Below are 63,338 nucleotides of genomic sequence, written 5' to 3' on the forward strand. Positions count from 1 at the left end.
TCCAGTTCTAACTTCTGCCCCAGTCCCCGCACTGCCTGGCTGTGTGCCCGCCAACCCTCTGGAGTGGGCTGAGGACGGTAAGGCACGCCCCCTGGTGCGGTGCCTGTGGGAGACCTTGAGAAGTGGCCTGTTTGTGCCCGTTGTACACATCAGGAAAACGGAGGCTCAGGGAAGGGGCATGCCCGCCTGAGGTCTTGAGTTATAAATCGACAGAACTGAATCACCAACATAGTCCAGAAACCAAGTGCCTTTAGCCACACCATAGCTGCCTGGGACAAATCCAAAATGACGTTAACCACAGCTGTGATCGTGCTGAGACCCACAAGAGAGCCTGCCTGCCCCCGTGCTAAGCATTTTACATGCGTTACTTGAACTTAGCCTCCAAACGACTCATGCAGCGGGTACCATCATCCTCATCCCGTTTTATGAGTGAGGAACGTGCAGCTTGGAACAGATAAGTGGTTTCCTCACCTTCTCGGGGCCAGTAAGTGATGAAGCCAAGATTCCAGCCCATGCCTAATCGGCATCCAGTGCACACGCTCTCCGTCTCTTTCTCTCAACCACGGCCAATTATGGAAGAAGAAAATGCAGATAAGCGAAATGAAGGGAAAAAATCACTCACTCCTACACCTACCCCGCAAGAGGTGACAGCTTTACGTACATTGATGAGTTTCCAGCTGTCTTCCTCTGCGGAAGGGGAAGTTCTTGCTCCCAGCACATGACCCTTGGTGTTCTGTAATTGCTGAGCAATTTAGAGATGACCGGAAATTTATAATTCATGGGCCCATCTTTCATCCTGGTCGCTGGAAGGCAGCGAGGCATGGCTGTCTCCCAGGGAGAGTTTCAACCTTGACATGGGAGGAGACGGGATCCCAGGGGCTTGCTTAGAACAGAATTTCAGAATCGGGGAAACGGCCAACATTGAAACCGACCCTGGGATCCCAGCATAGGATGCTAGAAGTCGGGGATCCTCGCGTGGAACCTTCCAATGGAATCCGATGGAAGAGCGCTGGGATAAAGCCTAGAATTGAGCTTTGGGATCTGAGACTACAACTCTGTAAATCTGGAGTCAGATGGGTCCGAGGGTGGTGTTCTGGCCGACTCTTCTGTTTATTCACAAGGGCAAGGTCTACAACAATGTCTAGGGACATTTTGCATTGTCATAACTGTGGAGGTGGGGTGGGGGGACCATAATGGCTGGCATCTAATGGGTGGAGGCCAACGATGCTGCTTTAATATTCTCCAACATGTAGGATGGCCTCCCACTCCCCTGCCAGCAAGGGAATTATCCAATTTAAAATGTCAGTGGTGCTAAGGCTGAGAAACCCTGGCCTAGACTTTTGAAGACATGTGCTGGTTTATGCTTTTGACAAAGCCAGGGGATTGTCAAAAGAAGCTATGTTTGGTCAAAATGAGAAACTTCAGTTTCTGGTTTTACCTGCAACACTAAACATGTTTCTTGGGCAAGTCACATAGCATCCTCTGTACCTCATTTGTGAAGTGGGTTGAAGGATTCCTGCCGCGTGCTGTGTGTGGGGATGGACCACCAGGGATGGTTACGTACGCGTCCGGGCTGTGTGGGGGAGGTGGCGGGCGTAGAGGATGCACATGTTCATGCAGTCGTGTCTCTGTCGGCACGTGCACATGTGTGTACACTGGGTCCTAATGTAAAGTGCGTTTCTCACGGGAGGTCCATTAAAATCACTTGAAAGAGAATAGTAGGGGAGAGAGACTTTGGGTAAAGTGATCGCAGAAGGACCTACTGAGAAGAAGGCATTTGAGATGAGACCTGAAAAATTGAGGAGGAGGCAGCTGGGGAGATCTGGGGCGAGATGCTGCCAGGCAGGGAGGGTGCCACGCAGAGTGGGAGGTGGGAAAGGGACCGCACCTCCCAGGAACCCAAATTAGGGATGGGGTCAGCGCGGGAGAGCAGGGGCCGGGGAGTGGGTGGACCCCATCCCTCAGGGGCCGTGGATTCTGCTCAGACTATTTCTGCGCTCTGTTCATTCCCTTCCATCCCATCCCATTCTTTCTCCTCCCTCCTTCCTTCTTCCTTGTTTTCTGCCACCCCCTGCAGTCTGCCCCTGTGGGTAAACATTCTGCCCAGAACCAGCAGAGCCATCCATTATCTCCCCCAGACAATTAGCATCCTATTAAGGAACTCTATGCAAATACGCGCTAATTGACCCAAGACACAGCAGCTCCAGGAGGAGAAGGATGACTCCAGATGGCTTAATGATGGGGATTTAGGGCCTTCCTTTAGAAGTCCCTCTTGGGGAGGAAAGTGAGCTGGGCTCGGAGAAGAGCTGCCAGCTGTCTGACACGGAAGACCAGCGGATTGGGTGACCTGCGCCTGGGGCTCCTTTCATCAAACCACTGGACAAGGGAACTGTCAGTTCACCCCCTTATCCTCCCACCCCACCCCCGTCCGTTCCTGCAACTCTCTCCCTTCCCTCCAGCTCAGAGTTTCGATGGTTCACCCACATCTACTCCAATGGGTCCATACCTTTGCAAGTATATGATTGATTGTCTCCCCTTGCTAAACACTGACCTTACTTTTTCGAGCAGTTTTAGGTTCACAGCAAGACTGAGTAGAAAACACAGAGATTTCCCATACACCCCCCTGCCCGCCCCCAACAGCCTCCCGCATTGTCAACATCCCCCACCAGAGCGAGGCATTTGTTATAATCAGTCGATGGACCTGCTCTGACATACATAATCACCCAAAGTTGATCGTTTACATTAGGCTTCATTCTTGGCGTTGCACAGTATGTAGATTTGGGTAAATGTATAATATGTATCTTCCATTGTAGTATCACACAGAAGGGTTTCCCCAGTCCTAAAAATCCTGTGTTCCACCTAAAATCTACGTCTCTTCCCTCCTAATCCCAGGTGACCACTGATCGTTTTGCTCTCTCCATAGTTTTGCCTTTTCCAGAATGTCCTATAGTTGGAAATTACACAGCATGTAGCCTTTTGAGATTGGCTCCTTCCTCTGCGGGATATGCATTGGAGGTTCCTTCCTGCCTTTTCATGGCTTGATGGCTCATTGCCTTTTAGCACTGAATAATACTCCATTGTCTGCATGTACCAGTTTGTTTATTCATTCCCCTGCTGAAGGACATCTTGGTTGCTTAAAAGTTTTGTCCGTTATGGATAAAGCTGCTATAAATATCTGTGTGCAGGTTTCTGTGTGGGTATCAGTTTTTGATTCCTTTGGGTAAATACCAAGGAACCTGACTGCTGGGTCACCTGGTTAGACTACATTTGGTGACTTTTGTATGGTGTACCTTTGAAGACTAACTGTAGCTAACTTTTACCAAGTCCCCTTAGTTAAGAGCTCAGGTTCTGAAGCCAAATTTCCTGGCTTTGAGCCCTGCACCACCATTCCTAGCTGTGTGACCTTGCACAGGTGACTTAACCTCTCTGAACCTCAGTTTTCTCATCTGCAAAATGAGGCTAACAAATGAGACCTTTCACGTAGGATTGTTGTAAGGATTAAACAAGCTGATGTCTAGAACAGTGCCTGCCACATAATAGGTGCTCATTAAATATTAACACATGCTTTTACTAGGGTGCCATCTATTTTAAACATATTAGCTCATTTAATCCTTATACCTTCCCAGCGAAGCAGGATGGATTGGTCCTATTTTACAGGTGAGGAAGCTGAGGCTCAGAGAAGCCACTTGCTGAAGATCACACAGCCCCCATGTGGCTGAGGCAGATTCAAACCAGAAAGGTCTGACACTAGATCTGACCCCTTTCCACGCTTCTCACTCTGGCTCAGCTCGATTCCCTGTAACAAGAGATGGTGGCCATAAAATTTGCCCACGGAGCAAGAGGAACTGGAGTCATTACCCAGGGAAACAAAATTTTAATATTTATTTATAATGGGCACCATATGCTTCCTCTGATTTTTTTATTTAATTACATCATGGCAGATGGCTGGGTGTTAAAGGCCATTAAGCTAATGGCACTTTGCCTTCTCATTTATTTTCTCGAGTTTTGGGGAAAGATGAATGGAAATGGACATGGATGGCGAGCTGTGAGTGCCGAGTGGTGGCGGGTGAGTCTCTGTCCTGGAAACTGAGGGAAGGAAGCGTGGGGATTCTGGAGACTCTTCCTGGGGGGTGGGTGAGGGTGCAGGAGGCAACACATCCTGTGATGAGGAGCCAAGAACAAGGCTTGCCCTGTGTGCACACACACACAGATATGCAGAATCTCGGATGAAAACAGTCCCATTTTTTGGACCTAGGAAGTAAGTCTATATGTATAGAAGTGCCCATTGCAGCTTTATACAGAGTGGCCAAGAACTGGAGAAAACAACACAACACGTCCAACCAGGGCAGGATGGGCTCATTACACAATTACACACCCTTGAGTGGGAGGGTGATTCCCACAGGGGGTCTGCACACCAAGTAGGGTGCAAATTCTGGGGTTAATGGAGTTTTTAAAAATTCTGGATTCCTAAAGACCATGAATGAAAGCCACAAGATTGGCATTTATAATAGTATTTTCCCAAACTATTTCATTACCTCTGTCACTGTCCAAGTGACTGGTCCAGGAGCAAGAAGGATGAGAAGGAACTTTGATTGAAGGAGCCGGGGCTCCATCTACCTGGAGAAGAAGCATTAGAGGGATGTATGCAAGTTCAGGATGGATCCTTTGTTTGAGGCTGGGAATCAACTGAGAGATGTCATGGGTAAGAGAGAGGGCCAGCTGTCCTGCTGGTCTGCTCCGTGTGTGCCATTACATCACGGCACTGAGACTTAGTCCTGCACTCAAATTCATGCTCCACTTCTTACTAGCTGTATGTGTGGGCAAGTCACTTAATTTAAGCTCTGTGAGCCTTAGCTTCCTCATCTGTAAAATGGGTATAATTGTGACTAAGTCTTATTATATTCTTAAGAGGTCCTATATTGCCTTCTGGGAATCCGGATAAAGATCTACATTCAGGAGGTTTATCAGAGCACTGCTTATTTACAAGGAAGACAAACTGGAAATATTTTACATGTCTAATGATAAGCAAAAGATTGAATAAATCAAGGTATATTCGTATATTCCAAGTAATGGCTATCATTGGTAAGTAGTTTATTCAAGTGAAGAACACGCTAATTCCTTTCCTTCCCTGAGTGGGGAAGGAAGACACAGAATGGAAAAAACCAATACCAGGGTGGTGCTGTCAAGTCAGCTACCATCAAGGATGACTGAGGCTGACTCCTTCTGGGGAAATTCAGGGAGCCTGAGCGAACACAGCCTCAGAGTTATTCTGTCAGTGGGGTGAGGGAGTTGGGGCATTTATACACCAACTCTCATCAGTCATAGATTGAGGCTGCTTCCAAATGGCATTTGGAATTCAACTCTATGGGTAGGGCGCATAGAGCATCTATTACAGATCTACCAGCCTGGCAAAGATGAAAAAGTCTGACAACATAAAGTGTTGATGGGATTTGGAGCCATAGGAAAGCTCATACACTTTTGAGGGGAGTTATCACCACCACCACCTTAGAAAACAAATCAGCATTTCTTAGAAGAGTCATAATATGCTCGCACAGTAGGACCCAGCCATTTCACTCCTACACTAATTCTTGTACACGTGTATCAGGAAACAAGGATGAGAGTGTTTGCAGCAACTAGTGAGGGGATCCCATTCTGCCCAAGCCATATGAGCTGATAATTGATGATGGAAAAGCTCCAAGAAGGAAAATAGGATTCTTGTACCAGGAAAAATGGGCACTTCTCTGCAAATTATAGTAAGAGGTAACACTTGCACATATTAATTCAGTTTCATATTTAGTCCTCACACCAACACTGTAAGTACTATTATTTCCTCCATTTTACAGATGGGCAAACTGAGGTACAGAGAGGTTAATAACCACCTCAAAGGGTTCTAGTGAGGAGTCAGTGGTGCAGTGGGACTAGGGTACTCAGCACAGCGCCTGGCGCATATTAAATGCTTAACAAATACCAGTGACTTCTGATGTTGTTGTTATTAGGCCAAGACTAAGATGGAACCACTGGCCTGGGCTCCCGGTTTCTTGGAGATCCCCAGGTGGATCTCCAACCCAGAACTGTGAAGAAATTGAACTTTCACAAACCTGGTTTCTCAACAGCTACTTTCTGTCAAGTTTGTATGGTCAGGGGGTCAGCTGGTATCTGGGCTTGTAACCCTCAAGTCAAGTTCAAGGGGTTGTGGAGAGACAGGTAGGTCTCTGCCCAGCCTCATGGGCTTCCAGAGTCTGGAAGGGGAAGCACTACAACACTCCCAGGGGAGGGAGACGAGGGACAGGCTGCCCCTCCTGTTCTCCCTTCCCGCAGGGTGGCTCTGCCCTGCCCATCGCTTTCCTGGCAACTCAGCACCAGAGGCTCATTCTGGTGCTAAAAATAGGCTGTGTTTAGACACTCTGGGGCTCCGGCTGGAAACACCAAATACTGTCATTCCCGCAAGGGGGGCCTCTCAGCCTCACCCTCGTGGTAATTCACGAGGAGGGAGGCAGGGTAGGGGTCATCTGCCATGCTCAACAGATGGGGAAACTGAGGCTCAAAGAGGTCTCATGTAAAACAAAGAGGAGTGAAGCCAGGATAATCAGCTCTTAGCCAGCGCCAACTCCAGTCCTAGGAGTCACCTCCTCAAGTCCTCCCCAGGACCCCAGGAAGGAGATTCTGTGGGCCACCCACTTTGTAGAGAGAAAACTGCAGCTCAGAGAGGTGAAGACATCTGCCCAGCTTGCACACCCATAAGTGATGGGAGAGGGTGTTAACGCGATGCCGGCTTCTAGCATATAATGAACAAACGAGACTGAGAGGTGAAGGGGCTGGAGGCCACGCCATACGCCCTGCCCGGGGTTGGACATGCACAACAATGGGATTAAGGGGAACCGTCAGACCTGCCTTGCAGGTTGCCAGGAGGGAGGAGTTTGTGAGAGGATGTTTGTAAAACCTTTAAACACGGTGTTCAGTTGATGGTGGGTATTTAACCAATGACAGCTCGCTTCATTTCCCCATTCTCTTTGGGGTAGAAGTTGTTTGGAGAGAGCGAGACAGAGAGACAGAGAGAGAGAGAGAGGGAGGAGAAAGGATGCTGGATTGGCATGAGAGCAAACGAAGTCTTTGAGGTTCCCTTGGGGAAGTGGAACTGTGGCTTAGCAGGGCCCCCTGAACCCCAGGACCAGAGCTGAGAAATACAAGATGCTGTCTCCATGGAGCCCTGAATCACAGCTCCCTTAGGCTGTCACGTGGGGGATTTGGCACATGACACAGACCCATGGCTGTAGGTTTAAGCTTCGGGGTGGGTGAGAGATCAGTCCTCTGACTCTTTACTCACTTTCTACATCAGTGTTTCTTGGGGACCTACTATGTGCCAGAGGCTGGGGCTGACACAGACCGGGGGAGCACAAACAGGGTCCCACCCACGTGGGGCTCAGATTCCAGGGTGCTCTCCACCCAGGTGACCTCCCCACCTCCCAGCAACGGCAGGACGGTGCGGGTGACTCAAGCCAGCACCCGCCTTTCCCAGGAAGACCCCCCTCCTTCCTGTGCCTCCCCCTTCGCTCCCCACACCACCACCATTGCCTCAGTCTCTTTCTGTTCCCTGCCAGCTTTTAATGAGCTCATTATCCTCTTAAAACCCATTTGGCACCCACTTAGAGAAAAGATGTGTTGAAATGTAAAAGAATGAGAAGGGAACAACAAAAAAGAACTAGACCCAGAAATATCCTCAGAGAGACAAAAAGCCGCAGGGAACACAACAGCTGGAATCCTTGCTGTCTCCACTGCAGCAAATGTGCTGCTGGGGCCAAGGGGCTTTGAAGGCTGCACACACATGCTCACGAGAGGGGCAGGGGCTGGGGGTGGGGTGGAGCTTTCCTTGAGCACTTACTATGTGCCAGACACTCTGCCTACAATTTTTAATGCAATCCACCCAGTAGTATGTTCTAGGGGAGGGTGCCAGCATCTTACGTCCACTTCACAGGTGAGGAGCCTCAGTCAGCGAGAAGAGGTGTCTTGCCCCAGTCACACAGGTGGCAGATGGAAGAGGCAGGATTTGAACCCAGGCTGGTCTGCCTCCAGAGGCCATGCTCTCGCCTGCGTGCCTCTGGAAGGGCTGGTTTCCCCCTCCGCATTCCCACGAGGGCTCCTGGCCTTTTCTCATTCCGTCCTAGAAATATTTGCCACATGTGTGATCTACATAGGATACCATGGGGCACCACCCACTGCCTGCAGATTTTCAAGCTGATAAGGGACTAGCCTCTCTAAAGTGTCAGTGTGACCATGAAACTTCGGTGGATCTCCACACACGCTGTTAGAGCACAGTCCAGACTTCTGGGCTCAGCATTCAAGGCTCCCCTTGGTCTGGCCCCCTAACCACTACTTAACTGCATTCTCCTCGTGCTCTAAGCTCCTTTGCTGCCTCCACCCAGTGACCTGCCCTTCGTGTGTGCTGTTCCTCCTCCCTAGGGTGTCCTTCTGCTGTTCCTGCATCCAGAGAACTGACTCCTCTTACAAGACCTGACAGCTTCCTTGGGGAAGCCCTCTCTGATTCCCCCCCACCAGGGCAATTGCAGACCCTCCCTCCTCTGGGCTCCCACATTCCAGGGCTTCTTACCCCAGGGTCCAAGAACCCCTCAACATTGTAAGCCAAAGTCTACGAGCTTAAGTGCAAGGGCTCTTTTCTGGACATATGTCTATAGTTTTTTGCCATATTCTCAAAGGGATACAAGACCAGAATAGACATGCAGTTAGGAATACAGGCTGTGAAGTCAGATGGCCTTGGGTTCACAAGCCAGCTGCCCTGGACACGTTACTTAATCATTCTGAGCCTCTTCCCTCTCCTCTGTAAAATAGATACAGATCTCCCTCGTAGCATTGTTATGAGGATGAAGTCAGTGTATGTATGTGTTTAGAGCAGTGTCTGGCACGTAATAAGAGCTCAATAAACATTAGCTATTAATAGTAATTGTTCTATATCTTATATACACATCTACTACAGGATTTATCACTGTCTATCTAGTATAATGATTTAGTATAGTGATTGTTTAAATTGCTGTCTCCCTCAGTAGACTCTGAATTCTCTGAAAGCAGGAACTCTGAACTATTTATTTCTGCATTCCAAGTACACACACAATAGGCAAGCAACACATGCTTTTAAATGAATGGAAGAATGGGGTGGACGGATGGATGGGTGGAGAGTTGGATGGATGAATGGGCAGCTACAGTTCAGATGAATGGATGGATGGATGAATCAATTAATGATGGATGGATGGAGGGTTAGATGGATTGATGGATAGATTAAGGAATGGATAATGGGTGGGTGGATAGATTGTGACTTAATGGATAGATGGGTAGATGGAATGATGGATGGATTAAAGGATGATGGATAGATGGATGGATGGACGAACGTTTACTTTTACCCCACAAGAGCATGGATTTGGGGCTGTTTTGTGCCTTTAACTTTTCCAAGTGCCTAGAACAATGACTGGTGCGTGTAGGTGCTCAGAAGTTAGTCCCTGAATGAACAGGATGGCATATGGAGGACACCGGACTATACCTTGAGCCACAGTTCAACTCCCATGCTGCTGTCTGGATTGCGAGGGGCTGTGAACGTTCAAATTGCCCTCTGGCTGACAGTTGACTCCTTCGCATTGGCCAAGATTGTCACGAGGCCCCCTGCTGATGGTAATAGGAAACAACATCAACCAAGGGGCATTTTCTGTTTTCTGCTTTACATTCTGTTTCCTCCTGCTGATGACCCTGAATGTTTTGTCATAAAGCAGTGGTTCTCAAACCTTTGTGCTCATTACCAGCACCTGAGGAGGCCCTGTTAACACCTGTAGGTTTCGTCCTTCACCAGAGATTCTGGTTGGAGAGGTCAGAAATCTTCACGTTTAACCAGGCTCCCAGATGAATCTGAATCAGATGCTTCTCAGACCACACTCTGAGGGACCCTCAAAGGGTGAGTGACTGCTGGTCATTGGGAGACAGCAGAGATGGGCTGCTGCTTCGGGGGCTGTCTCTGAATTCCCAGGTGATGCCCAGACCATATGGGAGAAAGACGGAGTCCAAAAAAGGCAGAGGTTAAGAGCTGTGGTTTTGTGTTTGGACCATCGTGGGTTCAAATCCCACCTCCCCCACTCACCAGCTGTGTGTCCTCAGTTTTCTCATCTGTAAAATGGGGAAATAGTCACTTGCCATAGGAACATGGGGAAGAATAAATAATACATGTAGAGGGCTTGGTGCAAAGCAGGGTATATACACCCTAGACACTCAACAAATACCGAGTGGATGCATATGTTGCTAAATAATTCTGCTTTCCTTCCTTCCTTCTCCTTTTCTTCCTTGGATAGAAGAGAGGGTTCTATGGATTTGATCACTCCCATTATGTGAGCCCTGTGAGGGAAGGGACTGTGTCTCTCTGGTTCACAGCTTTACTTCCAGAACCTTGGACAGCACCTGTGCCACAGTAGGTGCTCACTAAATAAATATTTGTTGGGGGCGGTGCGGAAGTGAATGAATTTGATCTGATTCAGTATCAGCCAGGTCTAGCAGACAGTTCAGCAAGGACCTAGGAAGTACTCCTCGGACTTAAGGTAACCCACGAATTAGTGTATAGTTGACAAATACATAGACGTATGAGGCATAAGAACGTATGCTTATCCAAATAAAGCTTGCCCAAAACCAAGAGCCAGTAGGATTCACACCCCCAAATTTCCAGTTTGGTTTAAAGGAAAAGGCACGTGTTCTAGAAGACTCAGGACCAGGCCTCTACGCAGCGCTGCTAGGTGCTTCAGGCCTAGGTTTCCTCCCCTCTCTGGACTCTGTGTCCCCGCCTCCCACCACCACCACCAAATATCCAAGAACCTTCAAGGTCTGGCCTCTGTGAAGAGGTGTCTTATGCCTGTGCCTGTGCTGTTTTGCAGGTGGCAGCCCTGAGCCCTGATGTTTGACTGGATAAAAGCCTGCCAGCTTCTGTTTCTACCTGGTGGACACGCCAAGCTCGGTCCCCAGCTGTGGAAGAGGCTGGAAACAGCCCTCGGTGAAAAAATCCAGCCCCGACAGTCCTGAGGAACCGAGAAAGGACAAGACGTGAACTCCAGCTGTTGGTGAGCCCTAGCAAAATCCTCCTCCGATTGCTGTTTTCAAAGTTCTGCGGGAACTCCAAGGCAAAGAACAAGATGTAGGAAAATGGGACCCGTTCCTGGGGGTCCCGAGCCTCCAAGTCGCTTTCACGGCCCAAAGAAGCTCACCTTGAGCTCAGGAGGGTTGGTGGACTCTGTCCTCCATTCTCGTGGCTTCAGCCAAGCTCTGGACTTGCCCTCCCGATCTGATCTTGGCAATCACCTTCGCAGAGGGAATAAGACTGAAGAATCCCAGGGGCGCCATCCCTAAGGGAAGCTAGAGAAACAAAGCGCGCCTCCATCCCCTCCCTGGACCACATCCCCTGACCCCCAGCTGAGCCCCAGCGATCCAGTCCGGAATGATCCCGCTATGGCCAAGCTCTGGTTCAAATTCCAGCGGTACTTCCGCAGGAAACCCGTGCGTTTCTTCACCTTCCTGGTGCTCTACCTGACGGCCGGGAGCCTCGTCTTCCTTCACTCTGGTTTTGTGGGTCAGCCCGCCGTCTCCCAGAACCAGGCCAACCCCGCCGCGGGGGCCCCAGCAGACGGTGCTGAGCTGCCCTTCTTGGGCGACTTAAATCTGGGCAGAGGCTTCCGGGACACAGGTGAAGCCTTGAGCATCGCCCGCAGGTACGGACCCTGGTTCAAGGGCAAGGACGGGAATGAGAGAGCCAAGCTGGGGGACTACGGTGGAGCCTGGAGCCGGGCCCTCAAGGGGAGGGTCGTCCGGGAGAAGGAGGAGGAGCGAGGTAAGAGGGGTGAGCATCTGGGCATGGAAGGTGGCCGAGGAGAAGGGGGGGGGGTGGTGATAATAATATAATAACAGCCACCAGTGTTCAGTGTTCAATAGGAACCAGCTGCTATACATGCAAGAGGTTTCACAGAGGAGGAAATTGATGCCCAGAGACATAAAGTACCTTGCCCAAGGTCACACAGCTTGTCAACAGCCAACCTTAGATTTGAACCCCGAATCTGTCAGAGTTCAAAGTCTGGCTCTCTCCTGCAGCCTTTGTAGTCTTTGTTCATCATCCTCAGGGACTTCCTAGTGGCACAACTGATGCATCCAACGGCAATAACCCCCCCCCCCATACGCTGTGAGAATGAAACACCGTGGCTGCTCTTACTAGTAATTATTACCGTTTCTTGAGCACCTGCTTCACGCCAGCCACTGTCCTGTTTGCTTTCCATGTGTTATTTGAATGGAATGATATATGTAAAGTGTTTATCGCATCTCTCAGTTTATAAAATAAGTCACTTAATAGTTGCTACTATTATTAGCAGTCGCAATAATAGCTAATATCTACGGAACGGTCATTATGGGCTAGGTCATGTGGGTCATTATAAGCATTTCATTGCCTCGTGTAATTATCACAACAAATCAGAAAGTCACAGGCTATTGTTATGCTATTTTTACAAACTGGAAAATTTAGACCTCAGAGAGAAATCACTTACCCCAGCTTACACAGGTAGTGAGTGGCGGAACCGAGGTTTGAAACAAGGTCCATTTAATTCCAAAGCTTGTGAGTCTTCTTCTATACCATGCCCTCCTGCCCCTGGAAACCTCATATATTTTGTAAAATGTAATGAGAGAAGGAAGAGAAAGTAAGAAAGAAGCCTGGAGCCCAGAGCTCTCAGCAGGCAGCCTTTGGAATCAGGCGGTGTTATTAAGAAAACACAGATCCAGCCTGTCCTTGATTAACTGACTCTGAGTTCAGCGAAGAATTGGCAACATATTAGATTAACGCTAGTAAAAACGAGACGCTTCTCTGACCTGATGCTAAACACATTTGGTTTTTCTCTGACGCTGGCAAGGACTCTGCTTGAAGCAGTGATGCAGGACTTAAGCTGTTAAGGGTTGGGAGCCCATCACGGGTGGCGCTGCTCCCAGGCTGAGCTGGGGATGGGCAAGAAGTCTGACTTCCTGGGTGGAGCTGGCACCTACAATGTGCCAGTCACCATGCTAAGTCCTTTAACCTCCCCCAGGCTTGTGAGAGCCTGTGCTCTGAGCAGCCAGATGAGGGTTCAAACCTCAGTTCTGCAGCTTGCTGGCTGTGCATCTTTGTGCAGGTCACTTCACCTCTCTGAGCCTCAATTTCCTTCGGGGGATAAAAAGTACTTAACATCAGATGGCTGTTGTGATGATTATATAAGATAAATCGATCATGTGCTCTCTAAGTGTCAGGCACTATTCTAAGCACTTTGCATCTATTATGTCACTTAATCTTTATAGCAACCCAATGAAGTAGACACTGTTGTTAACGCCACCTTTCAGGGAGGAAACTGAGGCACAGAGAGGTTGGGTGACCTGTGCAAGGTTATCCAGCTGGAAGAAGGGGTAAACCAGGATTTGAACCCAGGTGGTTTGAATTCTACACCTGACCCTTAACCACTACATCGCCTCACTTCTCAATGCATGAAAAGTACTCAGGACAGAGTCTGGCACACAGAAAGTACTTAATATGTGCCAGCTACTGTGAATAATCTTGTAATTCTGCAGGAGAAAACAGAGGTGCATGGAGGTGATGTGACTTGCCTTAGGTGATCCAGCTATTGGGAGAAGATCCTGGAACCAAATCCAGTTTGATTTCTGTCTGTGCTGTTTCTGTTTCCCCTAGATTACTGAGGGTGTGGGCTGGGGGTGAAGGACATGGGGAGATGTAGTCAGCATTTCTGGAAGGGACAGCAGGGCACCCCTTGTCTGTCTCCTCCAGCTGAAGATGCGGTCTCTGCAGGTTATGGAGGGTCTGTTCTGTCTCAGAGACACATCATACTCAGCCTCACATTGGGTAGGATGCAGTAAACTCTTCATACATGAAGAAACAAAGGCTCAGAGAAGTTAAATAACTTGCCCCATGTCACACAGCTGCTAAGAGGCAGCGCAGACTCCGACCCAATTCTGTCTGAATCCAAAGCTTTTATTCTTAATCACTGAGCCCCAACTCCATTCATTCATTTATTCATTCATTCATTTCATATTTATTGCACACCTGTGCTGGGAGGTAGAGACACGAGAATGATTCAAGCACAACATTTTTTCCCCTACTCTGAGGAATATTTACAGCCCCCTGGGGGAATACAAGCAAGTAAGTGAAAAGCTGAATTCTATTTTCAAAAAACTAACTTTTTTTCTTGATTATCAAAGTCACACATGCTCATTGCAGAAAAATTAGAATACATAGGGGGAAAAGAGCTGAAAATAGAAAGAGCCCAGAGTCCCACCACGCAACAGCTGTCCCAGTCAACACTGCTGATCGCCATCTCACCTTCCTGTCTCTTTCCTTTATGGGTGTATTTCTCTGTATATGACATCGTATCTGGTTTTTAACTCACTATAGCACTTTTTCATTTTGTTGAAAATTCTTCCATAATAGGCCTTAATTATTTTTCATTTGAAAAAAATAATGGTCAGCACTTGGGAAATTGTTCAGGAAAGTGTTATGGTGAGGGTAAGCCCCCCTCCAAGGGAGGGGTCCTGTTTGGTCATGAGGGTGTATCACGGCTGCCTTCCTGGTGGAGGAGATAGTTGCACTGAGTCTGGAGGATCCATGAGCCTTGACCAAAATGAAAGATGAATCCCATCTACCCTAGGGAAGTGTAGATATGAGCAGGAAATTGCATTCCCTGCACAAGGAAACTGAGACAGCACTGGAGTGACCTTCTTGAAAGACAAGTTTCCAAGATGGTGGAGAATCTCCAGCACGAAAATAACGTGTCTTGAGTCTGGTCTCTGCGTCAGGCCCTGTGCTAGGCTCGAGCAGAGATCAATCTCATTCACAGTCAATCTTAAAAATGCCCCTGCATTGGCGTCTTAGGGCTGCTGCAGCAAAGTACCATGGACTGGGTGCCCTGAAACAACAGGAATGTGTTACCCCTCAGCTCTGGAGACCGGAAGTCCAAAATCAAGACGTGCTCTCAAAGGCTCGAAGAGAGAATCTATTCCATGCCTTTGTCCCAGCTTCTGGCATCGCCAGCAGCCCTCGGCATTCCCCGCAGGTGCATAACTCCAGCATTCCCTCTGTTTTCACATAGACTTCTCCTTGTGTCTTCAGAAAGCCACCTTCTAACAGGGACACCAGTCAGCTTGGACTTAGTGGATTTAGTCTGGACCTTCACATTGGGGCCCACCCACTCTAGTATTACCTTGTAACTAATTACATCGGCAATGACCCTATTTCCCAATAAAGTCACATTCCAGGGTGTTGGGCTTAAGATTGCAACCTATCTTTTTTGGCGAGGAGGCGCAATTCAACCCATAACTTTTTTTTTTATTTTTAATTCCCACTTTTCAGGCAGGAGTGTGAGTTAAGATTGCAAGGCTACTGCCGTTTGGGGATTAGAACCCAGATCTAGTGGATTCCAAAACTGTTCTTCTAGTGCGCCATGATGCCTCCTGTCTCTGAACCTACTCGTAAACAGCAAATAAGAGAAATACAAATTAGCATATGTTTAGCTATCCGTTTAACCAATTAGCTTTTAGAGAGCAAAATTTCTTGAGAGGATGAATTGAAGCAAAAGGAAAAGGGAGAAAAACGCAGTCAGGAGGGCTCTTTTCCAGTGCTCTCCCGGGCTCAGCCCTCCCTGGTTTCTGTGCTTGAGATAAATAGCCAGGCTGGGACGAGACCGTGCCACTTCAGCAGCATTTGGATGGCTGCAGCGATGAGCTGATGGATTATGTGAACTTGGCTGTTAATCCACCCTCAAGTGGCCTGTGATTTTTGTCCCTGTTTTACATGCCTGACCTCCCCCTCATCTCCGAGAGATTCTGCCACCACAGCAGAACTTGAAGAGGGGGGTGGGCCTTGGAAAACGGCTGAAGTGGGTTGGACAGTGACCACACTGATGAGCTCAGTGCTAGCGGGCTGATGGAGCTCCAGGGACAGGGACGATGGTGTGCTGGCCACAGCCTGCACCGAAAGGTCAGTGGGGAAAGAGTCCCCAGCCTTTGCCCAGGACAAGGAGGAAACAGACTCAGTATCCATGTCATGACCCAAAGAACTCAGCCTGCCCATCGGGTCGCAGCGTGTAACACACTCATGCTTCTCCAGAGTGTTAATGAAGGGACCATGCATCTTTTTATCCCCCCTCCTGTAGACTGATGAGGAAACAGAGGGGCACCAGTTCACCCAACCAGTCTTTGAGCGCCTGTTGTGTGGGACATCCCAGCCTGATGCCTGGCCGGGTGGGAGGGTTAAGGAAGGGGTGGTCAGCATTGAAAAGCCCAGACTTGGGAGCAGATGGACCCATGGTCAAATCTCAGCTCTTTTCCCAAAAGACCTTTCCTCTCCCATCATCCCTCTGGGAAGGTATCTCTGGTGAAGATGGAGAAGCCCTTCTCCCAAGCGGAGACTGAGCGTGGTACATGGGGAGGGGCAGCCTGGACACGGATTTGGTCTAGACCCTCACAGCTGGGTGGACTCGAGCAACTTATCTCGACAGTCAGCATGTTAGTCCGTGCTTCAAGGGACAAAAACCCTTCTTGAATCAGATTAAGCTAAAGAAGAATATGTATTGCATCTTGTCCGCAAATTACAGAAGGGGCTAGATTTTCAAATGAATGATTTGTGCCCTTCTCTTCCTAACTCTCATCTCTGCTTGCCTCTGCCTCAGTTGGTTTGTCCCCTACACAGACTGACTCTGGTGCCACGGATCGTGGCTGTTGGTAGCTCCGGGCTTAGACAATGACAGTGTTGTAACCCAAGGGAAAACAGGTTTCTTTCTCCCGGCTTTAATCTGTAAGAATCCAAAGAATGGGTCATGTGCCCTTCCCTGGAGCAATCAGTGACTGGCTGGTGGCAGGTACAATACGATTGGCCCTTCCAAGGTCAGTGTCTGTCCATGGTCAAGGCAGGTAAGGTCTGTTAACGGAAAAATAGGAAGAGGGGGTGCTTTGAGGGTACAAACAGTGCCATTACAGTTCACCCCTTCCCCCCCATCCGGTGGACATGTGTGTGTACATACACTCTCACTGGTCTTAATTTGATTATAAAAATCTCATCTAACACAATCCATTCTCCCACATATAGGCAAACGCATCTACCCTCACACCTTACAGCTAGACCACCCAAGGTCATAGTACATCCAACCCAAGCCCAGCCTTTCAGGGGCATGAACCTTTCTCCCCATTAGGGCCCAGTATGGCTCCTTGTGATGCTGAAGTCTGTGGGCCACGTGGAAGTGAAGCCTCCCCAAATGTAAAGCAGTTGGAGGAGAGAGAGACACGGGCTTAAGTTTTAAGTGAGACACTTCTATGCTACAGGGACGTAGGCGGATGACATGGCTTCGAATGCCACTTAGAAACAAGTGACATGAAGAAACACGAGTGGCTACTAGTCAGAACAGAGACTGTGTGCCAGCACTAAGATTCGCTTCTAAGGCAGACAGATACAATTGTCAATGGGATCAGTCTCCTCATCTATAAAATGGGTTAATAAGAAGGGGGTGAGGACTGAATTTTTTTAGATGAGGCATGGCACATTGTAAAGAAGACAGCACATAGTAGGTGCTCATTACATACTTTCCTCCTCTCTCTCTCTGTCTCTGTCTCTCTCTCTCACACACACACACAGCTTTTGATCTGGTAACAATGACCTCATGCTGCCAAAATAAAACAATCCTGCCCTTTCGTCTCTCCCTCCCTCCCTCTCTCCTCTTCTTTTTTTTCCCCCCTCCTGCCATCCTTGGACACTCCGTCCTCTAGTGTGCTATTGAGCTAAAGCTGGTGTGAATCCTTCGCCAACACGGCCCATGGAAGTCCTCTCTCCCAGCCCAGGTGTCAGCAGCATCCATGCCCCAGGGCCGTGGTTGCATCTGCAACAGGAGGGACATTCATTGTTGAACAAGCACAATGACAAGATGTAGGCTTTTCCAGAGCTGTCACCGTGTGATGTGCCCGCTCCAGGGAGGCAATGTTTCTTTTAGAGATGGACTGTTCTTAGTCGATCAGATCACCTCTGTCTTAGGAAAGAAATTCAAGGTGATCGGGGTCGGGACACATCTCCAGCGAGGCTGACAAACTGTACTTCCCAGGGTGGCGCTGAGGGACACAACTGCACAGTAATGAGCCTGCATCTCTGCTAGACCCCGCACTCCACCACGAGCGAGGGGGGCAAGAAGCCCGCAGTTTGAATAGACAGCAGCCTAGCCAGAGCGAGATCGAGTGGCCTGTGGTGTTTTCCTCCATCAGTCCCTATGAAGGCCATTTGCTTCTGAGGACTGGCTGGGTCCTCCCCAGTTACTTCCAAGAGCAAGAGTGGAAACAACACTGGTATGGGGTCCCGTAGACCTAGAATTAAATCTTTGTTCTGCCACCAGTTAGTTTCGGGTCTCAGGTAGGTCGCTTCAGCTGGGCCTCTGTTCCATCATGGAAGATATGAGGGTGAGCATGCCATGGCTTCTCACTTCACGCGGCTCATTGCAAAGATCCCCAGATGCAAAGAAGCGAGCTGTAGTTCAGAACGTGGGCCCTGCAGCTACATTGCCCGGCTCCAGTCCTAGCTCAGATATAAGCTGTGTTTCCTTGGGCAGGTGACTTAGCCTCTCTGGGCTGCAGTTTCTTCTATATTGAATGGGAATTTGTTTCATTGTGTTTGGTTTTTGTAGGGAGGGGGTGGTAATTAGGTTTATTTATGTTTAGAGACAGTACTGGGCATTGAACTCAGGACCTTGTGCATGCTAAGCGTGCACTCTACCACTTGAGCTACACCATCCCCCCCCCCGAATGGGAATATTAATACTTAACTCATTCTAAGGTAAGGGTCATTCTCAGGATTTACTGAGACAATACATGTAAAGCACTTAGCAAAGCACATGTCCAAATTAATAATATTAATTGTAAGAACATATGGGAAAAGACTTTATAAACTGTAAGTTATCATTTCCGGGCACTATTTACCATGACGTTCAGGAGCACGTTTACTACTTTAAGAAAACTATAATTGGATGGTTGTTTTACATAATTCAAAATTTTCAGGGGTTGGGAGAGTATAGCTCAGTGGTAGGGTGTGTGCTTGGCATGCACGAGGTCCTGGGTCCTGGGTTCAATCCCCAGGACCTCCATTAAAAAATAAATATATAATAAATGAATAAATAAATTATGTAATTCCCTCCCCCCCAAAAAAAGTTTCCTCTTGGATGAAAGCATTCACCTTGGCCCACAATATGGGTAAACTGTAAAGTACTTAGACAGCACTGTAAATGGCTGGTTTTTTATTCCACTCACCTTAACTTTGTGTCAATTGTATGCAAGACACTATGGCAGAGATGTTTATACAGATAAGTCCATTTTAACCTCATTGGGCTGAGACTGTCATCCCCACTAGGAAGAAAATCGGGCCTCAGAGAGGTTAATGGACTAAATGCACTCGGTCAGCACTAGAATGTAACCAACATGAGATGGAGACCAAGACCTTGAGATGTCCAAGTCCAGTGCTCCTTCCAGGGAAAAGGAACATCTTAAGGCATCTTGTAGAAATGAACAGGCTGTCAATTATCAGGCTCTTCAGAGCTGTCTTCATACGGGTCTAATCTGCTTGATGCTAAGGGAATGATGTTGGCTTGAGTTCCTGGGCGCCCAGGTGTCACCAGTAGAGCCCAGGGGCGTGACCGTAACCCTGGCCCTGGAAGGATCCCTTCCTCCTCTCTGTTCACCTCCAGGGCCCACGGCCTGACCCGTCAGACTCCACTGCCCTTATAAGTCAAGTTCTGCCAATGCACGAGTTTCAGTCTTTTTTGTTTCTGCTTTACTGCTCAGAGGACTGAAGAGGTACCAAAGGGTCAACAAAGCCACATAGCCTGAGGCACACTGGTTACTCCTGAAACCCTTTCCACTTTGTCCCGCTCCGCCCCCATCTGACTTTTCTCATCTCCCCAAAGCTAAGTACATCGGCTGCTACCTGGACGACACCCAGAGCCGGGCCCTGCGAGGCGTGTCCTTTTTCGACTACAAAAAGATGACCGTCTTCCGTTGCCAAGACAACTGCGCGGAACGGTAGGGCCCCGACGTCCCAGGCTCCGTGCATTCAGACCCCGTCCTTCTCAGGTCCCTGCCTGCGATGGTCTTTCCTTTTCCATGGGACGTGCATGATGGAGGATGAACAAGTGACTGCAAAGGAGGGGTGATGCCAGAGAGTGTGTATTTGTGTGTGCGCGCGCGAGCACGTGTGCACGTGTACATGCATGCAAGCGAGCAGGGAGTTGGTCTGGGGGTTTGTTGTGCAGTTGTGTGACACTGTGCTTGGAAGTGCGTTTGCAGTGTACATAGTGCAGGGTCAGCTGGATGTGTTTGTGACCTTGATGCCAATATGTAATTATCTTCAAATAATAATGGCTGTGAGTCCCGGAGTCTGTGGACATGTTTGCAAGGGTCCAGCACTGTGGGAAAAGCACAAGGGGATGTTTACGTGATGAAAGTGTGAGGCTTATAGGATGTCTGCAGGAAGGGTGAGGGGGGGACCCTGGGTATCAGGGACACTTAATGACTTCCCAGCCAAGAAATGATTTGTGTCTCTCCCAGAGAAAAACACTCACCTGTCCAGACAGTGTTTTCCAATCGAAGAAGAAAATGATGTTCTTGATTAGGGGAGGGAGCTGACTTTCCAAGAGTGGGCGAGGCCCCAGAGGACTGGCGAGTGGGGACGGGACTGTCAATCCGGGCCTGGGAACCAGCATTTCCGCCCTAGAGGCACCATGGAGTGAGCTGACCATCTCTTCCCATGTGCCCAGGGTCCCTTGACCTGTGGCTTGTAAGAGGCCCCTGACATGCTCACCTTCAGAACAGCCAGCTGCCTCTGGAGGTCACAAGCTCTGAAGGACCTCGGATGCATGGCTGGAAGGGAACTGGGCAAGCGGGCAGCCAAGGGACAAATCCCTCTGTCCCTGGTTAGGAAACAGGGACGTGTCTCCTTTATCATCAGCTTCTGGAATAGTCCACCATTGACATCTTGAGCCCAGGACTGTCTCCGGCTTGGGAAAGACTCCAAGCTCTTGGTGATATTGATTCATTCATTTATTTATTGAATGGTGGAGAGACAGAATTTCAGAGGCCATGCCCTCCTACGGGTCCTTGGGAGTTGAAGAGTTGATATTTGCAAGGCAAATGTTTGGGAGCCGTGCCCAGCACAGAGCAGGTCTAGGTTGTTGCTGTTTTGTGGTCCAAGCAGGTACATGCCTCAGTCTCCCCCGTGAGCTGGGGAGCCCCTGGGGAGCAGGGCTGTGGCCAACTTATCTCAGCATCAATCTGGAAGCCAAAAATATTTGCCAAACCGAATCCCACAAGTTGATCTGACTCATCTTCTGAAGCTCACCTTGGCTGTTGCTTCCTCTCAGAAGGCCCTCCTCATACCCCGGGCCAGCTGGGGGCCTCCTCTGCGTTTCCACAATCTGCGACTGATCGATCCCATCTCCACCCTCGTCTCACTATGCCGGCCTTTTCTGGTTACCCCGTCTCTCCATCTAGGCGGTGAGCCCCAGGAGGTACACGTCAGTGTCACCTGGAATCTCTCAAAACAGATTGCTGGGTCCCCCCACTCCCCACCTTTTGATTTGGCAGGTTTGGGTTGGGGCCCAAGAATTTGCATTTTTAACAAGTTCCCAGGTGCTACGGATGCTGCTGGCCCTGGGACCACGATGTGATTTCCATTTCCCGCTGGGAAGTTTCAAACAATCCTGCTGCCCAGTGGTCCTCCTACCAGTGGGTCCAATTGTATAAGTTGGGCCCCAGGGGTGCCCGAGAACCAGGGCTTGAGAGACACAGAGACTGAGGCAGGCAGGTGGGAGAGGAGGCTGGCCCAGCTCTAAGATGCCCGCTTAGTTTAAGCTGCTCTTGTCGCATCTGCTCAGGTGACCACGTGATCACATGCCACCCCAAGTAGCTGGGGTGTTTGGAGACACGAGTCTGGGTCAGTCTGTCTCTCCAGCCAGCCCCGAGAAGTCCCGAGTGTAGGCTGACGGTTCCCAGTGGTTCCGCCTCGCATGACCAGCGTTTCAGAGGCTGCTCCCTGGAGGGGCCTTCGCAATTCTGGAAAATTCCTCAGAGGTCACTGTGGGAAAGAGGGCTGAGCAGGGATTGTCGTCCCCGCCCCTCATCAGACCCACTCCCTGGAACCAGAGCAAGCAGTTCCCTTCGCATCTGTTTACAGAGCGGGACCTGACAAAGAGTCCTTTTTAGGAAAGATTCCATAGCTATGAGGGGGGAAAAAAAAGTTGAAAACCTTGCAGTGCCTGGATATTTTTTTTTGTTTGTTTTAAGGAAAGGAATTTTTTTTACTTGGCTGGATATGTGACCTCGATTTTACCATCTTCCAAAGAGGTATGAGAGTCCCTGCCTCCTCCCCCTGGGTCCAGCCGCTCCTCTCGGGGTATAGAGGCATCACTCCTGGGGAACGTTTCCTGGAATATAGGGGCTGGCCTCTGCAGATGTGATTGGCTCATGGCTCTGGACGGGGAAGAGCCAGAGGGTGGGGTGGGATGAAAGGCCCACAGGATCCAAGGGGCGTGTGTGCCGAGTATGCCGTGTCCTGAAGGTGTATGTAGGTGGGAGTGAATACGGACGTGGTTTGTCTGTGTGGGTAGGTGTGTAGTGGGTGTGAGACATCAGGTTGGGGGTGAAAGCGGGTGGTCCTGGGGTCTTGTCCCCTCACAGCGGCCTCCCTGTATTCCTTCTTGGCTTCCTGCCTTCGTTCCCTCCTCCAAGACTTTTTAACCCCTCAGCCTCCCTGACGCTGAGAGGGTCTCCTTATTCTCAGGCCAGGTCCCCCTGTCCCTAGAGCACCCCTGTTCCCCAGGTCACCTTGGGTCTCCCTGATCCCCGTGGTCTTCCCTGCTCCACTCAGGGCCCCCTCGCCCCACCATCCAGGGAAACAGGGAGACCCCCACCCCAGTCTGCCCATTTCCCTGGGGTCTCCCTGTCTCCTAGAAGCCCCTGTCTACCAGCTCTCCACTCCAGATTGGTCTCCTGTCCCCTGAGGTCTCCTGTGTCCCCAGGGGCCTGTCTGCTACCCCCACCCCTCATCATCATGTCTCCTCACTTCCCTGGGGACCTCCCATCCGCCAGGCCTCCTGGCTGGGTGAGCCTCTCTTTCCCTGGGGTCTGCTTGGTGGCAGCTGCCCTGGCCTGACAGCAGCCTCCCCCAGGGGCTACCTGTATGCCGGGCTGGAGTTCGGTGCCGAGTGCTACTGTGGCCACAAGATCCAGGCGACGAACGTGAGCGAGGCGGAGTGTGACATGGACTGCAAGGGCGAGCGGGGCAGCGTGTGCGGTGGCGCCAATCGCCTCTCCGTCTACCGGCTGCAGCTGGCCCAGGAGTCAGCCCGCAGGTGTACGTGAGTCGGCCCCTGCCCCTCTCTGCCCTCCAGCCACATCCCTCACCCTCACCCGTCTTCCTCCTTAACAAGCAGCTAGAACCTGAGCTGGCCTGTCCTTCCTGGCTTTCTGAAAGCAGATTGTCTCTACTGATGATGACAATGATGATGACAGTGACAGCAAACACTTCATCATCTTCTAAGAGCACACCTACTCCTAACAGTGACCCTGGAAAGTGGCAGTTACTCACCTGCTCCCATTTTACAGATGGAGAAACTGGAGCTCGATGTCACATGAGCAGCAGAGGATTTAAGCCAACTCCAGAACTTATGTCCTTAACGCTCCTATAAAGAGAATTTAACCCTCGCTTGTCAATGCCTCAGTCTTGTTGGAAAAACTCTCCAGTTTCCAAACTGTTAGAGGGAAGGGGATGAACAGGAGAGGACAGGAGCCACCCCCACTTCTGTGGGTGTTGTCCCATTGTCCCATCTCTGGATGTTTAAGAAAAGTTAATATCTATTTATCAAGAATCCACTGTGTGCCGGGCCCTGTGCTGAGCCCCTACAGTCTTTTCAGGCAATTACCACTGTTAATTATCCCCAATTTACAGTGAGGAAACTGAGGCTTAATGAATTTAAGTAAGCCTGCCCAAGGTCACACAGTCCTGTGACCTTAAAGATGACCTTCAAACTTATAAGAAGAGCTAACAGCTTTGACGAAACATGAAAGGCTGAGGTTTGTCCTGCTTACTCTTCTGATACAGCCCCAAGGTACAAACAGGAACCCGCAGCTTCCCCTGCAACCTTTTGACTTCCCACATTTGAATGTGCCGAGGGATGCTAGAGAGATCTTGATAAAATGCAGATTCCGATTCAGCGGGTCGGGGTGAGATGCTGCGGTTCTAAGGCACTCCCAGGTGATGCTTGGCTGCTGCTCCACCGGCCACACTTTGAATACTAAGTCCTTAGACCTCAGTGGGGCGGACGAGGTCCGCCCACAATGTAGGCCTGCCCACCCAGCGGACTTGGCAGAACCTTCATGCCTGTCTGCGTGCAGAGCAAGGCCTCGTCCATGTGAATGTCATTGTTGATAGAAATTCACTTGCTTGCTTGACGATGTGTTCTGTTTCCCAAATCCCATGTCTTTGAAGCCCTGTTCAAGCTGCATTCTGCGGTAGGGTCAAGTGTGCCGCCGGCTTGCAAAGCAGCCGATTTCCACACCATCTACATCCCCGTCGTTGCCCTCAGTTCACCCCGGTCTGAAGGTCCGGCTGGCAGAGGGCGGGGAGGGTGTGTGAAATCCAGGCTGGATGACGTCCTCACAGCGAGTTTCTGGTTTGGACGATAGCGTGATGAGGTTTTCATTTGACGGCTGATTTATCTTCCCCAGGATTGATTTTTTATGCCAATATTTATGCTGTTTTGGTGGTGACTCTGACCATCTGAAGCGATGGGCTTAAAGTCATGTGTGTTTAGAGAGAAAGCTGCTATGGGTGATACTGAGCTAGATAACACGAGTTAGGCTGTGTATGTCAACAGCTGATATTAGCCGGACCTCCTTTTGGGCAACGTTCGGATTGCCTAGGTAATGTGAGCCTTCTCCTGTCTCTCCGTCTCTGTCTCTGTCCTTGTCTCTCTTCCTCTCTCTCTCTCAAACACACACACACAGACACACACACACACACACACGCTATTGAGATCACCTGGTATAATAACTCTCTCATGGACCATCGAAGACTTTTCAACCAGCTGAAACATATGTCTCAACACACAGCGAGACCACTAGACTCTGTTACAATCAGGTATGTTTTGCCCTTGTCGCAGTGGGAGGGCTGGCTGGGTGGTTGCCGCCGAGAAACCCCCGAGGCTGCAGGAATGCTGCGGTACCCCTCCGCTGGCCCACGTCTGTGGGGTGGTGTTTTGTTCCATCTGAGAAAGGAATCTTTGTATTTATGTCCAAGATGGGGAACACATTCTTTTCTACTGAGAGGGGGAGTCCTGGAGCCTCTAAGTCCACCCCAGTTGTTCTGAATCATCACTGGACAAGGTTTGAAGCTTTGGGCACCTTCAGCCGGAGACTCCAGAAGGAGATCTCAGCCTTACTAACCTCAAGGCTACTGTGGCTGAGGTGAGAATGGAGGCGGCCTGGACTAGGAGACACATGGTTGGCGATGTGTCTAACTGGGGCTCCTGGTGGGCTTTCTCTCATGATACATGGAGAGAGTGTGGGGACTGTTCATTGAACCAAAACGTTCGATGAGCTCCCCTGTGGGTTAGACATGGAGAGGACAATGGGGAATAAAGCACAGTCCCTGCCCTCAAGGAGATCACCATCTAATGGAGAGACAGACCCAAGATCTGTTTGAGTGTGGCGGTTCTACATAGGAGCCAAGAAAGCCACATTTGAGCTGAATCTCATTCTAAGGAGATTTCCAGGTGTAAGGGAGAGGCATTTATTCAGCCATGAGCAAAAATCAAGGGTCAGCAAAAGCTATGTTTTGAATGACCCGTTGGAAGCCCCTTCCTCACTGATGTTCCATTTCACAGCTTTAGAAACTGAGGCCCAGACAGCAGAAATGGCTAAACTGCACAGCCCTAGGGGATGCTCCACAAAGAAGGGCTGACTGATTAGGGCCTTGAAAGATGCATAGGGTTTTGCCTGGTTTAGAAGAGGAGGATATCTAGACTCAAGACAAATTATCAAAGGATGGGAAAGAAATCTAGGCAAAGGGAACAGAGTGTGCAAAAGCTGAGAGATAATTTTAGGAGATGAAGGGAAGGCATGATTTTTCTAAGGCTGCAGTGCTTGTCAGGGACTGAGCATGCGCTGGAACCCAGGTCTCTGTCTCCTAGTTTGGGTGCTAACTCACTGCAGTGCTATGGACACTCTGACCTCTTGGATTGGATTCTGGGTTCCATTGCCTCTCCTTTGGGAGTTCTCCTTGGATCTAACCTACCTCCTTTCTTCCCCGACCCGTGATCTCTCTCTCTCTCTGCCCACTTCCTGACTCACAGCAATGCAGAATATCCAGTAGTCTTTGTTCTGACTCAGTGGCACCCTTGGCTCCCCATTCCTGAGATCTGATTTATACACAAATAAATCAGAAAGGGAGGCTCTCCAAGCCACTGGAACATGACACTAGCATGTGTGACATTAGGCAGGGCAGTGAGAAAACACTCCAGGAAACAGGTATGGTAGAAACCAGATTCCCTTTATAGGGTCGATAGTTCACATTAACACTGTGTCCTAATTTGTGTTTCCCTGAGCAGTGGCACAGATCTCTTAACAACTGTGAAGATCCAAAGGAGGCTTATTTTCCTTCAGGCACCACTCTGATGGGGCGGTCTGCCTTGCGTAGGGAGCCAGCCTACATGTTTCAGAGGTGATGGAATGCTCCTATGGTAGTGAGAGCATTAAAAGGTTGGCAGAGCAAATGTCTGCAGGCACCCTGCCATTCTTCCTTGACACAGACTCTCCGGCACATGGACTCTTTGCCCTCGTTACAAAGGAACCGAGAAATGGACTTCCTTCTTGGTTGGATTACATTTTTCACAGCAGTTTGCTGAATATATCAGGCAAGTGTAGCTCTCCTCCCAGGGGCAAAGGCCTGCTGGTGATTTGAGAACATTATGGCTTTATAGGATGTTGCAAGGAATTTCATTTGCCTGAAAGAAGGTTCTTGCAAGATTTGCATTGCAACTTTCATTAGAACTACACATAAATATATATATATATATATACACATATACATATATACGGGGGGTGGGGGAGAGGGAGAGAGAGCTTGGTCCTGTGGGTGGCTGTCCGTGGTGCTGACCATCCTCCAGTGCAGCCTCTGCCAGGGCTCAGCGCTTTTCCCTCTTGTTTTTTCTTTTATATCTTTGTGAAAGTATTATGAAGCTTACAATATCACTGGAAAAAAAATCTTGACATCTGGGTCACAATTTACATAGGGAATTTTGCATACTGTTGTTAGTTCTGGCAACTTTTTTGTCTTTGGACCAAAAGTTAGAAGGGGAATTTTGTTCAGTACCTGTGCTTTGTGCTCAGTGATGCTCCATTTTAGCCACTTCTGCTGCGGGAAGCCTCCGATGATGATGGGGAGTCACACTGGGTGGATGGACCATGTCTAGCTCCTTCTCTGCCTGGCCTGGAAGCTTCTTCCTTTCCCTTGACAGATGCCTGGGATCCCTGAATTTTATGATTCATATGAGTCTTCATGAGTTCTGCTGTGTAGGGCCAACAAGATGAGAGCTGGAAAGTTTTTCTCCTTCTGCATCATGATGGGAGATAATTGGTTTGCTCTTCTCCCTGAACCAAAATCCAGGAAGGCTGTGGGAGCAATGTAGGTTTTGAAATCAGGCAGATATTATTTCTACCCCCAGCCCTTCCAGTTTCTTGCTGTGTTGATTTTGGTCAAGTCACTTATTCTGAGCCTCAAGTGCCTCATCTGTAAAATGAGGACCATTCCAACCTTTAAAGATTGCTATGACCACCGGGTGAAATAAAAGTGAGAAAACACATAGCACAGGGCCTATTATGGAGTGGTGGCAAAGCACCCTCCTTCCTAAAATGAAAACTCCTTGATTCACTCTGAGCAGCACCCAACTCGAGCTATTTGAATTTCCAGCAGCTCACAGGAGCCTTTGGTGATGGCTAAAAATAGCCGGTTTGAATTCTCCTCGGACAGGTAGGCTCTTTGTGTAATTCAATCTGTCTCTGATTGTAGGTAGCCATTAACAGCTCCCAGCTCACTGTCTTTCCTCCTCACTGGCATCTTTAATGCAGTGGAGCTTGGCCTAATTACCCAGGGGGTGGTGGCCTCTTTCAAACCAAGGAGAACTCTTCCACGCCTGCCTTTAAGCTGATGCCTGGTGGCATTTACCTCATTTTTGTGAAGCCCCAGAACAAAGAGATGATGGACTTCAGAGATACTTGCAGCTGGTTCCGGGCCATTTTTCATCTGCCCCCAGCAAAGAGAGCTGGTGAACAGCAGCTCTGCTCGCCTCTTGCTAGTAAAAACCCCTAGCTGTCGAGGTCATGCACTATCCCAGCTGGCCTGGCAATGAAGAGCTGACATTCTCAGAATATGGGGCACAGGCTTCTGTGATCCTTGGACCCCTACTATGGAGACTGAGAGGGTTTCTGGGAAATTCAGGTGGCTGGCACGGGCTCTCTGGAGCCCAACCATGTTAGGATTCAGCAGGCCTCCTGCAGAACAGCAGAGAGGTGGGAAACCAGAATGTGATGTCAAATAAGATTGGGGTCAGATCCCAACTCTGCTCCCTACTAGCTGTATGAGCTGGATAAGTGATCAAATCTTATTACATCTCAGGGTCTCCACCTGCAGAACAGGATAATAGTATTGCCTGCCTCTTAGGTTGTTGTGAGGATTAATTGAGATGCAATATATGTGACACACTTAGCACTAATTACATACAGTAAACAGCTGTCATTATCACCTTTGCTGCTACTCTTCAGCAAGGGTTGGTCATTAAGAAGATACTACTCAGGATTGCTGCTATTGGCCATAGGCTGTGTACTGCACAACTCCAGGGGGCACCATTTGCACAGACTACAGGCTGTCAAGAGCAGTGGCTAGGAACTCCATGCAGGATTTCCCTTGTGAATTAAGAATGCTCAAAGATCCAAGATAGTATGATTTGGGTTCCCCCAGATAGAAGGATGGGAGCTTTGGTTTACTTGAGAGGTGACCCCAGGATGCATCTCCAGGGGAGTGTAGAAGTGAGACAGAGAAGGAGCCAACACAAGCCCTGTACAATGCAGGTCACTACTGAGGACAGATGAAGCTTAATCCCACCAGGGAACCATGGGAGACAATGGAGAAGATGCTTCAGAGGTGTCTCACTGGAGGGGCAGGACGCTGCAGTATTTATCCACCAACGTTCACCCATCATTGGCTGAGAGTGTCATTAACTTACTGGCAAGTGCAGCCTGTCCCTCACAGGTCCTAGGTATTTACCGAAGGTCACTGTCAGCCTATACTGGGATGATGAGTACCAGGAGTGTATTAATGGGGCACTGAGAGTGTCTTCCACATAGGATCTGGCCACTCTTCACATATCATGAGCAAGTGATGGAGAAGGAGTGGGAAGAGAGATTGACTGAATCCTAGTAGGTCTCAGGCGCTGAAATGCCATTGTATGGACTTCCGTCCCAATTGTGCAGGGTAGAGATAATGATACCCATGTGTAGATAAGGAAACCAAGGCTCAGGAAGTGCAGACACCTGTCCAGGGACACACAGCTAAGTAAGTTGCTGACTCAGGTCTGTCTGAATTTAAAACCAATGCCCTTTCTCCTGGGCATGGGAGACTTTTGCAAACAGGAAGGCATCTGCCTACTGCTATGGAAGTCCAAAATTCTTTGTATCACAGGAGAGTCTTAGGAAGGTCAAAGGATTGAGGATGACCACTTTCTTTGTTGTTATTTTCAGATGTAAGAGACAAAAGAGCCTCTTATCACTGGTGGGGAGAACCAGTGACCCATTTCACAGATGAAGTAAATGAGGGTAGCAGAAGGGTTCAATGTCTTGGTCACTATGCATATTCTCAGTGTTCCAATCACCAAGTCATCAGTGGAGAGCAACCTGCAGAGAGAGGTGGCCTCCAGAGCTCTCTCCAGATCCCTGGGAGTCCAGCCTTTCCACTGGCCATCACAAATCCCTTTGTGAATCCACATGGCTTCCCCACTCCAAAAGCAGAATGGGCAAAACTGTAGGAAGACCTCACATCCAGCAGGTTAACTGCCCCTGGAACTAACTTTCCAAACCTGTTCCCCTGCCCATCCCCATCCCCAGTGCACACCTTGACCAAGCAGAGACTTACAGCAGAAGCTTCTGTTCCCTCGCTGGCCCTTTAAGTTCTGAAACCCTCACCTTACTTGGTATTCAGGGCATTCAGCTCAGATCTGCTCTCTAAGCTGGGAGGGTCAGGGACTCATTAGCAGATGCTTAAATGTCAGAGGGAGAACTGTCTCAGCAGAGCTAGGCTTATAGAGTCTGCCTTCCTCTTCCTACCCTTGCAGTCTGGCCCCCTGGCATCCAGGAAGGCAGGAGAAAATCACTTGGGGAGATGCCAGGGTAGGAATTCAGCCTCCTCCAAGGAGACAGATTCACGGACCTGAAAGGGATTATAGCATCGTCCCTTGAATAGGGTCCTGGTGAGGAAGGGGCAGGTTACCAATCTGAATATAGTTCTGGAGACTCAGGGTCAAGGTCTGGGCATTTTTAGGTGCTTAAAGGGAATCAGACTCCAGTGTGGAGAGACCCCAGAGTGAGAGCCCTGACTTTGTGAATGATTCGTGGTCAAAGTGGAGTGAATATTAACGGCAAAGGAGGGAGAATAGATGTCACAGTGTTTTGAAAATGTTCAAACAGGGCTTGGGGATGGTTTCTTAAAGAGGGGTAGCTCAGAGGGTGAGAGGACTCGGAGCTCAGATGTCCTCGGGTTGGAATCCAGGCACTGCTACTTGTCAGCTGTGTGGCCTTGGGCAAGTCACTTCCCTCTCTGAGCCTCTGTTTTCCCTTCTGTATGATGGGGAGAATGGGACCTACGTTGTTGGGATTAGGAGGATAAAGCATATCAAGTGTTGACCCAGCACCTGGCACACAGAGAACGTTCAGCAAGATCATCAAGAGTGGAAAGATCTCAGGGGGAGGGTATAGCTCAGTGGTAGAGTGTGTGCTTAGCATGCACAAGGTCCTGGGTTCAATCCCCAGTACCTCCATTAAGAAAAAAAAATTGTCCCTTGAAACAAGAGTGGAAAGATCTCAGACTTAGATTCCAGTCTCAGCTCTGCTTCTTATACGTTGGGTGACTTGTGTCAAATGGTTTCAGCCCTCTGAGCCTGGAGTTTCCCCATCTGTAAAAATGGGGATCCTCATACCGCCAGAGAGATGCAGGAGTTCAACAAGGCTGCAGGTGTGAATGGCTCAGCCTAGTTCCCGGCTGATAGCACGTGAGCAGTAAACGGCAGCTATAATGATAACAATGATATCATGATATGACTATAAGCATCTGATCTTCAGAGTAGCATTATTATTATCGGAAGGAGCATGGACTTTGGAGATGGAGTGACCTGTTTGACAACTTTGTGACACTGGAAGCCAGAGAGCCTCCCTGACCCTCGGTTGTCTCATCTGTCCAGTGGGGGTAGCCATGGCATGTCCCACACGTGGCTGCAAACTTTCAATGGCTTTAAAGCACCCAGCTTGGAGCCTGGCATCAATAGGGGTTCAGTAAACGCTAGTGGAGTCTAAAGAGAGAAGGCGAGTCTCCTTATTTCTGAGAGCAAGGTCAGCCTGTCTTTGTACCCTGAGCTGACTTGGCATCCAACTAACTGAGCTTTCTGGTTAAGTGAGGGTTCGTCCACACTGCTTCCAGCCTCCCACCTCGTTGCTCTAAATCTTTAGCTTAACATCTGACTCCCCTCCCTATCCTCACCTCGTACACTATGTTCTCTGAGCATCATTAAATCTCCCTTAGGGTGACTGCACCCCTGGCCACAGGATGGGAGACTGTCCCCACAGGACACTGTGGCATTTGGGGCATGACAGCTCCTCACTTAGGGGGTGGAGGGCTGTTCTGTACAGAAGGGGATCTGCATAGTTTAACTCCCTCCCTATCATTGATATGTGGGGAAACTGAGGCCTGGAGGACCACAGCACCCAGCAGCATCACCGCCACCACTCTCACCAGCCTGGAGTGAGCGATGGGGGAACGCGGCGGAGATGGCACTGGACTGTGTGAGCCTGCGGCATGCTCTGGAAATGAGCCATTTCACCCAATTCCAGATATGTTCTCAGCTTGCTAGATTTGCCTCCACCGTGAACAACCTCAGGCTACTGGGTGCCAGGTGGTAGAGATAATCACTAGGGTGCCTCTGACAGCTGAAATTTAGAATTCTCATTCCTAGACTCCCTCCCCCTCCTCCGCCATCCTTCATATGCTTTTCTCTGCACTTAAATATAGATATACACATATAGGCTTAAAAGGGGGTTTTACACAATAGATAGACCCAGATTCAGGCATAAATGGAGGTATATGATTCTTGCAATTTGCTTCACTTTTCCCCAAGGGTTAGCCTTGTGTTTCTGAGATAATCCTTAGCACCTTTTTGCTAACGCTGGGTCCTTAGTATTGTCACATAACCCGCCTCTTTCTGAGCCCTGTTTCTCTCACCCATAAAATAAGAGTTTACTATGGACCTCGCAGAGTTCCCAAGATGGTAAAATGAGATGATGGTTGTAAAGTTCTCAGAGGGGTGAATCACACATAGTAGGGATTCCATAAATGGCACCTAATATTGTGCCCCTGGTTTTGAGTCACTGCACCAGCAGTGTCCTTGGTTTTATGTGAAATCTGTGCTTCTAGAAAAGTACGTACAACTCAAATTTGAGAACGATGGAACCCATTTTTAAATGGGCATCGTGAGCCTTTCAGTAAGTTTGACAGGGGCCACTATTAAGAAAACTTTTAAATTGAAATATAGTTGAATTACAATATTATACTAGTATCAGGGGTACAAAATAGTAATTTAATATTTTTATAAATTATACTCCATACCAAGTTATTATGAAACATTGACTATGTGCTGTGCATTACATCCTGGTAAATGATTTATTTTATACCTACTAGTTTTTATAGCTCTTAATCCCCTTCACCTATTTAGCCCCTCCCCCAGCCCCTCCCCTCTGGTAACCACAAGTTACCTGTGTATCTGTGTACCTCTGTATCTGTGAGTCTGTTTGTGTTTTTCTGGATTTGTTCGTTTGTTTCATTTTTTTTTATTTCACATATAAGTGAAAACATAAAGCATTTATTTTTAATTTGTCTTTATTGCATTAAAAATGCATATACACTGCCAAAAAAGTTAGCAAAGAGTTTTACACAAAGATGGAAATAAAAATTACCTATAATCTTATCAGTCAGAATTCTCCAGAGAAGCAGAAGGCTATACAGTAGCTATGTTAAGAGACTTATTTCAGGAATTGGCTCACACAATCGTGGAGGCTGGCAAGACTGATACCCATAGACAGAATTCCTTCTTCTCCGGGAAACCTTGTTTTCTTCCTTTCTTATCCCTTCAACTGATTGGATGCAGCCCACCCACATTTTAGAGGGAAATCCCTTTTAAGCCTCCTTAAGGTCAACTAACTACTCATGTTAATCCCACCTACCAAAAAACCTCCCCTGCAACACTTAGACCGATGTCTGACCAAGCAACTGGGCACCACAGCCTCGCCAGGTTGACACAAAACTTCACCATCACACCTACTATTCTGAAAGAACCATGGTTGTTAACATATTAGTTTATGTCCCTCTAGAGATTTATATTGAGAGGTAATTTGTGTACAAAATTAATATTTTATAATATGTGGCATTTCATATTCTCAGTTTTTATTTAACATTGTACCTTGACCATGTCTTCATCTTCTCTAAAGTAACCTTTCACATCATTATTTTTGGTTTTTGGCGGGGGAGGGAGTAATTAGGTTTATTTATTTATTTTTAATGGAGGTGCTGGGGATCGAACCCAGGACCTTGTGCATGCGAAGCACATGCTCTACCACTGAGCTACACCCTCCCCGCTCATCATTATTTTTGATGGGGCATAGAAATGCATTGTGTTGCCATTCAGTACTTGTATTTGTCCAGTATTTCACTGTTGGGCACTGAGGTTTTTCCCAGTCTTTCACGTGTTAATTTAAATAAATGCTGCAATGAGCATCCTTACTGATAAATCTTTGTGTGATAAATCTGTACTGGATGAAAACGGTACCCACCCAAATCCTCTTTCTCATCAATGGCTCACATCTGCCCCCTTGTCAAAAAATGACCCCTGGCCCAACAGCCTCTCCCAGGAAATTATGTCCCACAGCCAGCAATTGACAGACATTGGGGAGGGAGGCACACAGGACCAAGGTGGGACCCTTTCCTTAAAGTGGGACCAACTCCGTGGTGCAATTTACCCTCCAGGCTGCAGGTGGGACCCAGCCAAGGTCATGTGCTTACTTGGCTCCTCCCCTGCCCGGTCCTGCTCCCTGCCCCCTTCTCCTGAGAGCGTGCCCTCAGCAGAACACCATCTCTCATTCTGCTTCAAGTAAACCCAGCTTAAGACAGTATCACTGAATATTGTTTTGAGGGTGACTTCTATTGAAGAGATAACAATGGCCTCCAAATTTTCTATTGCGTAGCTGGGCTGTTTCCAGGTTAGGTTTTCTTAAAGGGAATCCCTCCGATGAATCAGTTACTTGTAGCACTGGGTGGGCAGAGATTCCTGAGGCCCAGGGTTTTTTCCCTGAGCCCAGGATGATGGGAAGGAGGGGTATCCCAGTGCTTGAGGAAGAGCAGGAGTGCCCTGGACCCTTTTCTTCCCTGCGTCTTCAAATGCCCCAGCCCTCTCCTGATGAAATCACGAAAATCCTCCGGGGCATCTATCATTTCCCTAAATGGGGAGCTGCTCAGGTATGAGGAAGTGAGACAAAGGAATTCGGACAAAGCAAAGGGGATTATGTGGTCCAGCAAGAACATCTCAGTGGCCTGGATTCTTGGAATTATGTAGCTCATGAGTCTCTACTGTGTGACCTTGGGCAAGTCTCTTGCCTTCTCTGGGCTTCAGTTTATAAGTGCTTCCTTCAGAAGGCAGTTCTCCCAGCCTACATCTGACTATTTGTCTTCCCTCTGGCTCTCCAGATGGAAGTGCGGTCTTCCGAGGCTGCTTCCGCCGGCCCGACAACCTCTCCCTGGCCTTGCCGGTGACGGCCGCCATGCCCAACATGTCCGTGGACAAGTGTGTGGATCTCTGTACGGAGAAGGTGAGCCCAGTTCTGCTCACAGAACTCTGGGGAGAGCAGTGTGGAACAGCTGGAAGAATGGAATGCTTGGCTGGAGAAGCCCCCCCCCTCCACCGGGATGAGGGAGTTCATTACTGTGATCTGTGGCGGGGGAGAGGAATGTGACCGTTTCATGTGGATCCAAAGGGTAGGGGTCCATTTCTTTCCCTCCAAGGAAGTGTGTTTGTTCTAATAGTGGGGACTGCTCAAGAATGAGGGTGACATGTGAACCTAGAAGCGTGAGTAGAAGATTGCCAGGTAAAGGCAAGGACAGCCCCACCTTGGGGTAGAGTGAGTTCTCCATCACTGGAGGCAGGCAAGTGGAGGATGGGCAGGTGTGGCATCCAGAACTGTGGGCATTGGATAGCTGTTTGCCTGGATGATCCAACTGGATAGTCCTGTCTCAGCCTGAGACCCTTGATGGCTGACTGTTCATCCTTCCTCCCTAGCCAGACAGGGAAATACACAAGAGTGGACACTGTGCCTAAAATATTTTGTGACCACCCCAGTACCCAGCACAGAGCTAGGCACATCGGTGGCATTCAGCGATGTCTGAGGAGCTCCATTCTTCACTCATGATGCGCTAATTACATGAGGGTCCAAAGGAGAACCATCCCTCCCACCACCACAGGAAGGTGGTTGCCCATTTCATTGACAAACTCATCTAATATTTGATGTGAACCGCCTTTGTTCCAGTCTCCTGTCTTCAGTGCTAGGGGTGCAAAGTCAACAGGACATGGTCTTTGTCCTCAGTGATGCTGGCATTTGCCTGTTTTGTGGCTCTTCCTGGCTGCTCAGCCTGCACCCCGACCCCTGAGTGCCCCCACCTACTCTGACTCATCCTGCTTGACTCTTTCTTTCATCAAGGGTCCAAATTCATGAAGCACCTCTCAGGAAGACCGAGAGGCAGCACCACCGAGGCTACTGTTACTAAGCAGTCCTCTGTCCCACGGGTCACACAGTTTACCTCTCACAACAAGGCTAGGCAATGGGAGTTTTCATCCCCATTTCACAGACGACAAAACCAAGGCTCAGACAGGTGAAGTCACTTGCTCAAGCTCACAGCACAAGCAAGGAGCGGGACTGGGGCCGACAGCAAATCCATGCTCTCGATTTCTGAGCTACCCCAGAGACCACACAGAGAGGGCCCCACAAGCCATTCAGGGGCAGCCAGGCAACTTCAAGTTACCCAGCACTTCCCGGGTGCTTGCTCTGTTCCCAGGAGGCATCCTGGAAGGTCAGGGGCAGAGTTCGCAAGATTAAAGGAGGTTTGATCATCTTTTTTGGTCCAGCTTTTTCTCTTGGGCTGGAATCCCCCTCTCCTATGGCGTCCCCGCCAGATGGACATTCCTCTTTCCTGGGGGTCCTGGAGGAACCTACAGATCAGCTGGAGGTGGGGGAACAAACGTGGGAGACAGTGAGGTGACAAGATCAACCAGTGTGAAACAGGGTCCAACTGTACACAGGACTGAGGGAAGCAAAGATGCGTGTGTGGGTGGGGATGCTACAGGAAGAACCCACTGCAAAACTCCCTCTACTAGTTTCCTCTAATCGCCTTGGGGATCACAGGAGGAAAATTGAGAGGATTAAGTAGACAGGCATACAGAGCTCCTTGTGCCAAGTGGTGGAGATTTAGGGTGTCAGAGGGGGCTTCAGTGTGTGTGACCTGCTACAAAATGCCATCAGTCACAGCCCAGGCCGACCCACCTGCATAGCAGCATCTCTCTGCTCCGCTCCGTGCTGCAGTTCACATTTGACATCCGTTAGAAAGAAGCCAGACCCACCACGGTAAATCTCAGATCCAGCCCCAAAGGTGTGACCTTGGTTTGTGACCAGATTATCCCTGGCCCAGCTACCAGGGAGAATTCAGGTCCAGGAGCCTGAGTAGAAGCAAATTGGACAAAGGACAGTCCATTGCCCTGCAAATCTCAGGTCTGCCTCCTCCCACTTAGCTCTTCCATAGAACGAACAAAGCGATTAGAAGCAGCTCTCCCAGCAAAGACTGTGGCTACCCCGAAGTACCAACATCTTCTTTGGCTTAAAAGAATGGATTCAGACAGCTTTTCCCAAGGCAGGGGCTCCACATCACTGTCAGACCCAGAGGATTTATTATGGTATAATGCATGGCTGTGAGAACAACATTTCTTTTTCAGTTTTCTTTCAAGTCCTCCAGGACAAAGTTGCTTCTCAGTGCTAAAGTGTCTTTAACACCTCTCTCCCCTCAACTAATCTCTCTTTTGCAGGAAAAAAAGGAGTCGACCTCCAGGCTCAGAGTCTTGGCAGGCAGAGTGCCTAGTTAAGAATGTCATCCCATTGTTTTGTTTCCATAGTATTGGGGTTTATAGCATAGAAATGTGGAGAAATGCTGCTGCTTCTCCAGCACTACTTGCCGGAGTGATGTAAAGCTTCCTTTGAAATTTGAGTTTCAGAACTTCACTGACACATGAAAGAAACAAGTTAATAAATCATAGTACAGGCAAACAAAAAGGAACCTGGTAATTACATGAGGTGATGGGTGTGTTAAGTCGCTTGTGGTGGTCATTTCACAATGTGGACATAGATCAAAATCTCAAGGTGTACACCTTAAATAGATGCAATTTTTACTTGTCAATTATACTTCAAGAAAGCTGGAAAATATAAAAGTACAAGAGGTATACAGATAGGGAAAAAATCATAAGAGTGGGGTTTGCTAGTGATGTCTGGGGGCCCTGGAGCCGGGGAGAGTGATGGAGAATGCAAATACGGTTCTGCATCCCAAGCTGGGCTGTCCAGGGATTTGGTGGTTTTCTTCCCTTTCTCCTCCCATCTCATCCCCAGGAGTACCCACTGGCGGCCCTTGCGGGCACCGCCTGCCACTGTGGGTTCCCCACCACGCGATTCCCCCTCCATGAGAGAGAGGACGAACAGCTCTGTGCCCAGAAGTGCAGCGCGGAGGAGTTTGAGAGCTGTGGGACTCCCAGCTACTTCATCGTGTACCAGACGCAGGTCCAGGGTAAGCCAGCAGCCCCCCTACCACCCAATCCAGCAGACCCCCAGGAGCTCTCTCAATGGGCTCTCTCTCCCAGAGATGCTCCAGCGAGCCCATTCCATCCAGCCTGTCGGCAAGAGAACTGTGCAGGGCAGAGGGCAGAGGGCAGAGGCAGGGCTGGTGCACTCAGCCAGGCTTAGAGATCCTGGATGCGAAACAGAGGGCGGGTCCCAGGCAAGGAGGGTGGTTCTGAGGACCTTCACCTGTACCTCTCCTACTGAGGACCCCCTTGGTGGCTCTTGCTATAATGGAAGCAGTGAGATTGAGGGGGAAGACATCTGAGCTGGCAGTGGGGGACTTGGGTCTCCAGCACACGCTGCATGATCCTGGGTGAGCCATTTCTCCTTTCCGTGCCTCAGTTTCCCCATCTGTAAAATGAAGCTGTAGAGTGTTGGCCTTCCAATTCTAGGATTCCATAAATGTATCCATCAATTTTTCTTCTCTTTCTCCACCTTTCCACTTTCAGCCTTTTTCCTTTGCTAGTGGAACCCACAGTTAACGCTTATATCCTCTTCTATCTCTTGGGGCTACCAGATTGTGATGAAGGCGGTGGTGAGGGTGGTATTCAGGGTCTCTCAGGGACTTTCTTTGTGCCAGACCCAGGGTTTAGTCCTTCACGTGCATTTTCTCACTGCCTCCCCTTGGCTTTCCTATGAGGTGGGAACAATCATTATGCCTACTTTACAGGTAGAGAAACTGAGTCTCAAAATAGATAAAGGACTTGCCTGAGGTCATGCTGTTTATAAAATTTCTAGATAAAAATCTCTTCTCCCGATGGAGGCATCATGAAGGGTGTGGCACTGGGAGAGGTGACTTGCTGGGGTGCTCAGCCCAAAGGAAAACCCTGACGGATTATCCCAATACCTGAAGACACTGTCCACCTTCTAAGCACCAGTCCTGTGCCAAGCCCCATCTCATTTAATGATGTCAAGCTCACAGTGAGCCTATGATTGAGGCAGTGTCACCCGCATTTTACAAATGGGAGAACCAAGACTCAGAGAACTGGCCGTAGTCACGTATCTACGAGAGTCTTTTCTCACGGTGAAAGGAACACTCCCCACACCCTCTGAAGCCTGGAGATCCAACAAAACACCATTGAGCTAGACTGCCTCTTCGTCTTCCAGGAACCAGGCCACCATGTACAGTTGGGCAGGTTGAGCACTGCACAGGCACAAACTATAGGAAACGTGGCATGCACTCTGGACGACAGCGCATCTGCCTGGAGGAAGGGGAGGGTAGCTTTCTCTGATTTGTAAGAGCTAAGTGGCAGCCCCACTGATAGCTTGTCCCCTGTTTCACATGACGGGGTACCAGTGGTGGCCAACTGCGGCTGCTGCCATGACAGCTGAATCCTGCTAAGAGCCCAGCGAGCAGGAATCTGTTTAGCAAGGGCGACCGTTGGCTTTATTTACACTCCAGCGAGGAAGGATGAGTGTTTGTTAGTTTTCGGGAAGTGCTGGTTAGTCTGTGCAGAACTGTGCTGCCCCAGCTTGGGGGCAGGGTCATGCACAGATTGATTCTCGCATGGCCATGAGCATGGCTTTGATGTGGACAGAACACACGCCGGAGCCTTTTCGATAGCAGATAACGAGCCCCTGACTGATGGGTCTGCTCATCCCCAGTGCCCAGCCCCAGGCTATTATTGCTCTTCCATTTCCCGGGTCCCGCTTGCAGGCCGCTCACACTGGGGAGGTTGGAGAGTCATGTGGCTCATGAGGCTGCCGAGAGCCTGGGCCACCATGGCTGCTGTTTACTGAGCACTTGCTGTGTACCAGCTACTGTCTAAGCTCTTCAGACTGAATTATCTCATCTAACCCTCACAACAGTCCAATGGCATAGGTGGTTATTATTACCATTTTACAAACGGGGCCACTTGGCACAGAGAGGTTGGGTAGCTCAGCCAGAGTCACACAGCTAGACAGTGCAGAGTTGGGATTCAGATCTAGGGAATCTGGGTCCCAACCCTTCACTCTTAATCTCAGCTCCTCAACATACACCGCAAATACCTCACTCATATTATGCATTTAATCCTGTAAGGTTTACTAGCTCCACTTTACAGGTGAGGAAACTGAGGCTCAGAGAGGTGGAGAGCCTTGTTCCGTGTCACACAGCGAGGCCATGCTAATCCAGGATGGAACCCCGGGTCTGTCTGATTCCTAACCTATGTACAATACTGCCTTCAGCATCCGCTTTGATTTATGGAGGTTAAGGACCAAATAAACTTCCTTTTTAGTGCCCAAAACAACAACCTTTACCTCGGAGTTGGCCTCCCAGGCAGTATTTGAATGGAGAATTCTGTTTTCAGGGAAAGTTGACAGGCCAGTTTCTTTCTCCCTTCCAACATTTTAGTATGAAAAAATATCAAACCTTCAGAAAAAAAAAATGTAAAGAATTACACGGTGAACACGCTATACTTTTCCCATAGATTTTACATTTGTCAACATTTTATTCTGTTTACCGTACATCTTTCCATTTCTCCATCTGTCAATTTTTATCTTTGGATGCATTTCGAAGTAAGTTTCAAACATCTTTCCACGTCAGTCTGCATATCACTAATTATAATTCAATATTTCCTAATGATTTTTTGAAGTAGTATTTTCACAGAGTGAAATGCACACATTTAAAGTGTGCTGTTTGATGCAGTTGGGTCCTATCAAATCCACAACCCTGTCACAGTATCAAACATCACGATACTCTAGGAAGTTTTGCATCTAGGCTCCTTTTTGCAATGTGTTCTCATGGAAACTATCCCCAGACACTTGCTTGGCTTCAACAAAGATGCTCTTTGGTTTATTTTTCCCAAGTCTGCTCTCCTCTGGCCAGACAGATTAAAAGTGGCGTGGCAGGGGAAGAGAGCTGCATCTCTTGGCTAGAAGCATCAATACTAAGAACTCACAGCATGTGAGCCCCGTGTTAACACTCAACACGCATCCTCTCTATAACCCTCGTGACAACCCCAGGACGTCATCACTGCCAGCAGCCCCATTTTACAGGTGAGGAAACTGAGGTTGATTCAGATCCATCATTTTTCTGAGGTTACCCAGCAAGTAGGTGGCAGATTTGGAGTTTAAATGTAAGACTTCAAACTTTTCCCTTGAAGGGCTGCTTGAGAAAGCAGTGCAGCTCATGGTGAGACTTCAAGAAGGGCAGCTAATGCAGAATGGGGAAGACCAGGTACAATCTTGGAAGGAATTATAAGGGCCGAATGAGGGGTGGGATCAGATGCTGCGGAGTAAACAAGGAGGGAGGGAGAGAGGAAGGAAGGAAAGAAGGAAGGGAGGGAGGGAGGGAGGAAGGTCCAGTTCAGCTGAGAGCCGGATAGGAAACAGTCTCCCTGACAAAGCCAGGTAGGAGGCAGTGAAGGTGGAAGGACCAGCACACCTGAAGCTGCCAGATCAGGGAAGGGCAGAGCACGGATGAGGCAGTGAAAGGACCAGGTGGCCGGCAGGTGGGGGGTTTGGAGAGGGGAGTGGGTGGGTGGCACGAGCCTGGGAGGATGCAAGAGCCAGGTCATGCAGGGCTAGAGGGTCAAGCTAAGAACCTTGGACTGGATCCCGTTTGTGGAGAGGAGACGCATCCTCCCGGCTGAGTTTTATTGAATCCCTACCATGTACTCATCCCTGTTCATGTCTTATCACATACAACCCTTTTCCCACTTGCAGGTAAGGAAACTGAGGCCCAGGAAGCACTGGGTCACCCGCCCGGGATGGGACTCACACGCCGGTCCCTTCTGGACAGTCTCCATCTGCCCCTGCCACTTGACCCTGTCTGTCCCCTGCCCTTTGCAGACAACCGCTGCATGGACAGAAGGTTCCTCCCAGCCAAGTCCAAGCAGCTCATCGCTCTGGCCAGCTTCCCGGGCGCCGGGAACACGTGGGCGCGCCACCTCATCGAGCTGGCCACCGGCTTCTACACTGGCAGCTACTACTTCGATGGTTCTCTCTACAACAAAGGTAAGGAGGAGCTCCAAGAGGACCCCCCTGGGAGGGCATGGGAATCCCCCTTCCTGAGCACCTGCTATGTGCCGCCTAGCTCATGTCTAGGCATGTCTATTGAGACCTACTATGTGCTTAGTACCTTTCCTTGACTTACATCCCACAAACATTTCCTGAGTATCATGTCCTGGGTACCTCACCAGGACCCGTCCAATAATAAGCATTTATCAAGCACCTACTATGTGCCGGGAGCCTTTAAAGTCTTAATGTGCAGGGTGCACCTGAAACCATTTCCATGAGAATCTTGGGAGTGGGTCAGGCCATGGGTATTTTCTAAAAGCTCCCCAGGTGATTCCAATGCAAAGTCAGCGTGAGACCCCTGGCCCTAGACCAGGAACCCAGCAGTCTCACTTCCAGACCCACAACATTCAAAAAATTGGTCTTTGTTTTTTTGTACTCGAGTATTGGGGAATCTCAAGAGTTGATACTTAATGGGGTGAGGGGTCTACTAGAAGGAAGGGAGGGAGGGAGGAAGGAAGGAAGAAGGAAGGAAGGAAGGAAGGAAGGAAGTAAGGAAGGAAGGAAGGAAGGAAGGAAGAAGAAAAGGAAGAAGAGAATAAAGAAGGAAGAGAGAAAGAAAGAGAAATAAAGAAAAAAGTAAGCAACCTCCCTCCAGAAGCAAGCCGTAGGCACTCCAATCTTGGAGCCCCGGGACTTAAAGGGATGAAGACGAGCAGAAGGAGGACGTCTTAAGAAAGAAAAGGAAGAAAGGAAAGAAAAGAAAGAGAGAGAAAGAAAGAAAACAAACAGAGCCCCTCCCTGGCAATTCCTCTGGCTCGTGCTGTGTGCATGCTTCCGTAAGTCCCACTGAGAAAGGCGGGGGTCTGTGGGCAGGTCTCAGGCAGCTAAAGCTTTGAGTGCAGCTTCTCTTTCATTATAGCCTTAAAAATACATCCTTTGGCCTGAGCCCTTGCCGGGAACAATGAGCTCTCCCTGAGAGTTCGGGGCTGGCAGTGGGGCGCAGGCAGAGAGGACCCATGCCCCTCAATAGTATCCATCAATCCGCCGAACCCCCAAGCCCCTCCCTCCATCCCCTCTGCAGCTGAGACACTTCACTTAATGAAATCTCTAAACCCTGGTAGGTCCTGATCAAGGGGGGAGGGGAGGGGAGCATGGTGCCAGAGGGAGGGGGAACTGCTGTGCCCCGATTTGCCCCCACTGGGGGGCACGTCTGCTGCCCCTTTCATACCTCAGACTCCAGGTATAATGAGCTCTTTGCAGTTCAAAAACACCTCAGTCCCTGCTCAGTAACTTGGGCAAGTTACTTGATCTCTCTGGGACTCAGTTTCCTCATCTATAAAATAAAACCCTCATAGGATTATTGAAAGGACCGATCAGCTCCAGACTGCAGGTTGGACCCACATCTGTTCCATGTGTCTCTCGTCATCGGGGACCAGCAGCCTTCTGGGGCATGTCCTTCTCACAGGGGTGGCAGAGACACACAAGAGTGAACAGCAACTTGGGGTGCCCCTTGGGACTTTGGCAGAGACCCATTTCTGCCCTCGATCCACTGGCCATAGCAAGTCAGTTGGCCCAACATTAATGGGGTGGGGCTGCAGGATCCCCCAAAAAGGAACCCTCCAGCGCATCACCTGTCAGGCCCTCTTCATGGCACCTCAGCCTGGATACTCCCCTTCCACAGCATTAACCATGGCAGTGATTTTTATATTCATTTGCATCACTCTTTGAAAAACCTGACTCTCAAAAACAGACCCATGGATGTTTCTGCAAACCATTTTATACCCAGCTCCCAGCACAGTGCCTGGCACATAGGAGGTGCTTAGTAAATATGCGAGTGAATGAGTGAACGAACCAACGTATGAGGATTCCCGAGGTGGCCTGGGAGGGGGGTCAGTGGAGCTCTTGTCTTCCCCGGCTCACTGCCACGTTCCCTGCCCACCCTGGTTGTGGGAAGGGTTTAAAGGTGAGCGAGACCACTGGCGCAGCGGGAGGACCATCTGCATCAAGACACACGAGAGTGGCCAGAAGGAGATCGAGGCCTTCGATGCGGCCATCCTGCTCATCCGGAATCCCTACAAGGCCCTCATGGCGGAGTTCAACCGCAAGTACGGCGGACACATCGGCTTTGCCAGTCATGCCCACTGGAAGGGCGAAGGTACAGCCCGGGAGCTGGTTCAGGGGGCAGTGCGAGGGGCCCGTGTGTCTCCTGCTGGGAACCCAGGTCCTGCTTATGGCTGAGGAGGTGTGCGTCGCACACGCCGCCGCGCCCACCAGCATCACCCGGTGTGAGCCAGGCTGTTGTCACGGCACGGTGGTTAACGGCGCGGGCTCTGGAGCAAGGCTCCCTGGGTTCACATCCCAGCTCCACCACTTCCTGGAAAACCTCCTTCACCTCCCTGAACTTAAACTGGCCTGTCTATAAAGTGGCGGGAATAAAATCTAAGAACTTAAGAATTTAACCCTTTAAAAACACTCAGTAAACAGGGTTTGTTATGAAAACCCTCCTTCTGTAATTGACATGGGAGATCAGGTTCAAGATCCTTTTCCTGGGAATCAGGAGACCCGAGTCCAGCCTAAGGTCAGTGGCTGAGCAGCCATGAGGTTACCTATGAGCTCCTAAGGGCTCAGGTATAGAGCATCATTTCAAGCACTGAACTTCATTAAGATGATCCGAGTTTGATGTTCATCTCTGGTGCTTAGTAGATGACATTTGGAAGAAGGTCTCGGTGCAGGAGAGCAGCGGCCCACGGTAGCCGGGAGAGCTTTGACGTCAGACCCAACCTCTGCCATCTTGAGTACCTTTAACCCCCTCAAAGTCCCACATCAGTTAGCACCCATATCTCCATTACCGTAATGAGAGTCACATCCCTGAGTGTTTTTAAACCTCCACAATTAACCCTCTTTTATGGATGGGGCAAGCTAAGTTCAGGGAGGTGAAGGCACTTTTCCAGGAAGTGGGGGGGCAGGGGTTCGAACCCAGGGGGTCTTGCTCCTGAGCCCACGCCCTTAACCACTGAGTTAGGACAATGAATTAGACAAAACGCCAGTGCCTACAAATCTCCCAGCTCAGAGCCGCTGACACCCAGTAGGTGCTCTGTAAACGTGAGCTCTCTCTACCTCATCCAATCTGCTGCAGTCAGGTGGCTACAGCCTCAAGCCCCAGGAGTGTTTCCCACTCCTCCAAACCCTCCCCTTGACTCCCAGCTTCTCCAGCCCCTCTCCAGAGAGAACCAGAGCTCAGCAGGATGACGTTAATTCAGCCATCCACCAACCGCACCGTCAACACCAGTGTCATTGATTAAAACCCTTGAGCCTGCCTGACCAGCTGTGCCCTGGGTTCCCAGTTTGCTCAAGGGCCCTGTCAGTCCCTCACGCTGCGTTGCCCCTTCTCTCAGTAAGGGAGTGGCAGCTTGGACAGGTAGTGACATTTGTTCCTTAGTTCTTGGGGATAAAGAGGCCTCTGAATTATTTATTTGTAGAACAATAAAAAATCAAAGCCATCATTGGAAAGATACATGCACCCCAATATTCATAGCAGCACTATTTACAATAGCCAAGACATAGAAACAACCTAAATGTCCATCAACAGATGAATCAGTAAAGAAATTATGGTATATCTATACAATGGACTACTACTCGGCCATAAAAAAGAATGAAATAATGCCATTTGCAGCAACATGGATGGACCCAGAGATGATCATATTAAGTGAAGTAAGTCAAACAGAGAAAGACAAATATCATACGATATCACTTATATGTGGAGTCTAAAATAAAATGATCCAAATGCTATTTACAAATCAAAAACAGACTCATGGACATAGAAAACAAACTATGGTATAGCTGAATCACTTTGCTGTACCTGAAACTAACATTGTAAATCAACTATACATCGATAAAAAAAAATTTGTTTTTTAATGAATGCTATTGAGGGCCAGGCTGCGAAATCTGCAGGTGCAAATGGCAGGATCCTGTTCTGGGAGCAGAAGCTCTGCTTGTCAAGCCAGAAAGGACCTGGGACATCATGGAACCCAGTGGTCCTCAGCCCTGGCAGGAATATGGGAAAATCCCAGTGCCTGGGCTGCAGGCCGGACCATTACTGGGGTGAAGTCTGGGCATCAGAACGTTTTTAAGCAGTATGCAGGCAGGACTGAGAACCACTGATTCATTCTCTGTTTATTAATGGGGAAACTGAGGCCCAAAGAGAGGCAGGGATCTGCCAGGGTCACTCGGGCACATAATGGCAGGACTAGAACCCCGGCTCCACCTCCAGGCATCCTACTGCCCCAAGTAAAAAGGGAGGGAACTCACTTGGGAAGCACATACGGGACCAGGCACTTAGCATTCATCGTCTCATTTAAATCTTCTAATTACCCAAGGAAGTGAGAAAGGCTGCCGTAATCACTGGTAGCATGTCGTTTCACAGGTGAGAGAAAACCATCGCAGGAAGGGAGCAAGTCATGTGGCCAAGGCCCCAGGGGTTGGCTGAGCTGAGATTCCAACCCAGGCATGAGCCACCAGGCTCTTTCTTACCTTGGGATGTTGCTGATCTTCCGGTGCCTTCATAGGTTCCCCTCTCCTGGCATCACCCCTTGTTTCAGGTGCAGACAAGTTCCTAATTCCCAGGAGTCATCTTGCCTCTTCTTCCTTATTCAAGACAGCTAGGAATGATGGGAGGGGTCAGGAGGCGGCAGGGGATGGGAGAGGTTTCAGGACACCCGTCTCGTACTGGGGGTCTGGGGTCTCCTCATTAGGCTGGGGTGGGAGGAGGAGCCTTCTCCTGGGGCCCCTTCCCAGGCCTGAGCCAAGTCTTCACAGTGCTCTGCCTGAGAGCCTCCCCCAGAGAACCCAATCCCCGGAGGTGCCCTCCCAACCCGTTCCTCTCATTTGCCTTGACGTCTGGACCCTAAGTGCACTTGAGTTTGAGACCTTTGCTTTAGGGGCCCTGCTCCAGCTGCATGAGTATTACCTGGGAATTAATTAGAAACGCAGGTTCTCAGGGCCCCAGGCCAGGCTTCCTGGATCAGAATCTGCATTGTAACCCAACATTCTCAAGAAGCTGTGCGTGCCCTTTAAGGCTTGAGAATCTCAGTTTTACGATGCCCTCGGCCTAGATTGTGAGGGTCACCCCCACCTAAGAGCAGAGGTCATCCCCCAGCTGAGCGTGCCCACCCCACCCTGCCTGGGTCCCCCTCCCAGTTACAGCTGGCTCAAGGCTCCTCCTGCAACCCCCCTCACCCCCCCACCCACCCCACCCCTGGCTTTTGGTTCCATAACGTTAGTTTTACGATCTCCCTGGATTGGATCCAAAGCAAAGTTTTATGTGATATGATTACACAAGGTGAATTGTCCTGGATCTGTTTAATGAAACGGAGACTGTGTTTAATGATTCCTTGGGGAATTAAATACAGTTAAGCTATTAATCAGGTCCCCGTCCCTCCCGTTGCCAAGAAGATGAAGCGGAGAATGGCCAGCCCATGTCCTGCCAGATCCATGTGTGTGACAGTTCCGGTGGAACCAGCCCTCATTACCAGTGGTCCATGGCTTAGTGTACCTTTATTACCCAATTTGAAGGCAGCCATCAATTACTGGGAATCCTGGGCTAATTGAGCATTTTTGGTTTTCATTTTTGTTCTTTCCAATGAAGTCATTTGGAAGCTTCAAAGGAGGCATCTTTGCTATCGGAGGGGGTTGGGGAGGCGGCAGATACCTGCTGCTGCAAAATGATGGGGCACGTGGGGTGTCTCAGATGTTGGGGACCAACACCAAGCAGAATCCTGACAGCAGCCAACATTTATTGAGCACTTCACGTGTCCCAGGCCCGGTGCCAGGGTCTGTAGTTCTTACTCTATTGTATCTGCATAGCCTGAGGTCTTAGCACGGTTGCCATGGTGCAGATGGGTAAACTGAGACTCAGGGAGATCACCTGACTTCCCCAAGGTCACACAGCTCCTATGGAGAAGAGCTGGGTTTTGAACCCTGGCAGTGTGACTCCAAAGTCATCTGTGAACAGACCCTATGTCTTAGACAACATCTGAAAGTGAAGTGAGTGATGCTGGACCAGGATCTGGATCGAGACGTGTTGGAGCTGATCAAATCAAGTGCTCTTAAAGGGTTTGCCGGGAGGGTGGGAGCCAGGCTCAGTCTGGGATAGACATAGGTGCGAATCCCACCCTGGGAGCCCACTGTGTGGCCCTGGGCAAGTGGCTTCACATCTCTGAGCCTCCTTTGTTCCTGTGTGTAAAATGGGGCCAGTCATTCCTACTCTCTGAGATAATGCATGCCTGAGTGCCCGGCACAGCCCTGACACACAGCAGGTGCTCGGAACATTCCCATCCCGGGGAGGTCTGCAATCAACAAAGGTGCCATGTCGTTTCCATCCCACCTGCATCCAAGGCCAGGGACACCATCTGGGGGACCCAGACCATCATGCAGACAGACCTTTCCTTTTGCTTGAAGACCACCCTCCAGGAACCTCATGAGATGGTCAGAAGTGGCCAAGACTGTCAATCCAGATCTATGTGTTCCTGGGTGACCGAGTGCCACCTGAACCTCTGCCGTGTTGTCCTGAATCACCAGGGATGCTGTGAGGTGACTCAGGAGTGGGGAAATTCTAAGGAAACATTTTTTAAAAAGTGAAACTGGCTGTACACGTGCTAGATTTTTTCTAATCACTCAGACACATCTGGTCTTAACCCATTATAACAGTACGGGCCCAATTAGCTAGATACATTGTAAATAATATATTTTAAGGGTAAAAAATATCTTTGTCATCGGCATAAATATCTCCCAAGCAGCCATGGTGTTCCAGGGGGCACTGGGGGAGCAGGAGCCTCGCCATGGATTCTGATGTGCTCTGCGAAGAGAGAGGAGCCCTTTGTCACAACGCAACTTGGCAGTTGGGAATTTCAATTTAGTTCAACAACCATTTATTGAGCCCCTGCTGGGCGTAAGGCAGTGGGAGATAGTAGGGGTGAGGCTGCTGGTGCCTGGGAAAGATCAGAGCCTGGAATCAGGCAGGCCTGGTCTAGATGATGCTTTCCAGCTGTGTGACCTTGGGCAAGTCACTTCATCTCTCTGAGCCTCAGTTTCCTCACTAGTGACAAATGAATAGTAGTCTTTTCCTTTCAGGGTAGTCCTTAGGATTCAATGAGATAATGGGTATCCATCACCCAGTGATGGATGAAGATTCAGTTATTAAGAACCATCTGGGCTTCTCAACCCAGCCTGGGAGACTCACTGACCCTCGTTCAGTAAATAAACCCCTCCAGAGGATGCGGGGTGGTGCTGCCCCTGTGAGAAGCAGTGGTTTGGCTTCAGGGTTTCAGGGTGCCGGCCCTGTGATTCTCCGGCTGGGGCTCAGAATGAAGGCTGCAAATCCCTTTCTCTGTTCCTAACATCCCCCAGGACCTCCCTCTGCTTCTCCTTTATCAGATTTCAACAGCTCCCTAGCCAGGCTGGCTGTCACTTTGAGGTCTTCTCCAGGGCTCCTTGGTGAATTTCCCACATTCTGTGGTAGCCTGTCTTTCAAGTCAAGAGATCCCAAACACATTCTCCCAGTCTCAGTGACAATCCTGTCACTTTCCCATGGCAAGATGACAAAGAGCAAAAAGAAACAGTATGTGATACTTCAATAAAACGCAGAGAGAGAAAGCTAGACTAGAAAGACGTAACGTTGACAACGTAAATAACCCAGCTTAAACTATGCCCTCAGCCCACACTCTCTTGGGGGGACAGACAACATGTGTTAGGGGTGCAGAGGGGCTATGAAGCCCAGAGGAGGCACCTGTCTGAGCTTGGGAGTCAGGGAAGACAATATCTCACCTGAGAACAGAATAATCACAATAATAACAATAGCCAACATTTACTGAGCACCTACTGGCTACAGAGCACCACACTAAAAACTGTATCTACTTTTTCCACTTCTCTGTACAAAGGCCTTATTATTATCCTGTGAGAAGATACTATTACTACACAAAATAACTATTCCTACACAGGCTGACTGGGTAGTTAAAAGCCCAGACTTTGAAGCCAGACTCTTTGGTTTTAAATCCGGCTTTGCCAGTTATTAGCTGTGTGACCTTGAGCAAGTTACTTAACCTCTCTGTGCCTCAGTTCCCTCTTCTGGTAAATGAAGAAGATGATGATGCCTGCCTCACAGGGCTGTTGTGAGGAATAAGTGAATTAATAGCTATATTAATATATCACATTGCATATTAAGATCAATATATATTAAAATATAAAAATAAGAGAAATAAAGATTTATATATAAGTCTGTGCCTGGCATGTAATAAGCACCAGACAAATGTTATTGTTGTCCCCAAAGAGAGGGAAGAGCTAAGAGCATGCCAGGCGGGAGCAGCAGCCCTGAGGTGGGAGGGAGCAGGTGAGTTTGGCTGTCCGAGGAGTTAACGGGGTGGCTATCGCTGTGAGCGACAACGACCACCCCTGCCAGCGCCCTCTGACCTGCTTCCTCCCTCTGATCCCGCCCTGCCTCCTCTCCCCGCAGAGTGGCCTGAGTTTGTGAGGAATTACGCCCCGTGGTGGGCCACTCACACGCTGGACTGGCTCAAGTTCGGCAAAAAGGTGCTGGTGGTGCACTTCGAGGACCTGAAGCAGGACCTCTTCGTCCAGCTGGGCCGGATGGTCAGCCTGCTGGGCGTGGCCGTCAGGGAGGACCGGCTGCTGTGCGTGGAGAGCCAGAAGGACGGCAACTTCAAGCGCTCGGGGCTCCGGAAGCTGGAGTACGACCCCTACACGGCGGACATGCAGAAGACCATCTCTGCCTACATCAAGATGGTGGACGCGGCCCTCAGAGGGAGGAACCTCACGGGCGTTCCGGATGCCTACTACCCTAGATGATGGGTCAGAGGTGGGGGGTGGCTGGGAGCCCAGGCCAAGCAGGCCCTGGGGACCCCGGACCCCTGGGGACCCCCACCCATCAGTCCTCTCTGGTTTGGGGACAACCCCCTTGGCTGCTGTTGGCCCTCAATGAGTTTCCTGCGTGACAAAGGAGGTTCAAGGGAAGAGATTGTGCAGGCACTTCCCACCTACTCATATTCGCCCCCCCACCTTGGAGATGGAGCGGGCAACTAGTCCCCAGCCACTTGGACCCTTCTCTGTCTCCCGTGTCCCTGCCCCCAACCACTCTGGCTCCACTTGTGGGAAGGCAGGCTCATGGCTGTCCTGGAGACATGGGTGTCCCATCACAGGTGTTGAGGACCCTGGCCCAGGAGCTGACAGGAATGATGTAGAAAAAGTGGCCCCAGACTCTCTTCCCTCCTGGACTGAGTGTTTATATCTTCCCCTCCTCCTCCCGACCCAGGAAGCACTGGCACCAAGGTTCATCCAGGCCACTTCTGCCTAAAGAAGGACTGCCGGATGTGTCTCTGTGGCCTTAGGCTTCTGACATTCTGGGGGAGCGTGGGGAGGCAATGGTGCTCAGTGTAGGATAACTGGCACCACCACGCGGGGTCACTGGCACTCCCAAGGCCACCCCTAGGTCACACCGCTCCTGAGAAGCAATCTGATTGCCTGTCCAGTCCTGTCTGGAGCTGGCACTCTGCCCTTATCCACCCCCACCATGTCTGGGAGGTGACCCACTCCCAGGGCTCCTCAAGCATCAGCACGGATCTCACTGGGATGACCACCTGGCACGTGCAGAACCTGAGAGCCCCGGTAACACACCTCTCCATCGTGGGGTCCAACACATTGATCTGACACTGCCCTTCTGACCCCTACCCATGGGTCCTTTGCTATCCAGCAGAGAGAGCAAGAGTGCTCCAAATCAGGTGGAACCATGACCAAAAGACACCCCTACCTTCCCAGGCCATCGACTTCCCTTTGATGGTAGTCCAATGGGGCCGGCTTCCCTTGGGGGTCCTTTAAGGAATGGGTGAATGCGATGGTTCCTCATGTCCATACAAACGCTGCTTTTTTGAGGCTGAGACATCAAACCAAAGGATTCCCAAGGACCTGAGTCAGAGATCATTTATCTTCGGAAGCATTGATCCAGGATCCCACTGTCTCCCCCCACAACCTTGGGTACCAGTGTTTTCACATCAGGCTCACACCTGCACACCTGCTCCATCCCCCACCTTGTAGATGCAAAAGCCATAGGTCACAGCTCTCTGCTATTCTGTCTGGAGCAGCCCCCACCCCAAGCAGCCACCCCCTGAGGCTTTGGGGTGCAGGTGAATGCTCGTTCCCAAATAGCCAAGAGACTATGGAGAAGGCAAGTGTAAAGAAATATATTTTTTTAAGAGGAATATGACTAATACATTCCACCCCCTCGGAACCTGGTCATGCAAGGAGAAGGGCCTAGGGGTTGGACCCAGGTTCCCTCATCTGTAGGATCTGGGCCACCCCAGGGCCCAGCCAGGGGGCTCTGAATGTATTTTGTACTGTGTTCCTTTCCCCCAGGCAAATTTCTAGTCTTTCACAAAACAGTAGAGGGCTTAGCCTCCCCTCCCTCTTAGGGGTCAGCTCTCTCTGGGAGACTCTTGGTCCAAGACCTGGGCCAGTTCTTTGCTGGTGTTCACCTCAGGCCACCAGCCTTTGTCTGAAGATTCCTCAGGTCAACACCATCATTAAAAGCAAGTTTTGTTGAAAAGCAGGTTTTGTGGCTAATTCCACCCCGTTGTAGAATGTTGTGTAAGGCAGGGTCACAAATGAGCTATTTTTCTGGTGTGCGTGTGTTTGTATGCAAGAGAGAATGTTCTGGGTGCATAATTGCTTTGGGTCAGTGTGACTCCAAATGCCTATGAAGAATTTTGTGTCTTGGTGCGTAAAATCGTCTGCCTTTGTGTTCAGCTGCTCCTCTGTCGTGAGACTGCACCCCCCAAGTTGGCGTGATGACCGCCCCATGTCCAACGTGTCTGTGTGGGTTCCCGTGTGTGGAATTGTGCGTGCAGAGGAGGAAGTGGCCGGTGTGTGCAAACCCCCGCATGAGAAGGTGCCTGACTATTACGGAAGGATGGATGTCTTCGACATATGCCTTTGACCTTGGTAATTACGTGTGCGTGTGTGTGCATGTGTGTGTGTATGAGGGAGACTCTGGATGGGTGGTGCTATGCACGTGATGTGCAGAAGAGGAGCTGGTGAGGATACCAGGGGACAGAAGGATGGGAGGCAAAGGGGTTGTCAGGGGCAAGGTCCTGCAGGGACCCATCGCCTCCAAGAGATCTTCTTCCCTTCTTCCTCCTCTCTTGCATTGGTTTGTTTTTCTCTCCATTCTGCCCAACCCCTTCTCACTGTTTTTTCTTTATACTGCCTCCTGCTCTCAATTTCCCTCTTTGTGGTCTCTTTTATTTCCTCCAGCTGCTCATTAAACCTCTTTGCTTTGTTGTCTTTCTCCTCTCTCTCTCTCTCTCTCTCCACCATCCCTGAATCTCTCTCTCTCTCATTTCATCATTGTCTCTTGATTTCTGCTTCTCTTTGTGCAGGCATCTCTCTATCTCTGCCTCTTAATCTCTTGTCTCTCTGCCTGTCTCTTGCTCCCTCCCTCCCTTCCTCTCCACCCCCCGTTGTCCTCTCCCCCCTCCTCATCTTCCTGGAGAGTGGGGGCGACTCAGTGGGATCCAGACACAGTGAGACAAATGCTACCCAATCCGGTAACCAAGGAAGTGGTTTCCTTAGCAACAGAATCCTCAGGCACGCGCTCCACTGCCCCGTCCCTTAGCTGTTACAGTAAGTACCGAGAGGGCGGTTGGCAAAGCCTGGAGACAGGGAAGTCGGTAAGGACACTGCTATAGTGATCCTCTTGAGAGGGGACAGTGGTCAGGGGACAGTGGTCAGGGACCAGCTCCATGCCTGGCACTTTGGTGACACTCAAAAATATGGGACATAGAGAGGCTGCGGGCTCAGAGACAGGCATACAGAGTGGAGACAGCTGGGGAGGAACCCACAGGCTTGGTAACAGACTGGATGTGGGGGAAGGAAGGCGAAGAGGCATCAAGATTGTGTCTGTGCATCTCCAGAAGGGGTCCTTTGAGATGGAGAACATGGGGCAGAGGAGCAGAGGAGGGAGGGAGAAAATGATAAACTGACATAGCTCCCTGTCCCCAAGAGTTCACCACCTACACGGGGGGAGGAGACGTGGAAGCAGACACAGAACTATCTCACTCAGTGCTCCCTACTAACTGGCGACCAGGAACCCGGGAGTAAAATCACATCCTGGAGGGTGGTGGGAGGCTCTGAGACGGTCAGTGATTTGATTGCATGGCTCGGAAGTTGGAGGCGACACTTGGATTCGAACCTGGAAACGATCCAGAGCCTGTCTGGAAGATGCAAGACAGAAGAGCGTAGAGACAGAGAGAGAGGCAGAGAAAGAGACCGAGAGAGAGAGGAAAAACAGAGGAAGAGAGATTTAAATCATGGATTTGGCACTTTTTTCCTACTGAGAAAACAAAAATGTGTTCAATTTTAGAGAAATGAGAAAGGGGAGGGAGGAAACAAAAGCGCCCTCCAGGATGATATAAATAACTGTCCCCAGAGAAGATGCCCATCACGATGCAATCACTCCCAGGGAGACGAATTGTGTCCCCCGTCTAGGTTGGTATTTAAATGACTCAGAGTGGGTGATGGGGTCGAAGGGCAGGAAGTTGATCAACACGGAAACCTCGCTTGGCTTTCCCCCAAATGTAGTAAAGCGTGCAGGCGAGGAGAGCTGTAAATCTGGGCGATGATAATATCTGTCCCCGCGAAAGCAACATGTTTATTTATCATGTTTGCACGTTTACTATTTCCCCTCAAATTTACAGTCTGCAATCTGCCGGCACGCAGGGGGAGAAACATGGAAATGAGAGCAAACTGGCAGATCGTCAAGGAGGGAAGAAATGATGAAATATTTATCCCCTCCGTCCACACCCTCCCACCCCACCCCTCCACACACACACGCACACGCACACGCACACGCACACGCACGCACACACGCCGGCTGCCTTAAATCTACTTTCAAACAAAGGTGGTGATTTACCCGAGAGGACCATACGGCTCTATTTCAGGCCTCTGACAGCTAATTGAAATGAACAGTCATTATAGAATGGAATGTGCCACAACAAAATGATTTCTGTGTCTTCTGGAGTCACTTACTAAACAATGACAGGAAAATGAACTGTCTGCCAGCAGTGAGAGAGGGGGTCGATCTTAGTGGGGGCAAGACTTGTGTGTGTCCTGCTGTCGGGGACGAGAGGGACAGGGAGGCAATTTAGGGGCCAGATTCTCTTCCAAGACCTGAGTTAGGCGCCCAGCCCATAATCATGGTCACCTTATCCCAGACCTTCTGAGTCAGGTTTCTCAAAAGATGGAGGATGAGAAGGACCTGGTGGGCTCGCCGGGTGGCAAGGCTGTATTTATTTTTGCCTTGTGATAATTACCAGCCCTAATCTAGGTGCCGCGAGGACAGAAGTGTTCAAAGGATCATCCTTCTCATCCATACGTACAAGTCTTTTCGTGTATTATGATCTGTATCTCTGTGCAGTGCCTGGCACACAGCAGGTGCAACGGAAATCCTTGTTGATTTTCTGAATAAGCGAACCGAGGAGTATTAAAGGATATTCAGAGGGGAAAAAAAAACCCGCAAGTCATCAGCCAAATCAGGCCTGAGTTATTCCCTTCGGTGCCCTGAATTTTATCTCCAGCAATACTGAATTGTTTTTCCATCCTTCCACTCTCTGCCTGAACCCCCAAAGCCCATCATACTGGCTCTCAAGAGCCCATTGTGAACATCTCTCCTCAAATTCACATTCAGGGACATCACATCGGTAGCTTGAAACTGACCATGGTGAGGATATTTACACCACGGTAATTGGCAACGGCTACAAATCAGGCGAGCGGTTGGGTTTGTTCTGTTTTGTTTTATCTCGAGAGAGAGCCAGATGTTAAGCATTTACCAGCACACTACTGCCCAGCACACACAGGCACACACATGCTATTTCTGGTGTTTCCCATGGCCTTATTCGTACTGTCCCCTCCACCTGGAAAGCCTCCTTTAGACTCAGCTCAGACTCTTCCTCTTCCAGGCACCTCCCCTGACCACAAAGACCAAATTTGGCTCCTCCTCTAATCTTGTCAAACACAGCTCCGGAAGTGGCCAACGCTGTGATCTCTTCAGTAATCTGGTGCGTGTGACTCCCTCTTACCAGGGCTCGAGGTCTGTTAGGGCAGAAACCATTTACCTCTGGATTTCCACACACTTCCTGACCCAGACTAGCTGATGAGCAAGTGTTGACCCAATGAAAGAATGACCACAACAATTACATTTAATACCATCCACCAGCCTCACAACAATCACACACTTTGGGGTGAATGGATCCACCCGCTCAGATAATGGCCAAGAAGACAGAGGAATGAGAAGCTACTCACAGAGCTGACAGGAGCTAATATTTATTGAGCACTAATTAAATGCAGGGCATTGTGCCAGGTGCTTCCCATGTGTAACGTTGTTGAATCGTCACCAGAACTCTGGGAGACAGGGATCCTTTGTCTCCCCATTTTACAGTGAGGGAAACCAAGGTTCAGAGAGGTTAAGTAATTTGCCTAATGTCACACAGCTGGGAACTGATGGAACTGGGCTTTGAATTCAGGCAGTCTAGCTTCAGGGTCCATATACGTAACCACGATGCTGCATCCTAGGGCGAAAACAAGCCCAGAGCCAAGAAGGAAGGGGTGGGTCTGGCAAGGCAACCCAGAGGAGATTACTGCAGCAGGAGGTGGAGAGAAGAAAACAAGTTGTGCGAAGGATTGGCCTTTCTGGGGCTGACGACCCATGGGGTGAAGAGGAGGGAACCATAAGGCCACCACTTGTGAAGCAGGCTGGGAGCTGCTGCTCCAGACAACTTTGGGTTCTTAGTGGCAAGGTTGGTTTATAGGTTCCCATGGCAACGCCCAAGTGATACTTTTACTCCACAGCTCAGTGATTCTCTAGAAAATCTTTCCTCCTCTCTCTCACTACCACTCCTCCCAGCCAATAGTGGCAAGGTTACAGCTCCTTCCCCAGGACACACTGTGCTGGAGAAGACAAAATGGCCCAAGACCCTTTCATAATGATGATGGAGGAAGGAAATTTGAGTGGAGGGCAGAAGAAACGAGAAAGAGGGGCTTAAAACCTCACAGGTCTCAATCATCAAACTGGGAAGGGACTGATGAAGGAGGATTCTCAAATCAGTTTAAAAATCTCATGAAAACCATGACTCTCTCCCCAGAAAAATGTGAGCATGTAACATATATACCCAGGCACAGAGAATTTTGTGTAGAGTTTCAAGGAGCATTTAGGCTCCTTGGGACCTAAAGTAAGAAATTAAAAATCACCTAATCCACTGGTTTCCAAATCAGGGCAGCGGAACCCTCTCTCCAATCAAAACCAAATGTGAAATCCTGGTCTCTAATACAGGGGCTCTCAGTCAGGGGGCATTTTGCCCTGGGGATAGTTAGCAATATCTGGAGATACTCTGGGTTTCCACACCTTGGGGAGGGGGAGGACCTACCTCTGTGAATGAGTGCAGACACCTGCCCCAGATCCAGGCTGTCCCGCGAGGGTTCAACCACAGAGTGACTTTTCCAGCAATTCCTCCTTCATCTCACGTCCATTCATTCCACACCCCCTAATCACGTGTCCCGACCCCTCCAGGTCTCAGTCCCCCTCCCGTTAAAACCAGGGTGACGCCCTAGGGATCCAGCCATCGCTGGGGTTGGGACCATGAGGGGCATATGCACGATTTAGAATCACACAAGCAAATCCACCAGGGAGCAAGGCCTGGAGGGGAAAAGAGCCTTGCCCCAAACCATATTTCATGCCTACCTTCCCTGTTGTCAAAACTATGATTTGGAGAACAGTCACCCACCATGTGCCTTTTCTCTGGGTGTTGATGAGCTAAACAGACAAGGTCACGGGAGGCTGGAGGAGCCTGACCTGGGAAAAGCCACACCCCCTTCCTCTTCTGGGTTGGCTGCCCTGGGAAGCCAGCCACCCACCCTTCTCTTGCCTCCCAGGGCTGTGGAAAGTGTTTAATTAATAAACACACCTTCAAAGCAAGTGAATGTTAAAGAGCAGTGTTTAAGTGCTAATTATTATTATCAAAGGACACTTTCCACCTCATTAAATGCATGGATTCGGTAATTGTCAGCTAATCCCCAAGGAGAAACCAGGGGCACTTTGGGTGTTAGGATTGCATCTTTCCCCAGCAAATGACCCGATTCCCAAGCCACAGGATGACCAGCCTACTGATCTCAGAGCCTGGATGAGGCACCTTCACCTTCCTGGGTTCAAGTCCCAGCTCTGCCATTTCCCAGCTGTGTGGCCTTAGAAAGGTTGGTTCGTGTCTTTGAGCACCAGTTTTCTGAAAATGAGACAGATGTATGGGGAGTGCCTGACCCACTAAACAGATTTTATTGTTGTTGTTAATACTAGCGCTTCCTCCACCAAGTGCTCAGGGTTTTGTTTTCCAATCAGCCTACTGAAGTATTTTTTGCATATAACAAAATTTGCCAACTTCAGCTATACAATTTGATGAATTTTAATAGTCACCATATACAATCATGTCACCACCATCACCATCAGGCTAGGGAACATTACTGGTTCCCCCCCAAATTCTTTGATGCCCTGTGCATTCCATTCCTTCCCTCCACTCCCCGTAGCCCCTGGCAACCACTAGTCTGCTTTCTATCATCAGAATTTTCCAGAATGTCATGTAAATGGAATCCATACAGTGAGTCTTTCTTCTGTCAGCTTACATGACGCTTTCGAGATTTATCCTCTTTGTTGCCTGTGTCAATCGCTCGTTCCTTTTCACTGCTGAGTAGTACTCCGTTGTATGGACATCTTTTTTTTTTAACCCATTCATTCACCAATTGATAGTAATTTAATTCAACTTCTTTCCAGTTTTTGGTTATTATCAATAAGGCTGCTACAAATGTTCACATGTGGGTCTTTGTGTGGATCTAATGTTTTTATTCTCTTGAGTAGATACCTAGGAATTAAATTGCTATGGATCACGAGGTCAATGGATGTGTAACTTTAATAAAGGAAGCTGTGAAACTTTTCCAAGCAGGCTGCATCATTTTGTATTTCCTCCAGGAGGGTACAAAAGTTCAGATGCTCACATCCTCACCAACCCTTTGTATTGCCAGTCTTTTGACTTTAAGATATTCTAGTGGGTGTGAGTGGTAGGTATCTTGTCATGGTTTGAGTTTGCATCTCTCCAATGATAAATGATGTTGTACATCTTTTCAGGTACTTACTAGCTCTATATTTTCTTTGGTGAATTGTCCATTCAAATATTCTATCCTTTTTTTTTTAAACGGTTGTTTTCTAGTTAATAAATTGTAAGCATTCTTTATATGTTCTAGATACAAGCACTTTACTTCAAGTCTGTGGCTTTCCTTTTCGCTTTCCTAATATTGTCTTTTGAAGAATAAGAGTTGTTCATTTTAACAAAAGTCCAACTTACCAGTTTCTCAGGTTTATTTTGTGCTGCTTGTGTCCTCTGTAATACATCTTTGTGTAAATTCCACATGCTCTTATCAGCCCACGAGTACAGAGATCTCCTAGTTCCCAGCACCCTCCAAGGACACCATTATTTCCTGCAGGCTGCCTCACTCCCTCAAGTCTCTCCTCCTCGGCCTGGCTTTACGCTTTGTGTTTTCCGTCTCTCTGTCCTTCTTCATCCCCACCATCAAAACACATCTGACCTCTTGTCCAATTTCTTCTCCCAGTTGGTGGGCACCTTGCGAATCTGCAGTTAGAAGTGTAACTGTTCTTGAGTCTCTGTTCCTAGTAACTTAGATCCCTTTTCAAAATGAACTAACTACAGGAGTCAGATTCTTACCCCGAGAGAGCAGTGCTCGCGGAAGCCATTTCTTCCCTCCCCAGTCACCGCAGGAGATTAGTGGGAGCCACTTGGCTCTTCTTCTGATGCTAAATGACACCACACACATGTGGACGTCTCTGAGTGAGTTCTGACTCTGTACTTGGGGATTAGCAGCAGATCAGTAGAAGGTGTAGTGTTGACAAATCGGTTTAAAGCTGGTGGCTTGTTGATTTCACGGCTCTCATCCCCACGTGGGGCTTCTGTGTCTTCAGAACGAATTCCACAATCTGAGCGTTGTTTCTAACACATGGAACGTGTTGGAAGCACTTGATCACATTGTCTTCATTGTTGACCAACCTTTGGTTTCCAAGACTATTTTATTTCCTTTTCTTTTTTTTTTTTAAACATTTTTTATTGAGTTATAGTCATTTTACAATGTTGCATCAAATTCCAGTGTAGAGCACAATTTTTCACTTATACGTGAACATACATATATTCATTGTCGCATTTTCTTTTTGCTGTGAGCTACCACAAGACCTTGTATATATTTCCCTGTGCTACACAGTATACCAAGACTATTTTAGATTCATGTTTCCTTTCATGATTTCAGACATACTCAGAATAGGTGTTTCTAGTTTCATTTTGTCCATGAGGAAAGGGAGGACCCGTGTACTTAAATAACGTGCCCAAAGTCAGACAGCCAGGTCTTGGAAATGTACCACTGATCTTTGCACCTCCTCCCAATAATGATGACCCTGAGAGCCAAAACTTATGGTGCACTTACTTTGTGCAGGCTCTGTTTTAAGTGTTTTAAGCACATTGTTGTTTGTATTGGTTAGCTAGTGCCTTGGTAATGCTTCGCAGCAAACAGCCCCAAAACTCAGTGATTCAAAACAGCAATCATTTATTCTCATGAGTCTAGATGTGGGCTGGAACAGATAGGTCTGGACTGCACCCCAGCCTCTTGACTGAAGGTTGAGTTCAAATTTGCTGTACATATGTTTATTCCAGTTGATCCCAAGCTGAAGAGGCAGCAACAACCTGGGTAAAGATTTGCTTGTGGAAATGACAGTTGGGGCGGGGGGCTAGTCCAAGCCCCCAGCTTTGCTTTAACAGGAATAATGCTAGTTTTCTGTTCACATATTTAAGTTTGTGCAGGGAGTTACGTGACAAAACAGTCCCCTGCCCTATCAGCTGGGGATGCTTTGGACAATAAGAATGAACATACCTGACTCACTGAGGTGTGCACTCCCACAAGAGCAGGGACTGTGACCCCTCCCCCAGCTCCTGCTGTCAGTGGCCACCATGTTGCCAATTTCTGAACCTGTTCAGAAGCAGGCAACTTACCAGCATGTAATTTTCACACTAACCCTGCAGTTTAGAAACCACCATTCTCCCCTTTCACAGCTGAGCAAACTGAGGCTTAGCAGATTAAATGAACCGCTCAAGGGGAGCGTGGAAGAGGCAGGGCCAGGACTTGAGCTTTGGTGGGTCTGAGACCAAAGCTGGAGGGTTGAACCACTTGTCACGTGGCGCATAGCAGCAGGTGGGGAAGGAAGGTTCGGGGGCAGTGGGGTGGGGGGAGAGACGCTGCCATCTCGTATAAGAAGTAAGACATGGACATAAACACACCAGAACGCAGCTTATTAGAAAGAAGCCAGCACCTTGTGCAGAGTGCTTTGGAGGGCCACGGTAGCAGAAAATCTGAAACCTCTAAGAGCCCTTTTTCCTCCAGCTCCTCTGCGGTTGGCAGTCCCCAAGCCAAGCCACCCCTTAATCCAATTAAAACGGACTTGTTTATGCTTATCAGCTCTTTATTTGGTTTGTTAAAAATGTGCAAATTACCCAGAGGCCTCTTCGTCCCCTGCACCAAAAGGCATCGATAAAACTATTAAGTTAAATCCAATTAAACGCAGCTGCTGGAACTTGAGTGTGCTAGCGCAGAACAGGAGGGAGGGAGGGAAGGGAAGGACTTTGCTGGGGAGAGAAGACATCTTCTGGCCTCTTCTCTTAGCCTGTGCTTCTTAAACATACCCTGAGTGTCAGTAGGAAAAAGCAAAAACAGTCACTGTTTACCGCATGCCAGACAGTGGACTTGTACGTAGCGATCATTTAATTATCTCAGGAACTCTGAAACGTGGACACAGTGGACCCATTTTGCAGAGGAAGGAACTGAGGCTCAGAGAGGTGAAGCGATTTGTCCCGAATGTCGCACACGAACGGGAAGTGATAGAGGCAGGATCTGAGTCCTGATCTCTCTAAACCCTCTGCCCGAAATCAAGGAACGTAAGAGCTGAAAGGGTCCTTAGAGGTTGTTTGGCAAAAGCAAGTCTCCAGAAACACACAAACTTGAGTTTCCACGTCCTTAAAATGTGGATAACGATGCCAGCCTCCCAGGGTTTGGGGAGAAGTCAATGAAATGATGTGTGTCTTAAGTACCTGGGACACAGTAGGTCCTTGTTATATACTAACTTCTGATAACCACACTCTTGTTAAAACCTATCTCCTTCCCCTTCCCTATTTTTTCAGAAAGGAAGGCTGAGTCCCAGAAAGGGAACATGACTGCCTCAAAGTTACACAGAGACCCCAGTAACAGAGGGAGGACCCAAACACGAGTCTCTTGCCTTCTGATTTAACATCTCACTTCAGAACCTGCACTGCCCCTCCATTTTGCAGATGAATAAAAAAAAAAAAAAAAAAAAAAAAAAAAAAAACCGAGGCACAAAATGCAGAAGGCACTCAGCGGTTAGGACCATTGAGTTCAGTGCTGAGCACAGCAGCCCGGTAGCCATCGTGTCCTGGACTCTGGGCTCAGCTGTGTGGCTTGGGCATATGCCTCGACCTCTCTGAGCACCTGCTTCCTCCTCATTAAAAGTGGGGCTCATCACCCCATTGAACATTAAGGGTGCAGTGAGGTCAGGCAGATGGGAGCCCCTTGTAGGTCAGAATGACTGCCTGCAAACAGCACCGCACACAGAGCATTTGGAGAGTGACTCGAGCATCTGTTCTTGCAGTCTCCAAAGATCCAGGATAAGTTTTGAATTTTCCTAGCAACCCTCCATCCCAGGGGACAAAGAGAGCTCAGGAGGAAAGAGCAGACACCCAGGGTTCCAGGCAACGCTAATCCTATCACAGATGCGTTACAAACCTTAGGGGATCTCACAAACCACCATCCTCCCCAAGGAGCTTTTCCAGCCCTGTCGCTGGCTGATGCCCAGGTCTCAGAAATCTGGGAAGAAACTTCACCTAAGTGAGCAGAAAAATCACATGCGACCAAGCACA

At 49.3% G+C, this 63,338-nt stretch overlaps 1 protein-coding gene and 1 non-coding gene across 3 annotated transcripts; one reads left to right on the forward strand and one right to left on the reverse strand.

Moving 5' to 3' along the window:
- The first annotated feature begins 6,041 nt into the window (after nucleotides 1-6,041).
- On the forward strand, nucleotides 6,042-52,861 carry WSCD2 (WSC domain containing 2). 2 transcript variants are annotated; one of them, XM_014551909.2, is made up of 9 exons: nucleotides 6,042-6,052; nucleotides 10,917-11,863; nucleotides 19,986-20,100; nucleotides 23,244-23,428; nucleotides 35,129-35,250; nucleotides 38,086-38,260; nucleotides 42,085-42,249; nucleotides 44,207-44,407; nucleotides 50,759-52,861. In XM_014551909.2, exons 2-9 carry the CDS (start codon nucleotides 11,485-11,487, stop codon nucleotides 51,109-51,111), a joined length of 1,695 nt encoding a protein of 564 aa, XP_014407395.2. In that variant the 5' UTR covers nucleotides 6,042-6,052; nucleotides 10,917-11,484; the 3' UTR covers nucleotides 51,112-52,861. The 2 variants fall into 2 exon arrangements, with proteins under 2 accessions (XP_014407395.2, XP_032327225.1); XM_032471334.1 differs by lacking the exons at nucleotides 19,986-20,100; nucleotides 23,244-23,428.
- Nucleotides 33,948-34,019, reverse strand: TRNAA-CGC. Its single transcript has one exon. It is a non-coding gene; the product is annotated as a tRNA-Ala (tRNA).
- Nucleotides 52,862-63,338: the final 10,477 nt, after the last annotated feature.

The sequence above is a fragment of the Camelus ferus genome, chromosome 32 (genome assembly GCF_009834535.1).
Source record: "Camelus ferus isolate YT-003-E chromosome 32, BCGSAC_Cfer_1.0, whole genome shotgun sequence".
NCBI classification, from domain to species: domain Eukaryota; kingdom Metazoa; phylum Chordata; class Mammalia; order Artiodactyla; family Camelidae; genus Camelus; species Camelus ferus.

What these genes read in the sequence shown, in the direction of transcription:
- WSCD2 (XM_014551909.2), top strand. Translation starts at nt 11,485, where the DNA reads ATGGCCAAGCTCTGGTTCAAATTCCAGCGGTACTTCCGCAGGAAACCC. An exon ending in CAAGACAACTGCGCGGAACG is followed by an intron (nt 20,101 to 23,243) that starts GTAGGGCCCCGA and finishes AGCCTCCCCCAG; the next exon opens with GGGCTACCTGTATGCCGGGC. An exon ending in GTACCAGACGCAGGTCCAGG is followed by an intron (nt 38,261 to 42,084) that starts GTAAGCCAGCAG and finishes TGCCCTTTGCAG; the next exon opens with ACAACCGCTGCATGGACAGA.